Here is a 70,680-nt window from a genome sequence, read left to right as displayed (position 1 = left end):
CATTTCAGATACAAGTCCTCTATCAGATATGTGACTTGCAAATATTTCTTCCCCTTCTCTTGTCTTTTCATCTCTTACCAGGGACTTTCACAAAGCAAAGCCTTTCATTTTGATGAAGTCCAATTTTTTAAATTCTTTTTTCTTTAATGGATTTTGCTTTTGGTGTCATGTCTAAGATCTCTTTGCCTTAGCCTACATCACAAAGATTTTCTTCTAAAAGTTTTACAATTTTATATTTAGGTCCAGGATCCGTTCTGAATTAATTTTTATACAAGGCTTGAGATTTAGCTCAAGATTTATTTTTTTTTTTGGTCTAAGGATGTTGTACCAACACCATTTACAGAAAAGACTATCTTGCCATTTTGCACCTTTGTCAAAAATCAATTGGCCATACTTGTGTGAGTCTATTTCTGGAATCTATTATGTTCAATCAGTTTATGTGTCTGTCCCTCCTTTGATACCACAGTGTCTGAGGACTGTATTTGTATAATAAATTTGAACATGGACACAGTCCACTTTTAGTCCCAACTCCTTCCCTTACTGTGATGACACACGGAATAATGCCCTCCAAAATATGTCCACATCCTGATCCCCTCAAGCTGTGAGCATGCATGTTACTTTGTACAGGAAATGGGACTTGAAAATGTGATGAAGGTGAGGAACGTTAAGATTGGAGATTATCTCCGATTATCTGGGTGGGCCCAAATCTAGTCACATGACTCCTTAAAAGCAGAGAACCTTTCCCAGCTGTGGTCAGAGAAAGAAAAACATGAGAACCAGGAAAGGGGTCAGTCAGCCCGATGCCACATTTCTGGCTTTGAAGATGGAGGAAGGAGACCATGAACCGAAGTGGCCTCCAGATGCTGGGAGAGCAAGGAGGGAGAGTCTCTCCTGGAGCCTCCAGGAAGGAAGGCGGCCCTGCCAACACCTTTGCTTTAGACCTGTGTTGTACTTCTGATCTACAGAACTGTGAGGTCATAAATCATGTTGTCTTAAGCCACCGCATTTGTGGTAAATTTTTATAGCAGCAGTTAGGAAATGCATACATTTACCAAATGTGGGACCTCAGCCATGTGACAGAATGTCTCTTTCTGTTTCTTCACCAGCGAATGGCGGTAAGATGGCCCAAATTTGTTCTGATGTGAGAATTGGAAATGTCATGTCCAAAGTACCAGGCACACGGGAGGCACTTTATATATGACTGGTCTCTTCCTTCTCCTGTATCAGGAAGAAAGAAGGAATGAAAGAACGAAAGAAGGGAAGAAGGAAAGAAACCATACAAAAGAAGAGGTTGCTCTGAAAATAAGAGCTAAATTAAAATGGAAAAGTATGCTTGAGCTTAAATGTCCATTTACATTTTTTGAACATCAGTCTCTTCATGTCAAGTGAGGATAATAATACTATGAAAACTCCAGTCCCTGACCCATCTCGCCCAGCCCACCCAATTAACTCACACCCTCAGGCGCACAGTGGTACGCATTCCGAACATTCTCGGCCGCATTTAGGGTGCTGTCTGATCCCTCCAGCCAGTTCCCTACTTGACCTGACGTTGCGATTAACCTCCGACTACAGGTCTCAGTCATACTGGGTGAGAGGGCTCCTACTCGAGCGAGCGCCATCCCGGGACATTGTAAAACCCTATTCGATGGCATGAATAAGATGAACTGTTCTTAGTCACCTGAGGACCAGTGTCCCAGCTGTGAGAGCACTGACGGCTCCTCCACACACTGGAGACTCCAGGCAGGTGGGGGCCAGTGCTTGAGCCTTGCAGGCTCACCTGAGCACTGCAGTACAGCGTCCTAAGTGGGGCTTCTTTCCGTAGAAGACGGCGGACAGGTGCTTCTTCACTGAGGCACGAAGGCCCTCATCACTCTCCTTCTTCCGGCCCTTTTATCTTCGTCTTTCCCATTGGCTTTGACCCTGGCCTTGCCAAGGTCAAGCAGGAGAGTCAATATATTTAAGTGAGCACCTGCCAGTCGTGTTTTGATAGAAACGATGTCCATCCCTTGTACCAAAATATGCCGTTCAAGGTGCGCGTCGGCTCGCAGGCACACACACGCGCCAGAATGTGGCTGAGCGCTGTGCTGGTTAAAATTCTCAACCTTGCCCTTTTTGTTTCAAGCGTGTGTGTGTGTGTGTGTGTGTGTGTGTGTGTGTGTAATAACCGCCCAGATGAGGAGACACAGTTTGGACGTGGTTATAGTATTTATTTTTTCCTGGAGGGCAGAGCCACATAGCTTTTAATTCTCCTCTACGTGTCTCCATTCCAATTTTCTGCAAAAAGTATGTCTTACTTTATGAAGGGGAAAAAAGGAGATAAAAAATAGTTTTCTTTAAAAGTAGTTTGAGAAAATAAATAAATAAATAATAAATAAAATAAATAAAAATAGTTGAGGATTGGGGCGCTTGGGTGGCTCAGTTGGTGAAGCATCCAACTTTTGATTCCTGCTCAGGTCATGATCCCCAGTTGTGGGATCCAGCCCTGCATGGGGCTCCACACTGGGCCTGGAGCCTGCTTAAGATTCTCTCTCTTCCTCTCCCTCTGCCCCTCCCCACCTCCTTCTCTAAATAAATAAATAAATAAATAAATAAATAAATAAATAAATAGTTCAGGATTGAGGGAAATATTTTCCAGAGGCCCATTTGTACAGTGTAAAACATATTGGACATGTGAAGAGCCCCCAGGTTTGAGCTGTGTTTTGGGTAAGTTGGAAGCCTGATTTGCAGGCTCCACTGCGTGTAGGGCTGAAAGAGCACTTGCCCAGCCTTTTCCTGACCAACAGCAAACATGCCTGGAAGTTTCCCAAACTGCTTTCAGCCAGAACACCTGGCCTTTAAGGCCTCCCATTCCCCAAGAAGAGTCCAGGCTGTTTAAAAAAAAAAAAAAAAAGCACCGCATGATGGCCCCTGTATGGCTCAGTCAGTTAAGCATCTGCCTTCGGCTCAGGTCATGATCCCAGAGTCCTGGGATCCAGCCCCATGTCAGGGCTCCCTGCTCAGTGGGAGTGTGCTTCTCCCTCTCCCTCCCCCTGTTCATGCTCTCTCTCACTCTCTCTTTCTCTCTCAAATAAATGGATAAAATCTTTAAAAAACAAAAAAAAAGCTACATGAAAATCTCCCCTTGTCCAAACATCGCTGAATTTATCCTGCCTCCTTCTGCTTCAGTTCTGTGAACAAAAGTGCCCTTTGGCAGCCAGGGCGGAAAGCTAAGCTCTTGTGAACACCTGGATAGCTGCTAGTTCTGATAAAGGTGGGCCGTGTGTACAGAAAGTAAACCCAGCAATAAAACATGTGTTTGACAGAAGGAAATTATGGCAGAAATGGATTGGGTAATAATTACTCCCTAACACCAGAAACCATCCAGCGCTGTGAACAAGCATCCTCTCAAACATTTGTTCTAAATGTTTGCACTTGGTAGGTGTGGGTGGCGATAGAAGGAGTAGAACAGGAAGCAAGAGAACTCGCTTCCAGTCGTGGCAGAAGGGATGGGGTCCCCACTAGGAACAGGCTGGCCTTGGTCAGCTGGCAGGAGATGGGGATAAACGAAACTACTGGCCAGGTACTGGGAAAGGCAAAGTCTGTGCAACACTTTGTGTATTTCATCCATTGGAGAACATGGAAAGATAACCCCCCAAAGCCTGGGTGAGTCTTGACCTCATCCCTTGAGTGGGATTTCCAGCATCAGGATACACTGGTGCCCATCTCCAGGGAGGAATGTCAGGTAGCCTCATGGGGAGGAAAGAACCCCGAACTGGGAGTGTGTGATTTGGGGGGAAGTCCTTTAATTTTTCTCTCTCACCTGTAAAATAGAAACAATGAATCTAGAAAGTTCCTGTATGTTGAGCATCAACCATGCACCAGGCATCAGGTAAATATCTAATCCCCCAAACCCTAAAAGGTGGTGAGGAGGTTAAACGACTTTCTCTGGACCCCACTGCTAGCCCAGAGTCAAGCCGGGATTTGGTCTCAGGTCTACCCAACCCCAAATCCATGCTCCTAAGTACCAGGCACCACTGCCTCCTGCCTCATGGGGGTCAAGTTGAGTTAATGCAAGTGGACTGCTGTACCCACCATAACGTGATGGTCAGATATCAGGGCTGGCTGTTGTTATTGTTATTAGTAATGGCCAACAGAATTACAGAGGCTGAGGTCATTGCTTCTAGCAAATGACAGTCCAAAGCAGACCAGTATTGGATACCCCTGTTTGTAATATCAGCCAACATATTGACAGATGAGGGAAAACTTCAGAGAAATGGAAAGGGAAAGTGGAACCCAAAGAGACCACTGGCACACCCATTCATTTAGGTCCTGTCTGCCCATCTGCTGAGATCTCTGAGCTTTTGCTGATCCCTAAAAGATTAAGACTCATAAGTGATCATTGGCCAATTATATACACGGAAGCCTTCTAATAGGGACAAAACCTGGGCATATTTTCTCTGAACAATATTTTTCACCAAAATACTGGAGATTGGTTAAACTAAAAGCTATTATTCTTCAACAGAGACTCTCAACAGGACCCAAGGTGAGGACTTTGCTTGGCTCTCTATGGATTTAGGTCATAAGGTTGGCCTGGGCAGTGGATTTCAAGCATTGTGCTGGCGGCCAAGGGCTCACAGAGAAGCAGCCGAGAGTGAAGACAGGACTGGGACAAAGATCAGAAATGGAGCCAGAGAAATGGGCTGACCACAGTGAGGTTTCCGTTCTGGGAAAATTTATCCTCTCCGTGGTGACAGGGATCCTCCCAAAGGCATCTGGACTTTGGTGTCAGAACCTCTGCAGAGCTCAGACTCTTCCTAAGAGAGAGAAGAGGGGACCCAGACTGCTTTCTCCCAGAATTCTGCTCCCTGACTCCAGTGCGAGAAATGTACTGCCCAGCCCAGCTGGGGGGAGTTTGGAGAATTTCAGCAAAATGGAATTTTGAAGTTTTAGAATCTTGGAATCACAGTCTCTTAGAACTAATGAATTCCGAAAATTCCTCCAAGGCATGGATCATTTCTTATATCTGCTCCCTCAGCACCTAGCACGGACTCAGGCACAATAGAGGTAATGAAATTTTTTTGTAACCTTCATCTATTCAGGGGCCTCCCTGGCCAATCCGCAGGGTCACATCCAAATAAGCATGGTCCAGCTTCTAAATGAAAATTCTTAAATCTTATTTGCATTTCTCAGGAAACCTGAGAGGGGCACCAGTTAGTCAGCCCCAAGTACTCGTGCCTCTTCTCCCCAGTTTCTCATACCCAGCAATGTCTCCAGACATCTCCCCAACTCCCCCACACCCCAGTCCCACGGACATTTTTCCTCTTTCCCTCCTTCACCCTCATACCCAGCCCTTTATACCATGTTTCAACTCAGCATCGTCCCTAAATCCTTCTCCCCTTCCTCTCTGGCAATCTCTCCCTACCTTTTCTTGAGATTATCTAAGCTCTGAGAGCCGGGATGGCAACCACTGAACCCATCTTGGATGGGAAAGAGGAAGGTGTCAAAAGTAAAGAAGGCAAATCAAGGAGGCCAGAGGTAAATTCAGCAGGAAAGACAAGCAGAAAACACTCATCTCCAGCAGAGTTGGATGAAACGCCATCCTGCAGGTTGATAAACAAGTGGATCACTACAACGTCAGAGTCTGGAAGGACCCAGACCCCGCCTCATTCTTTCCCCATCCTCTACCAGCATCGGGAATTTTCTCTGTATTATCCAGAGTTTATCCAGCTTCCGTGGGAACACCTCTGGGAATCAGCCACACCCAGAGAGCAGTAGGACCTAGCACAGGTCCATTCCCTCGTGAGCCCAGCATGATGAAGCTCTCCCAAGGCTCAGTCTGGGGGGGAAGCCAAAGCCAAACCCACAAACTGCTCCAAATGGGCCTGACCTGCCACAGAGCCACTTCCTGTCTACAGAAGATTCCTGAAGAAATGGCTAAGGAAGACCAAGAAGCAAGTAAGGGAAAGGAAGGGATAAGAGGAGAAGGTGGGGCAGTGCTGCCTCTGCCTGGGCCCCGAGCCTTGGCCCGTGGAAGCGCAGGCTCGATTCCCCAGCCTGTTGGGCAACGGATCATCGGGGCTCCCGACAGAGTCCTGACTATGGCTTTTAGATCCTTCACCACCTTGCCACCACCATTAAAGGCAAAGGTACTTGCGAATGCTCATTCTCCTTATTTCCCTCCTTTCCCGAGACCTCGTCTCTGTGCCTGGAAGTGGGTTTCACTTGAGGTGCGGCGGAGTCCCCATGAGACTTCGCCACTGAAGGCCGTTTTTTTTTTTCCTTTTTCTTTAAGATTTTTTTTTTCAATTTATTTGAGAGAGAGAGAGCACAAGTAGGCAGAGCAGCAGGCAGAGGGTGAGGGAGAAGCAGGCTCCCCACCGAGCACGGAGCCCGACGCGGGACTCGATCTCAGGACCCTGAGATCATGACCCAAGCCCAAGGCAGCCGCTTAACCGACTGAGCCACCCAGGAGCCCCTGAAGGCCATTTTTTAAATAAGTGCGCCAACACCACTCTATTGTCCCCTGCTCCGCGAGGGGAGAATCTGGCACCATCTCCCAGTTCTGCAAGCGCGTTCTCACCGATCCCGGGCAAAGATTGGTTTTCTATGCGCACGAGTGCCTGTCAATAGGTCACAGATTTTTTTTTTTTTTTTTAAGCCTCTCCAACAGCCCTAGGGGCTGTAGCGCTCTGGCTCTCAGAGGCAGCCCTTGGCATATGCTGGGGAGGGGAGTGAGTGGTGCAGTTAAGCGTCTCGGGGACTGTATGTGCTCTTCCTTTATTACGCTGTTGGGCAGCCGGCCAGTAGCACCAGCTGCTGTGTGGGGGACGCTTCTGAAGTGGCTGCTCCAACAACCCGGAATGGGAGTGGTAAGAGGTAGTACGCACGCTGGATACCGCTGGATACCGGTCGGTCGGGATTATTCAAAAGGGAACAATGCGAACACTTGATCCGATGGCTTGGGAAGGGCAAAAGCTGGAAAAAAAAAAAAATTCTCTTCGGGGCAAAGGTTAGAGGAATGCATACAGTGTTTGATACAAGGAGAACTGAGGTCTTACGTTGCTAAGTGCAGTAAGATACCTATGCAAGATGACTTCTGCCGCTCCCCAGAAAGGAAGATGATTTGAGTACCTGCTGTGTGGTGGTCCCTGTGTTATGTGCCATGGACCGTGGACCACCCAGAGATGAATCAGGCATATATGAGAAGCTGTTTAGTGGAGTCTCCCGTCACACACAGCCACATTAAGCATGCTCCGCCATTCACTGGCTGTGTCTTTTTGTACATTACTGAACCTCTCTGTGCTTCAATTTTCTCATCTTAGAAATAATGCCTGTCTCATAGTTTGTGGGGATTCAGTAAGAAAGTACATTGTAGAGAGCATAGCACGTTGTCAGTGCTGAAAAATTAGATGTGACTAATTTTAGTAAGTTATTTTTTAATCAAGTCCGAGGCAGACTCTAGTTACTGCTACACTGTGAGAAACATGAAAGGAAGAGAGACAGGTGCATGTGAGAGAGGCAGGGAGGCCTCCCGGATGAGGACACGCCTCAGCTGCAAAATTTACAACACCTGTTCCACTAGAAGGTCCTGATAAGAAGGAATGCTCTCCAATTTTCACATTCGTTTTAGTCAAAAGCATTGGAAAAATGAGAGAAATAGCCACAGATTTTTTTTTTAATTACCAAAAAAAAAAAAATTACCAGAGGTGGTGATCATTTTAAGAGGCAAAAATAATAGTTAATAAAGATCAGTGACTAACTCTCATATACCATGGGATCTGAGACACACCAATATTTCATGTACCACCAGAAAGAGCAAAAGCCATGAACTGAACAATGACACAGTGTTCTCATAACAGTAATTATTAAGATGCATCTGATTTCAGATGTGTTTTAAAAGGTAAAAAGAAATGGGCATCTGAGAATCAGTGAAGTATCATATTTGCCATACTCTGTCCTAATGAGGATGCATTTTATAAAGCATTTCTTCATGGAATCCCCACAAAAACAGGTATAGTGAAATCCATTTGGCAGATGAGGACACTGAGGCACAGAGCAGTGAAGTACTTTGTCTAGGGTCCCATAACCAGTAAATACTAGAGCTGGCACTCAGATTCAGAGCTGCCTGACAGAAAGTCCAAGGGCTTATGCACCATCTTATGCACAAAAGACCGAAAACCCAGAGCAGCTAGGTGAGAGGGACAGAGAAGAGTACACGGACCAGGTCAGAACCTGGAGAGCCCTGAATGCTGGGCTTAGGACTGGCCATCCACTCCAGGGTCATGCACTGAGCTCGGCTGTGTGGCAGGCACTGTGTTGAGCACTGGGGGGAGGCAGCCCCAAGTAAGAAACAGACCAGGTCTCTGCCTTGCAGAGTTCACGGCAAAGGATCGGCACCTAACTGGACCATTCAGGGGGACAGGTGCCAAGGTCAAGGTGTGCACTGGGCACATATAGGAGGAAACTTTGACCCAGGGCTGGGGGATCAGGGAGGGCTTCCTAGAGAAAGTGACACGATGATCTGAATAATGGGTCAGAAAAGAAGGGTGTAGCACCAAGCATCCCATGCACTCCCCTACATTTCCCAGTCTCCCTTACAGTTAGTTTGGAGCCATCTGACCAATTCTGGCCAAAAGAGGGGAAGAGAAGGTGACTTGTGGCACTTACAGGCTGAGTCAGTTAAAGAACAAGTGCCTACTCCAACTTCTTTTCCTTTATGCCAGTGAGTTGGGGGCCACCTCTCCAGAGGGAAAAGGACCACCAAATCCATACTGCACCTCACAGGAGTGAGACATAAACTGTAATGTGTTAAGGGACTGAAATTTAGGAGTTAATCATTATCACTGCATAACCTAACTGATCCTGATTAATCCAATGGGAGAGAGGGTTCCATGCAGGGAAAACGATGTGCAAAGGCCAGAACGTGGGGACTTGGAGGAATTGAATACTTCCTCCGGCTGCAGTATGAGCGCCCGGGGCCAGTGGCATGAGATGAAGCTAGAGAGGTAGGACTGGCCCCCAGGGTCCTGCAGGCCACGTAGGAAGTCTGGGCGGCTGTGGTTCAGAATGGATTAAAAGTGGAGGGAGACCAGATGACAAAAGCTGGAGACTACAAGTTCTGAGGATGGCAATGAGCACGAGTCTAAAGAAATACACATGAGAGATACAACATGGATCCATGCAGGGGACAAGAGAGAGCTGCGTCAAAGTGACCTCCAAGCTTTCGGGCTTGAGACACCAGGACGATGGCGGGGTGTTCAACAGAAGCTCAAAGACAAGTTGGGCTGTGGAGGATGCTGATGGATCTGACCTGGAACGTGTTGAGGTTGAGGCTAAAGGATCATCATCAGAGGGAATTCAAGGAGCAGGGCTTGGCGGGGCAGAGTCAGATCCGGGAGCTGGCCTCTGCTTGCTTGCTTCCGGGCTGTGAGTCCTTCCTGCTTCTCTCCACTCACAACAGGTTCAGCTAGACCTACTCTCTACACGAGAGCTTCTTATGACAGCCTGGGTTTTCCTAAATGCTCTGTAAAGACCAATTAATTGCACTAATTTATCTATCAGCTTTTTCTGGAACGAGCATCTAAGACATAATTAGACAATTGTCGTTAAACCTATGGAACAGCTCCCTGAGAGCAGTCGGCAATGAGATGGTGTGTTTTCCTTCATGGCTGCCACCTCAGGTGGCTGTGGGAAAATATAAAGAAACAGGTACAGAGGTGTCAGAGAAGGGAAGGAGCTCTCGCAGGCCTCAAAGCTACCGCCTGGTGAATCGCTCCCTAGAGAAGAATGTGCTATGACCTGGGGGTGGTTTGGTGTGCTGGAGCGGGCTCCTACCAGCTCTAAAATTAAATATTCAGGATTCCCGCAAGCCGGCTGGTAGCTCAAGGTCAGCCATGGTGAGAGTACTTGCAGCACAGAGATCAGCAGATGCTGTAAGTCAGGGCTCTTCAGGGAAGGAGTGGGGAGTCTGTTAACCAGCATACCACTGGTTTATATGAAAGGAAGGTGGCAGGAATGTGAGGGTTGGAAAGTCATCTCAGTGTCTGGCTCCCCTCATTCCTGCGGGAATATCCAAGAGCCGTTAGTGAGAGCTGCCTTTCCCTCATCCTCCAGTTCCAATCCAGCAAATGGTCTCAATCCTGTCTCCCAAATGTATCTTCATTATCTGGACCTGCTCCCTCACCTAGCACTCCTCTCCTTCTCACTCACTGGGCTCAGAACATTTCTAGTCTGGAACTCTGCATATTCTGGTCTGCCCTCCTAGAATGTTCTCCCCACCCTCATTAGGAGTGACTGAGGTCATCTCATCTTCAGATCTCAACTATAAAGTCATTTCTCCTGAAGACCTCCCCAGACTACACCTTCTAAAACAGCACTCCCTATGTTATTTTTTTTTCACTTTGTTTCTTTCAAAGCCCTTGTCACACTTTATCTTGTATAATTCTTTCATTGACTTTCTACAGACTGGAAACTCCAGGAGGGCAAGCCTGTTTTCTACCCTATTACTCATGCTTCCCATGGAGCCTGGCACAGAATTGGGGACCAATAAGTATTTACTGCAGAAACACTGGATAAAGTGTCACAAGACCCAAATTTTGTAGTTATGAGTGATACCAACACCTCCTTTTTCAAGGTCTGGTCCTCCTTAAGTTTGGAGGGTATTGCTGTTAAAAATTCAAACCAATGGAACTCACCAGATGGATGATTTCACAGATATGTAAGCCCTCTCCAGCGGCCAGATGAAAGTAAGGTGGTGACGTTTCCTTCTCTCCACCACCCATATTGGAGGGCATTTCAATGGAGTTACTGAGCCCATCTCTTGCATTGCATTATTTCACAATTTTCTCTCTTCCCCATGACAACCCAAGGTAAAATCAAGGGGAAGAGTTTTCCTGCCACCATGACCTTCACTCCTAAGCCTGAGGTGTTTGTTTTGACAATCTCTTCTTTCCCTGAGGCCTCCTGACGTCATAGAACACTCAGGAACTCAGAACCTGCCTCAGAGGTACGGAAGGATTTAGGTTTACTGGATTCGGTACCAAGGAAACCACTTGGCTCCTCCCATGTGTCCCACATCAGCACAGATAAACACCAAAATTACAAACATCAACCACCCCAACAAGGGAAATGTTCTAAGGCAGGAGAATGCAAGGATTACTGGCTGACCCTTCTCAGGAGCTAAAGCCATACCTCATGGTGAGGTTGGGGACATGGATACGAAGCCGTGTGGCAGACAGAGCCTATGGTGATCTCCAATGACCTCCACCTCCTGGTATTCATGTCTTGTATAATCCCCTCCCCTGAGTATGGATGGAAGCTGACTTGCTCCTAGCCAATATGGCAGATATGAAGGAATTTTGCTGACTTAAGGTCCTAAATCAGTTTGAGTTCATAAAAATATAGATTATCCTCAGTGGGTGTGATTTAAGTGGGCAAATGGCCTTAAAACAGAGACTTTACCCTCCTTGAGGCAAGAGATTCTCCTTGCTGGCTTGATAAATTACTATGGTGAGGAAGGCCATGTAGCAAGGAACGGTGGGCATTTCCTAGGACCTGAGTCTACAGCCTCCAGTCCACAGCCAGCAAACCCTTGGGGCCTTTCATCACACAACCCCAAGGAAGTATGTGACAACCTCAGTCACACCACAACACAAATGAGCTTGAAAGTGGATTCTTCCCCAATGGAGCCTCCAGATGAGAATGTAACCCACATAACCCCTTGATTACAGTCTTGTAAGACACTGAGCAGAAGACCCAGTTAAAATATGCCCACACTCCTAACACACAGAAACTTTGAGATCTTAACTACTTGTTGTTTTAAGCCATTAAGTAGGTGGCAATTTGTTATGCAGCAATAGACAACTAACCCAGACAGTGACATGAGTTAATCCCAGGAGATTGTAACCAGAGATTTGTTAATACCCACCCTCTGTAATGCCCTGCTTGTTAGCCCTGCTGTGGGTCATTTCTGCTCCCAGACAAAGCATTTCAGGTGATCCCTAGGGTGTAAACTGGGACATTCATCTGAGCACCCATGATGTACCAGGCCCTGTGTTGGGGACTGAGAATTCAAAGTGACTATGATGTTGTCTTTCTTTTGAGGAACTTACAAACCAGGTGGACAGATAATGCAAGTCACTCCTCCATCCGCATGTGTTTACAGAGGGCTGACAGTGTGGCAGGCACTGTGCTAAGTACTGTGGTCAGAGAAGGATAAGGATCTGCTCAGCTTGAAGTGTCACGTAGATTACGGAGAGCTGGAGGCAGCTTATATTGGCTCCCAAGAGTCAGGTGTTAAATTTTCAGAAATCTGGTGACCCAATTGTTAAACACAGCCATTATGAGAAGTTAAATTATTTAAACTTACAAACTAAATAAATCGTATTTTTTAAAGATTTTATTTATTTATTTATTTATTTATTTATTTATTTATTTATGTGACAGAGAGACAGCCAGCGAGAGAGGGAATACAGCAGGGGAGTGGGAGAGGAAGAAGCAGGCTCCCAGCAGAGGAGCCCGATGCGGGACTCGATCCCGGAACGCCAGGATCACGCCCTGAGCCGAAGGCAGACGCTTAACGACTGTGCTACCCAGGCGCCCCTAAATAAATCATATTTTAAAAAGGTAATAAAGACTCAAAACTCATCAGTTCCTAATTATTTTTCTACATTTTACTTCTATCTATGACCTTGAAGTTGTAGGCCAATATCGTCTATGTAGAGTGGAAATGCTCTAGAGTCATGTGCTACCATGCATGGCCTCCCAATTCCGCACTTAGTGATTTTGCAATGGCAACTTCAAATTGGCCATAGTGTGTGTATTTATACCACGGAAATTGACAAACATTACAAATCCGAGCTTGATTGACTGCTTTGTTGAAAGTCTAGATCCTAGACCTTAAGGAAGTGATGGGGAAATGTTCACAATGCAGCAGACTTGAAGTGTGCCCTGTGCTGTAGACATTGCAGTTAAGTTGAACAAAAAAATCAAGGAAATATTCTTCCAGTATTCAAAAACTGTTCTGTAATTCAGCAAAGGAGTCACTCGTGTCATTGGCAATCAAGCGAAGTTTTGACATACATCTTCAAAGTCACTTTCATCTTACTTATTAACGTAAATGAAAATATCAACCAAAGTTCATGACAGAACTACACTTGCTCATCCAATGACATGAAAGACCTCTTTGCCGGGGCGCCTGGGTGGCACAGCGGTTAAGCGTCTGCCTTCGGCTCAGGGCGTGATCCCGGCGTTGTGGGATCGAGCCCCACATCAGGCTCTTCTGCTATGAGCCTGCTTCCTCCTCTCCCACTCCCCCTGCTGTGTTCCCTCTCTCGCTGGCTGTCTCTATCTCTGTCAAATAAATTAAAAATTAAAAAAAAAAAAAGAAAGAAAGACCTCTTTGCTGAATCAGGAAGTGATCAAGTATATATTCACAGTCTGATGGTATCTAATCATGGTTGAATTGCAACCAAAAATTGGCTAAAACAAGACTCGGCAAGAGTGAATGAAAGCATTCTGTGAGAGTCAATGACCATATGAAATTTATAAGAAAGAGTATTGTGTGTTGTTTTTATGTAATAAGGGTGTGTTTGATACACATCCTTCATACCAGTGCAATATAATAAACCTCGTTATGTATAGGTGTGCCTACGTGTTTTTCTGAAGAGCTGGTTATGAACTTCCATTCCGGACTTGGGCTGGTAGAGACAGACACAGATGACTGTCAGTGAGTTGAAAGCAATCGTCAAAGTATGAATGAAGATGTGAGGCAATAGCAGGGATTGATTTCTTTCTCTAACTGGAAAGGTATGAGGGGTAATTTTTTGACCCAGGTCACTACTCTCAACTACGTTGGGGAGGGTGCGGTTCAAAGACTCAGGTGAGACACCAACTCCCCACATCACCCTCTCCCCGGCCAGGGCACAGACTGGCCCAACGTTGTGACTCCTTCTGGCTCAATAAGGAAATAGACATTTAGAAAGCTGTCAACCAAGGGGTTCCCTCTGCTGCTCCCTATCTGAGTCCTGATTCCAGATCTCTTTGTGGCCTGGGAGATGGGGTCATAAAGCAAGTCCTCAGCAGCCATCCGGACCTCCTGCAAAAAAGAAGGACAATGGAGTCAAGGATTACAAAGAAAGACATCAGTTGACAGGGAGGAAGCATCCTGCTTTGAGCCAGGCTCCATGTGAGTTTTACCTGCAGCATCTCATTTAATCCTCGTGACAACCCAATAAGGACATCTGTCTTATCAACTTCATTTTACAGAGAAGGAGACTGGTGCTCAGAGAGAGGAAGTGACTTGTCCAAGCACACTTGCACTGCCAGTCAGTGCTGGAGCCAGGATTTGAACCCAGATAAATGGACCACGTGCACATTACAGCGATGGGAGAGGCTGGATCTTTCCCAGCCATCTTAGCGAAGACAATACGTGAGCAGGACAGGAAAGCACAGAGAACATAAGGCCTCATCCACGTCCATGATGACAACGATGATGAAACATCTGTAAGAACTGGGGTGGGGGGATTCTTCCATTTCATTTGGCTTTCAGATTTTTTTTGCTGTTAGATTGTTTCCTCCGACAAGACATAAATTTTTCATTGCTTTCACAAATTTTTATTGAGTTCCTACTACATTCTAGGGGTGAGAATTACAGCAAAGAACAAGAAAGACAGTAAGAAACAAATGACAGAGCCCCTCTTTTGGCATCCACCCCAGACTGCGTCAGAAAGCAGATCTATATTTGCTTTTCATTGTACTCAGGGGTTCCAGCCTGTTGTCTAACTCAGAGAAGGTACTCATTGAGTATTTATGGGTGAATGGCTGAATGCATGAATGCCACAACGGGTAATCATGTCACCTTCCCTTCCCCATTCCAAAGGTGCCTGGAGACAATCAGAATGAAGAAATTCCCAAATGTGCTCAGTGTCTTGCTTTCCCCCAGGCTGGCCCCACCAGCCCACACCCTGACTGGCCCACCCACTCAGAGCCCAGCCGCTGGGAGGGAAGCTCCAGCTCACCCACCCCACGCCATGGTTCCCTGGACTTCTGCTTCCTCCACAGTCACTGGAGAAGACAGACCCCATAGCAGAAGGGCAAGTTTGAGCCAGCATGGCTGCCTGGAAGCTGGGAACGGTGAGCCCTCCCATCTGGGATGAAAGGACAATAGCTGTGAGCCCCAATAAAAGAGTGATGAGGTGGCCATAAAGGCCAACTGCTTCCTCCCCAGACCATCGGGCTCCTTGCTCCACCTGAGCCCTCCCCACAGCATAAAAAAGCAGGGCAACCTCCAATTTGCATTGCAAGGGTTTATCTGCTTTATTTTTAAACCTGTGCCCCCACCTAAGGAGGACTCCACCTAAGGAGGACTCCACCCAAGGAAGACACCGCCCAAGGAGAACTTCACCCAAGGAGAACTCCACCCAAGGAGGAGCCACCCAATGAGGATTCCATGGTCTTGGGGAGTGGGGCACTCAGCTGAAATGAAAGGCCAATGGAGAGGAACACAGAGTATTGATCATGAACTTTATTGTGATGATTATAAAGTGATATCTACTAGGTGTAGAAAATGTAGGGGGCAAGAAAGAGTTGTGTCAAGAAGAAAATTAAAATTGCCATAATCTCACTTGTGAGAGACGTTGTTAGTACTTTGCTGCATTTCTTGCAGCCTTTCGTCTATATGTGTCCATGTCTTCACAGTGTTTAATTGAAATCCTTCATAGAATACAGTTTAGAAATCTGTGACCACGTGGAAAGAAAAGGAGAGGCCAGATGCTGTTTTCGCAACATCACGAAGCCCCTCCCCACCTCCATTTTTTGGCAACCGGAAAAGATGAAGGGAGCTCCAGAATTATGGCTGGTACTGAAGTTGAATTATGGTCAATACTGAAGTTCTCGCCACCCTGACAAGTGGTTTGGAGTGAGATTTAACTTGATTTAGAAAAATAAAGAAATATGACATTTCTTATACCGGTGGTGTAGAGTAAAATTCATACCAGCTGAATGGATGAGTGGATTGACAGATGGCTGCCTGGATAGCAGGTAAAAAAGAGGAGTAATAGAGAAATGGAAAGAAAAAGAGAGAACAAAGGAGACACACATATATATGCTTGTATGTGTGTAGAATATTCTAGAAGGATGCTTAGAAATTGTGAACAGTAGATCCATCTTGGAAAGTAGGTAAAAGTGGGCCTTTAAACGGTTATTTTATTACCTCTGCACTGCTTTGAATATTTTACCATGAGTCGGCATTACTTTTCTAATTCCTAAAACATTTGAAGTGATTTTCCCACCTCAGCTACTATGAACACGTTAGGTTATGTAGCAAAGAGGGATTGAGGCTGCAGATGGTATTAAGATTGCTCATCAGCTGACCTTAAAATAGGGAAATTATCCTGGATGATCCCGGTGGGCCCAGTGTAATCATAACGGTCCTCGAAAGTGCTACGGGGTGAGGGAGCAAAGGAGGGAGTCAGAGAAAGATAATGTAAAGATGGAGGAAGGGGCCACAAGCCAAGAAAGTAGCCTCTAGAAACTGGAGAAGCGAACAAAGCAAATTCCCCCGGAGCGTCCAGAAAAGGATGCAGCTGTGTGACATGGTGAGTTTAGCTCTCTGAGAGCCATGTCAGACTTCTAACCTGACCCCGCTGCCCTCCCCCTCCCCCACACAGAGTGACCCACGCAGGGCACAGTGTGGCCGGGCTGCCTGCGGACCAGGCCTCCGAGCCCAAGAGCTTCTGTGCCAGCCCCCTTGCACCAGTCCTGGCATGGACAGAAAGACTTCCATTCCCACGGTCCGTTGTTGCTGTTGTTCAAGGGAACAGCGGCAGCAAGGAAAGAAACGAACGGAGGGATGAATTATTAATGCTTGCAAACAGAATCTCTAACGCTATTAGCATTCTGTCCTTCGCTGCGCCTCTCATGCCAAGGCACTGATTTTATTTCATAGCAGATCAAGGCACACGTGGCCGCATTGGATTTGGTCAATTAACAAGGGCGAGGAAAACGTACATTATTTGTTGTTCCTGGTGGGACCCCTGGGCCTAGTAATGTTGGTGCCTTTCCCCCGGCTTCAACACACACCTGCTTCCTTTTGTTATCAAGGCCCGTGGGTGTCGCGAAAAAATGCTGGGGACATCTGCTGCCAAAGGGAGTGCACAGAAATCCCTGCCGAGGTCCTGGTCCGGCTTCTTCTCAAGGATTAGAACTCGAAAGATCCGTGCACTGAACATTGATTTCCTTCGTAAAGCACCTCTTTTGTCTTTGGACACCCAGCCGGTTGAATACAGCCTACACAAACACACACACACACCTGTGTACCCCTGTGCACGCACGCATGCTGATGGGTACCCAAGAAGCAGACACACTCACGCTTTCGGGCGCCCACACTTAGATACACACACGGTGAGTCAGGTCAGCCGCTTTATCTCAGACGTGCGGGGGGTGGGGGTGGGTTCTGCTCCTCTGGGCTTTTCTCCCTGAGCGAAGCATTCTAATTCAGAATGCTTCCCCAGCTCTGGGGAAATAATCTTCAGATTCGTTTCTTTGCCTGCCAGGAACAGAGGGCTATGCTCGATTTTTTAAGAAGTGCCTTATTTCAGGTACTGCTGGGGGACCCTGAGTGTTCTGGAGCCCCTGAGAAGGTCCCAGCTGGTGACCCTGCGGCTCTCAGAGATCCAGGTAAGTGGGTGGTGTGTGTCCCTTCCCAATTTCCCACTTGTGAGCTGTGTCATCAGCGGCAAATTATTTAAATCCTCTATGCCTCAGTTTCCTCAATTGTAAGTTGTAGGTAAAAATAGTACTTCCCTTGGAGTGCTGTGTTAGGATGAATTCTGATTATGCATGTACCTTATTTAATGGAGTTCCACACAGATAACAAATGGTCCGAAAATGCTGATTCTTTGGCTATTATCCCTAGAGCCAAACTCATCTAATCCCTCTATTTTTTTTAAGATTCTATGTATGTATGTATGTATGTATGTATGTATGTATTTGAGAGAGAGAGAGCACGTGAGCATGAGCAGGGGGAGGGGCAGGGGGAGAGGGAGAAGCAGACTCCCCACTAAGCAGGGAGTCTGACACAGGGCTTGATCCCAGGACCCTGAGACCATGACCTGAGCTAAAGGCAGACACCCAACTGACTGAGCCACCCAGGCGCCCCTAATCCCCCTACTTTTTAGGAACACACACACACACACCTTAGACTGCTTGAAGAGGCAGTGCTCAGAACCTGGCCTTCTATTTGAATAGCTCTTTTCCCCATGGTTTTGAAAGCCCTGCCTCTGTATATATGTCTGTAAAAATGTATTGCAGTGTACTTATAACCACACCCACACACACACCCTCACCCACACCCACACACACACACACACACAGGAATCATCAAACACCTGGCTGTTGAGGAGGGTAAATGGAGGTGGTGCTTTGTAACAGGCAATAGTGTGCGATCATTAAGAAATCGATCTCCGAGTTTCCAACGACGTGGGAAACGCCTCGGCTCTGACGCCGGGTGAAAGAGAAGGGTCCAGACCAGGAAGCGCAGGAAGAGTTCCATTCAACAATCAGGGGGAGGAAATAGGCCAAAATATTAACATCATTCCCACCACAGGTTATACTTGCCTGATATTTTTTCCTTTGTACTGTTCGGTGTTTTCCAAAATTTCCATGACAGGACTGTATTATTTTTATAACTAATTTAAAAAAATAAGCGATTGAGTTGCAGTTGCTCCCCTGAGGACATGCCGCTGGCTGGCAGCCGAGCCAGTGCCCTGCACCCGTCAGCAATGGGAGGGATGGTGACCATTCCCTCCTGGTCACTGGGTCAGCCTTCGGCACCAACACTCCCCAGGGAAACGAATCAACCGTCACACACCAGTAATGGCACTTTTAAGACCTATTGCCAAACCCTGAATCCAGACTTAACACTGCCCCCCATTCCTGCAGTGTCGTCATCTGAGAGAGAGAGAGGGCATCCCAGCCCCTTTCCCAGGAAAAGTCAAACTCACAGATGATACTACGCTAATAAGAAGTAATTATAGGGGGCGTCTGGGTGGCACAGCGGTTGAGCGTCTGCCTTCGGCTCAGGACGTGATCCCGGCGTTATGGGATCGAGCCCCACATCAGGCTCTTCTGCTATGAGCCTGCTTCTTCCTCTCCCACTCCCCCTGCTTGTGTTCCCTCTCTCGCTGGCTGTCTCTATCTCTGTCAAATAAATAAATAAAATCTTAAAAAAAAAAAGAAGTAATTATAATCACGGAGTTTGCTGAGCATCTACTATGGGCCAGACCCTTCGAACAAATTCTCATAACTACCCCGTGACACAGGGATTACCCCACTTTGTAGAAGAGGAAACCAAGGCTTGAAAATGGGAGGGCACTTGCCAAGGGCAGCCAGCAGGTCAATAGCAGAGTCAGGCCTGCACGCGCCAGGGCCCGTGCTCGGACCCTGCTCTGTGGACTGAGCAGCGGGGGAGCCCCTGGGGCACACGGGAGCCAGTCTCAGTGCTGAGACCCGGCTGGTTCCTCTCTGAGTGAACACTGGAGAGAATGTCTCCTGGGAGGCCTGCTCGGGCTGTTGCTTCAGTGAGGGCTTTGCCATTGGAAGGAAAATGAAGCAATGATTTCATGATCCTTATTAACTTCTCCAAGACCTGAAGCCCTTGGGGAGACTGTTCTGGGCCTTCTCTTCCTCCCAGGGCTATTGCAAGGATGCCTGCGACCCAGAGTGGGGGTGAAAAAGCCCAGGGTCACACAACTGCTCTGAGTAGAGTGGGGGGGGGGGTCACAGCTTCTGGGCCCTGGACCGGGGCTGTCCCTATTGATCCCCCCCCCCCAATGCAGAAATGAGCTGGCACTCATTCGTTCATTCAGCAAACCTCCACTGAGCATGTGCTGGGCACCAGGCATTGTTCTAGTGAGCAGGACAAACAAGGCCCCTGCCCTCATGGGATTCACTTTCCAGTAAAGCAAGACCAGTGACAAGTGAACAAATATTCAAGAAATATCCTTTCGGGCTGTCATAAGTGCTACAAAGAAACTGAAAGAGGATTGCCCCTGATGTTAGCAGAATAACAGCCTTTGAAGATGCCCACGTCCTCAAACCCAGAGCCCCGCCAACGCGTGCCATTAGTTACACAGAGAAGGGAACTAAAGTTGCAGATGGCATTAGGGTTGCTAACCAGGAGATCTTGAGACAGGGAGAGTATCCTGGAGAATCTGGGTGGGCCCAATGTCTTCACGGATCCTTAAGAGTGGAAGAGGGAAGCAGAAGGGAGAGAAGAAGATGGGAGGGACCCGATAAGGATCACCGATGCGACACTGCTGGCTTTGCAGATGGAGGAAGGGGGCACCTGGGCGGCTCAGTCGGTGAAGCGTCTGCCTTTGGCTCAGGTCCTGATCCCAGGGCCCTGGGATCAAGCCCTGTGTCGGGCTCCCTCCTCAGCGGGGAGCCTGCTTCTCCCTCTGCCTACTCTGCCTGCCGCTCCCCCTGCTTGTGCATGAGTGCTCGCTCCCTGTCAAATAAATAAATAAAACCTTAAAAAAAAAAAAAAAGATGGAGGAAGGGGTCATGAGCCAGGGGAAGCAGGCAGCCTCCAGAACTTGGAAATGCAAGGAAATGAATTCTCTCTGGAGCCTCCAGAAAGGAGCACAGTCCTACCTACACCTGGGTCTTAACCCAGTGAGACCCGCCAGCCTTGTGACCCTCAGAACTATAAGATGGTAAACGTATGCTGTATAAAGCCCCTTCACGTTCCTTCACAGAACTTACCGCAGTTTCAATTCCATGACTCACTTGTCCACTTTGGGAAGCAAGGCAGACGACCTTGATATGAAGGTCAGGCCCGAAGGATGAAAACACACCAGCCATGGGCGGAGCTGTCCAGGCCGGGAAGAGGGGTAGGAAGGAGGCAGGAGCAGACGGGAGGCCAGGCCTAAAACCAGTCAGGATGCAGGGACCTGCACACCCTCTTTGCTTTCTGGGAACCCACGGGGCACCAGAGCAGCAGGCCCGGGGCCGCCTCACCGACAGCAGCGGCTGCTCTTCCCTCGCGCCAGCTCCTGGGCACTCGTCTTGATCTCCCGACCGCTCTCTGACCTCGTGTTTTGGGATGGTCATTGCAAAGGGGCGGCAGCAGTTCAGCATGGAAATCACCAACTCCAGCAGCACCCTCTGCCAGCAAAGAGGAAGACACCCCCCCCCCCCCCAGGAGCCTATGTGGAACGCGGTGCCTCCCGGGAAAGGACTCACCCTAAGGGGGAGAGTTCTCGGGAATGAGAAGCATGAGTAGTAGCAAAGCTCGGGGGTGCTGGATGGAAAGTGGGGAACACTGAGTCCTAGGGAGAGAGAGACCCAATCAACACTACATTTGCCATTGTGCTAAAATCCTACCATCTCCTGGCTCTTCTCTGTTCCCCTCCCTCCCTCCCTCCTTCTCTCTCTGGCTTCAACTTCTAACTCGTGCCCCAAACTGTACCCAGAATCTTTGGCCCAGACCACTTCCTGTGCTGGGTCAAGGGCACCTCTCCTCCATCATGCAGGCTCGCTGTCTTCAGCTGCCTTTATCTCCCCCACCCACGGTGTGTGTTTCCTCCCCATGCTTACCTGCCTGCTTCCTCCAGCAGCAGCCACCCCGGCCTGGAACCTCCAAGCAGGTGACAGCACTTCACTCACTCACTCGATTGTCCCCCCTTCACCCCCAGGGCCAGGAAAGGGAGCCAGGAGGGGTTGGTTTGTGCGGGGGGTGGTGTCTTCTTGTGTTTCGTTTTCCTTTCTGAGGCAGCTGATTGTGATATTTCAATCCTGGTTAAACTGTTCAAATCCCTCCCGAACTTCCTCTGCCAGGGCTAGGGGAGCTCAGTGGGGAAGAGACACTCACAGCCCACGCCTAAGCCAGGGCCCCAAGGGGCTCTTCAGCCAGACAAGACTTTGAACTCATTTCCTCCTTTGGATGAATTTCCTCCTTCCTGGGAAGATTGTTTAACACGGTAGGGCGAGTTTATAGCAGGCTTCTCTGCAGGAGGGCAGAGCCAGGGCAGAACCAGGAGGAGCTGGCCCGTACGAGGTACCCACGAGCCACTTCGTCCCTGCCTCTGGGCCTGCTGCAGCTAGAGAACCCGCCTGGGAGGCCCCAGCCCCTCCGAGAACCAGCAGGCTGGCCTCTCTCAGCAGCTGGTCCAGGGGGGTGGCTGGCTAGGTCAGGGACCCAAAGCACCAGCGGGAACATCTGGCCTCCTCCACCGAAGCAGGGAAGTGGGAGCCTTGAGCCCTCAGGTATGTTTCCGCCAGCACAAGAAAGAGCTGTACTTCTGGGTCCACATTACTGAGAGAAAGGAAAATAGAATTGGGGTGGGTGGAAGACGAAAGAGCGAAGGAACGGGACAGTCAAGCCAGGGATCCGATCCCCCGCCTTGCAGGCTTTTTTCCTCCACCACAGGGGCCCCTTGGCATTCATTCACTCGTTCATCTCTTCATTCAGAAAACACAGTTGATCAACCAGGAGCCACAGCAATATTTAAAGAATGAATGGAAAAGGCCCCAAATCTCATTTTTCCCTGAATATAATGATCTGAAAAGTCACAACAAAGGTGCGTGGTCTCGAGAGATTTTCTAGCCGTATGATTTCAAGGGAGTCGCTGCCCTTCACTAAACCTCAGTTTTCTGATCTGTAAGATGGGAGTGAAAGTCTGGCTACCCCCTGCTGATGGCCGTGGTACTCTGTCTAGACATCTAGGATAGCCATCACAAAACACATGAAGTCGCATCTGTGACGTGCCAGGCTCTGGGCTAAATGCTGTCTACGTAGTAACACATTTAATCTTCATACCAGCTCTAGGAGGTAGGCACCATTATCATTCCCACTTTGCAGATGGGGCAGGAAGGCACAGAGAGATTAAATAACTCGCCTGAGCAACGTGGCTGCAAAATTTATGCTCCCCGACTCGAGGCAGCCCTGCCTCCCTAGTGCAGTCGATTCAGAGTCCGTGGCTGGAAGAGAGCGGGTCAAGCCTACCCTTCCAGATGATTCATTCAGTAAGCATCAACTGAACACTTCCTGCATGCCAATTAAACAAGGATACAATGATTAACTAGGCAGGATTAAAAAAAAAAAAAACAGATATGCGGGTGCCTGGGCGGCTCAGTTGGTTAAGTGTCTGACTTGGTTTCGGCTCAGGTCGTGATCTCAGGGTCCTGAGAACCTCAGCGAGGACTCTGCTTGTCCCTCTCCCTCTGCTCCTCCTCCCACCCCCCCCCCACTCCATCTCTCTCTCTCATAAATAAAATCTTAAAAAAAAAAAAAAAAAGGTATGGCTCTAGCCATCAGATAAAAAACAATTTGCACAGGTAGTCATTTCAGAACACTTGGGACATGCACCATAAAGGAGGTAGGAGTCAGGACAGACTTCTCGGAGATCAAACTGCGGAGGAATGCTGGTGGGAGGAGGGCAGGGGAGGTGAGCATTTGGCACACCGCAGACTCTAAGCGAAGGGGGAGAGGGAGGAAGGGGGGGCAGTCCTGCAGGGAGAGAGGGCAGGAGCTGGCAATGGGAGATGAGGACAGCAAGGTGCTCACACCCCCCAGGCGAGCAAGTTGTGGGAAGGAGTTTGGCTCTACCTGGTGTTTGCTGTGGTCTGTCTGTCCGCCCCCATGCATCTGCCAGCTCCCTGTTCAGGCTGGCCACAGCTTACCTGACGCCACGCCAGGCCCACCAATATTAGACAGGCGGGTCTCCTGTGAGGACGGGCGGCTGCCATTGGGGTTCTGTCTTACGGTCACCATTTACACCCCTCTCTGAGCTCACTCCACGTTCACAGCCCCGCCGCTGCATGCCCATAGGAATTTGGAAGTCTGCAAAGCCAAGGGTTATTTCCTGGGGTGCGGGCTGCTGGAAGCCAGGGTTTGCCAACGTGCGCTTGGGCTGGGCATTTCCTCCTCGTACGAGAGCAGCCTGTCTACCACTGCTGGGCGGGCCTGGCACAGCCCCAGCCCACGTTGGGGTGACAGCCCCGGGGCTCGCCTGGAGTCCCGCAGCATAGGCCCTGTGGAGGAGGCAGACACTTCTTATGGTTGCTACCAATCATTTGCTTTGGGAGGCCCCAGGAGACAGAGGTGGGAATACCAAGGTCTGCTCCCCAAGGACATCGCCTCAGGAGACAAAGACATACAAGTCATAGAAAGCCAACCACCCTTGGAATTTGAATCCCAGCTCTGGCTTTTTCTTGCTGTGTTACCTGGGGCAAGTTACCTCACCTGTCTGTGGATTAACTGTGACTGAAAATGGGAAAATTCTTGTGTATCAGGTGGTACTCTTCTGGCTGCAAGTGACAAAAAAAGGAAAAAAATTTCAAACCAGCCCTACAAATAAAGGACCTCTATCGGCTCACGTAATGGAAAAGGCCAGGGATCCACTGGCAGGCAAAGCTGGGTCTAGGGGCTCAACGACATCTCCAGGACTCTGACTCCATCTCTGGGATCCTTTCCTCCATGTTGCTTTATTCTCAGGCAAGGTCTCCCCACAGTGACAGACAGGCATCAACGTCTACAGTTCTAAGTCATCTCAAGTCAGCAACCCCAGCGGAAAGGCAGATCCTCTTCCCTGGCAAGTCCACCAAGAGCCCTGGGAGGGCTGTGATCTTCTCAGCATGCCCATCTCTGTGACCAAGAAATGGAGTTAGGCCTGGGCCACATGGCCACACTTGGAACCAGGAATGGGGCCGTCCCTAGCCAACTGCACGGCAGGGAGCAGAGGAAGGCAGTATGATGCCTGAAGCAAAACCAGGGTGAGCACCAGAGAAACGGGGACTGGGTGCTAGAAAGATGACCCAAGCAGTGGGTGTCCACCACAGTCTGGCGCCAAGCCTCCCTGCTTCATTTAATCACAGTTACCAAAGTAATGGATGGCAATATTGCATCCGCCACTCCACTTGTGTGACCTTGGGCAAATCACTTAATCTCTTTAAGCTGCTGCCAGTAACATGAAGTCAATAAAAGAATCTGCCTCACAGTACTGTTGGGAAGATTAAGTGGAAGGACACGGGGCTCAAAACTGGCCAGCTAACAGTACGAAGACTTATTAGAATCATCACTATGATTATTATTAAGATGATTTTTCCTTCAGAGATATCTGGATCCCACATGTCCCTGGGGAAGATTTATCTCCTAAAACCTTTCCAAAACCCCACTGATGTCACTGTGGAGGCCGCCATCTTGTTAATCAAAGAGACCAAGACCCAGCTCTCTCTGATGGAAAGGAATAGAATTGCCCCCTGGGTCTGAGGGGAATTTCGTCATGCTTGACCTGCTGAAGTGATTCAGATAGGCCAACCGCAGGCCATGGCTCAGGGGATGAACCCAGAAGCTCCAGGCAGTCCCATCCTGCTAGAGTAGTCCTTTCTGATGACACATAGCCAGACTCTCAGCAAACAGAAGTTCTAGTGGCACAAACCAGCCTCTCAGGCTAATGTACCCAAAGATACCTAGCAACCTGAGATTACCCCATCCCGGGGGGGAGGGGAAAGACCTGCATGTTTGGCCGGATACCTGCTCCTTTCTCCTGCTGCTCTGTCAGGGCCTGGAGGGACCCATTCCCGATCCAGAGCATACTTTTCTCTCATTCTGGAGGGATTTCTGCCTCCTCGGGAGGTAGGGGGGAGGGCACAGGGGCATCCCCAAGCAGAGCACAAGGGGGCCTACTTGCTTAACCGCTGTCGCTTACAGAGCATGTCCTCCATAGCAGGTATTATGCGTGGGGTGTACTCTCGAATTTAATTTTTACTAAATTAAGGGTTGTGCTGGCCACATACAGATAAGGAAACCAAAGCTGAGAGGACTGTGTCCACAGCCCCATGACAGAACCCAGATGGGGCTCCAAAGCCCCCCACTCAACCACCATATTATATAGACTCAAAATCCCAGGGTCCAGATGAGGCCTCTGCAAACCTGAAGGGGCGAATATGGCTACAGCTGCCAACGCCTGGGTGCCCCCTGAATGCCGGGCACTGAGCAAGGCCCCTTCGGATGATAATCCAGTCAGGGGAATTTGTGCAAGGACAGGCAACTGAGCCCTGCTAAGCGAGCAAGGGGCTGGTGGATCCGTCCCTGAGGAGCACACTGGCTGCTGGGTGGAAAGGAGGGACAGAATGACAGGAACTCTCTCATCCTCTACAGAAGGCTTCCTTCTCCACCTCCAACGGCTGAGCCAAACCCAGGCAGGCTGAAGGTCAGGAAGGGAGCACCAGGGCTCATGTCCGCCTTGGGCTGAGAGGGGCAACACCCAAATCGGGGTTGGACAAACTAAGGCCTAGGGCCAAATTCAGAGCCACCCGTTTTTATAAATAAAGTTTTATTAGAACATAGCCACATTCATTCATTTACATACCGCTACTCCTGCTTTCCCACGTGGATGGCACAGTTGACTAGCTGCGACTGAGAGGCCCAGAAAACCCAAAATATTTCCTCTGGTCCTTGGCAGAAAACTGCCTAGCCCTAGTCTAGAGGAGTCGGCCGCCGTGGTTAAGAATGTGGGCTCCTGGGCTCCTCTCTGGGATCCTTCTCTTCCTCTGCCTCTCACCAGCTGTGACCCAACACTCTGTGCCTCAGTTTCTCCAAATTCCTCATTAAGCTGCTGAGGATTAGAGTAGTTAACATAAGGGAGCCTCAGAGCAGCAGCTGGTACGTGTGGGGTTTTTGTCTTATTCTGGGAAACAGCCCAGGAGCTTGGGGAATAAGAAACCTCAATCCTGCTCCTGCCACACCTTCTTGCATCTCCTACTACGTGGCCTCGCACGCCCAGTAATTCTACCACCGGCCAGAGCTGGAGAAAACCATTAAAACCATAAATAAAATTCAAACAGGGCATAATGGAGATAATGGGTTTATTTTCTTCTGAAATAAATGTCACTGGCCCAAATTGTTCGAGCCACCGGCCTTATTGTTTACAGATTTATTTGCCGTTTCTATCTGTCTGTATTGGTGACATGATCAATAACGGCCTATAAATACCGGGGGTTTACAAGAAGGACCATTTAGAGAAGGAAAGGCGGCCTCTGGTTCCTCTGCTTGCGGCACACGGGCTTGGGCCTCGTGGTCAGGATTCAGGACGGACTTCAGGGACGACTGGAAACTCAGGGCCAGCGGCAACCAGGTCTGGGCAAGACCACACATGTCCCCTGGTCCCGGGCGGGACTCTGAGCAGCACCTGACTCCCGAGTGCGCGTGCACGTGTGCGTGCGTGCACACACGGGTGCCCACGTGCTAGTGCCTGTGTGTGTCTGTCAATGTATCTGTCACTCTCAGTCTTTGAGTGTCTCTGCTTTTTCATTCTGTCCTGTCCCTCTACCCCCATCTCCTTTACGTGCCAAGGGTCTCCCTCAGGCCCTGTGGCCCCTCTGCAGCTTCCACCTCCCACCCCAGTGCATGCAGGATTCACCCCTTGCGAGGAAATCTGCCTGCATGGGGGTGGGCGTTCAGAAAGAAGCCCACGGAAGAGCAGACAGCACGCCCCCTGCCTTTGGGGACAACATTTAGTCCACAGAATTTCCAGGGATGATGAGGAAAATGGCCTGAGCTTGCATTTAGCCGGAAGAGGCTACTTAGATTCTAAAGTCCGAGCCTGTCCTCTGGACAGAGTTCACTTTGGAGAACGCTGCAGGGCATGGGGTGAAGGAAGAAACCACTTAGATGGACAGAGCGTCCGTGGTGCGTTTGGGTCTTTTCTCCCTTAGTTTCTTTCCCAAACAGAAAGCCGCTCACTTCCCTCTAATGGCATTTGCTGCACACCTCCTATGTGCCTTGGTGCCAGCCTCAGGGACAGGCATGAAGAAGGCCCTCAGGAGCCACAGCCTTGAGAGGAAGCTGGCCCCCAAATTAGGCTGACCATGAAGCATGACAAGGTGCCTTAATGGAGGGATTCCTTAATGGAGGAGCCAGGGATCAGGGAAGGCTTCTCGGAGGAGGTGCTACTTCTCCACACTGAGCTGAAGTTTTATCACTGGCCCTGTTTAATTCTCCCTGTGGCCCCCTCATCTCCCTCAGAACAAAGCCCAAGGTCATTACATTAGCTCAGTCCTTAAGGGCTAATGTATAATTAGCCTAATGAAGTCTCCTTCCCCCTTCACTTTGGTCTCTACCATCAGAGTTTCAGGTTCTGCCTCTCCTCTGAGCCTCTGCACATGCTGTTCCCTCTGCCTGGAACACTTTCCAGGAGAACTCCATCTGCCAAGATGCCACTTCCTCCAGGAAGTCTTCTCTGACCACCCCCTGGCCAGGAAGTTCCCTGAAGGAACCCCTGCCTGAGCACCCATTCCACCGTACCATCCACATACCTGTCCCTCCCACCTTATGCTGTGTGTTTCCAGAAGGTGAGAACCTTATCGGTTCTCTGCTCTGTCCCAGGCCCCCAGCATTGTGATGGCACAGAGGAGAGTCTCAGCAAATGCAGGGTGAATGATTGAGTTGTATTTTTTTTAAAAAAAAGATGTCACAGAGATCCCCCAGTAACTCCTGACCAAGCGGACTTGGAGGCCTCAGACCCGTTCAGCTCGTGCCCTTGTGCTGTCTCAGACTGGTCTGTGAGAACAGAGAGCCTTCCTCACATCCAGCAGGTTTCCTCGGGTTCCAGAAGGCCAATGCTGTGAAGAGGACCCAGCTCCGAGTCCACCTGGCCCTCGTCCCACACTGAGAAGTCCCCACTCCAAGGATGACACACCCCATGTGCCAGGCCCAAGACTCCTGTGGGAAAAAGTCAGAGCCTCTTCGGCTCTTCGCCAGAAAAGGCGCTGTGCTGGCTGATTACATCTGCCGCGTGGTAGGTCACAGCCTAGCTGCACCAGTGCTCGTCTGTGCCACCCCTGCCCCAGAAGTTCCACTGCTCAAATGAAGGAAAACGTGAGCCCTCATGGCCTGGGGATAGGACTCTTCCTTAATGCAGAATTATCCTTTGAGGTCCAACGAAAGTACTACTTTTTCAAGAGTCAAGCCTTACTCCTGGGCACACGGAACTCCCTCGGGCCCAGTCCCCTTCCTTGTTGGGCTCCAATGAGCGTGGGGCAGCTGCAGGCCTGCCAGCCACCAGTGTGGTCAGCCGTCTGCTGTCCTCGGCTGAGGGTGTGACTCTCGGCTCTGCCACCACAGCTGTGAGACCGCTCACTCACCCCCTCCAGGCCTCAGCTTCGTCCCCGGAGAAGAGGAGACAGTAGGATCCAACTTACGGTGTTGCCACGGGGATTCGGCAAGATTTATACACAAACTTCCTAGCCTAACTCCAGCTGCACTGTAAGCACTCAATAAACGGTAGCTAGTTTAATTGTTTTCTTGCTAATGTATTATTTTTATTATTAGCTATAAAGTGAGTCTGGGGCCTTTTCTGCTCTGGAACTCGGACGGTCTTCCAAGGTACGGTTCTGGGCAGAGAGTAGGAAACCTGATTGCCAGCAGGTGCTGGGAAGCCTGAAGGGCCAGAGCTAATGGGAGTGCAGCCATCAAGCTACGCTCGTTGCTAATTGCAACCTGGTTTCTCCAAGCTCCATATCAGGCCTCCAGTTCACTCCTCCTTAGAAACAACCTGCTACGCAGAGAACAAAGCTGAACCTGTGGCCAACACACATGTCAGGGAAAATGCCGAGCGTGTTCGCGGAGCTCTTCCCATTTTACCCGTGGCTTAGGGCTGAGGCAGAAGCGACTGTTGGCTGAGCCTGGATCCTTACAATGAGCTAGGAAACAGCTTCCAAATTCTGTCTTTCCAAAGACAGAGAGCTGCTTGGGTGAGGACCTGAGACCAAGGAAGAGTTGCCCAAGTGGATGAGTCAGGGAAGGGCAGGCCACATAGAGAACAGCATGTGCGAAGCTGGTGAAGGAAAGAGCCTCATTCAGGGCAGCTCTGAACGTCTAGAGCAGAAAGTGAAGTGGGGACAGCAGATGATGAGGTCACTCTCATGCCAGGGTTTAAATCATGCAAGGCCTTATAAGCCAGTGAAATACTTTGGCCTTTATCCTGAGGACCTTAGGGACCAGAGACCAGACTTAAGCAGGAGAAATATCCGTTTATTTCTCCATTGAGGTGCTTTCCTCAACCCTCCTAGCCTGGACAGAGAGTCAGCCTTTCTCCATCTTGGCTCTGGGACAGGTCAGGGTTGAGTTCGAAGGCATCTGAGTATAGAGGACTCCAGGCAACCGGAAGAAGCCGATGTCCCAGCTCTCCTAGGACCATTAAGAAATGTCACAAACAAGCAGGCTGTGATGGCATTTTGGTTTCGTAGGAAGAGCAAACATCCGCATAGGACTCCTGCCAAGGAGGTGTGTCAGCAGGAAGCAGCAGGGTGAACGGGGCCTGCCGGCGGGGAGGAGGGCTCGGGGGGATGTCATCAGACCAGCAAAGCCCTTGTAGAAGGCGGCCTCCCTGCCTGACACCCCTTTCAGGACAGGTGGATGGCATCACCCTCATTTGACATAGGAGGAAGCCAGGGCCCAGAGAAGTGTGCCCCAAAACACACAAGTACAGAGTGACTAACACAGGTCTGTCTGATGGACCCAAAGTCCATCCTCTTTCCCGACGTCTCACACTTTTTCCTCCCTGACCCTTTCCAGACCAAGGCCACAGCGCTGCCCCATGCACAGCCCCAGCATTTGCCTCTCCTGGCGGGTTGGTAGAGTAGCTGAGAAAGGGGCTCCAGCAGCCCCAGACACCCAGGTGTCCAGCTTAAGGTCATCGGGGGAGAAATAGCTTCTCTCTCCCCCGATTCCAAGAGCTGTCCCAGGAGAACTCTGTTTGGCCTTTTTTGGGTCACATGTCCCCTCCTGAACCAACCACAGAGAAATCACAGGGCTCTGACTGCCCAGCTCCTCTTGACAGGATGGGGTGCCGTGATGGGTGTTTAACCTTGATTTGGGGGGTCAAGAAAGGCTTCCCAGAGGAAGTGACTTCTACACTGAGACCTGAAGTAGACGTAGGAGTGTCGCAGGCAGAGACAGACAGGGAGTAGCAGTGCAAAGGCTCAGAGATGGTCCAGAGCATGTCTTGCTCATAGCCATACCCCCAGCCTAACGCCCAGCCTGCCCTCCCGTGACTGCACAGAGACTGCTTCAGAAATGAAATCCACAAGTGGCTGTGTGGCCTTAGACAAGTCACTTGCCCTCTCTGAACTTCAGCTTCCTTCTCTATACAGTGGTTTCATTGTCCTAACCTTTCAGGACTATGCAAGAAACCAGTTCATTCAGTCCCCAAATATTCACTGAGCACTTCCTCTGTGCTCAGCATTGTATGGGGCCTGCAGGAGACCAGGCCTGCCGCAGAAAAGCAAAGCACGCTTGTGACTTACGTACCACCTGGCCAGACCTACAGCCAGAAATCCATAGGGGTCCAAGGGGAGGGGCAGGACAAAGGGAGAGGCTCAGGACAGTGAGGGCGGACAATGGGCTCTGCCTTCCTCCTCCCCACCCCTCCACCTCCATCCCCTCCTTTCCACCCTCCACCCTCCCACCCCACCAGCCCTGTGACCACATACTACCCTGGGGCCACCATATGTGCGCAAGGGCAGTCAGACCTTTCTCCCCGTGCCTTTGCCCCACAGCTCCGTAACCTGAATAACAGGTTGCGACAGACATTCTCGCAGGAACAAGTAAGAAAGAAACTTTGGGGTTTGGGTGGCTGCGGAGGGAATTCTTGCCCCACCCTTAGTACCAATCCCAAGTGCCTTTCTCCCTCCCTCCCCACCCCCAGCAGACCAGTCCCGGAGCCCAGGACGCCAGTCTTGGAGCTGGAGACTCCAGACCACCCACGGGCTGGCAGGGCGAGCCAGTTGGAGACTCAGGAGACTGAATAGCCCGGCAGGTGCTGAGGGGACAATCGGGGACTCAGCTAGGAGGGACATCAGGCTGGAAGAACCCTCCCCACCCCTGCCCCTCCCCACCCTGCTGCCCTGAAGCCAGAATCCCTGCTTGGCATGGGCAGGACTGTGAGAAGCTAGCCCCCCCACCCAGGTATGCGCCCCAGCCTCTATCTCTGTCCTACGTCTCTCCTCTCTCTCTCCGAATGGCACTCTTTCTCTTTCTGAATCTGGGTGAATGAATGTCCTGAGTATTTGCTCTTTACCTCTGCCCCTTTGTCTGCTTTCCTCCTCTGTCCCTGTCTTCTTCTTTCTCCTGTGTCCCTGTCTGTATCTCTGCTGTCCCCTCTGCCCCTTGTCCTTTGTCTCTCCAGGTTCTGTCTCTGGCATGCTCTCTGTCGGTATCAGCGTCTGTCCGGTCATCTATGCACCCTCATCTACCTGACCATGTTCCCATCCTTTCATCCTGTCCGGCCCCCAGCTCTGCTGGGCGCTCCACATGTGTGGATCCCACGGAACGACCTTCCAACGTCATCCAGGGTCCTGGGCTCCCAGACTGTAGGGCAGAGCCTATGAACATTCAAAAGCATAATATACAATTGTATCTGAAAAAAAAAAAAACAAAAACAAAACGGGGGTGGGGGAGAGGGTGATAATTTGAATTTCAGGAAGTAAAATTCTACAAAATCACTGTGGGTGGGGTCAGGTACCCGCTCACCTTTCTCACCTGGAAGGACCTAGACAGTAGGCCAGAGTGGGTGGGAACATTTTCATACTTATCAGAAGGAAATGTAGATTTGCCCTTGCTTTTGTTTAAATATCAAGGACTGACCCCTCCCTACTGCTTCCGTGGCAGGCACTAAAGCCTCCTGCCTCTTACCTGGGTGCTTGGTGGTTGGGCTTTGGAGGCGGTATCTGTTGAGATGGATTCTTAGGATAAAGAAGATTCTGGAGTGGGGAAGGGGTAGGAAAAGTAGTGGAAGCAAGTCCTTGCAGTCAGAGCCCTCCAGCTGTGGGGGTTCAGAGACTTGGAACAGTTACTACCAGCCCTGCACTCCCCTCCCCTAGGTTCCTAGAGACCTGCTGGGGGTCTTCACAGCTGCTGAATCCCTGGTAACCGCCCAGCACCTGGGGGGTGGCACAGGTGAAAGGTGCGGCCAAGGGTAACCCTACCCCTGCCTTGTGCTCAAGAAGGGAGGAAACTCCAATGTCAACTCTCCTCTGGGACAAAAGGCCCTGAGAGTGGGACCCTGTGGGGATTGGGCAGTGGAGACCTGCACCCAAATTCTGACTGTGACCCTTACAAGCTGAGTAAGTGTGGGCTTGCCCATGGTGAGTCTTGGCTTCCCGACCCCTAAAACGGAGGAGTGTGAGGATGAGAGGAGATAGTTGCATGTATAGCAGCCGGCACAAACTGACCGGTGATGTGAGCGTTCTCTCTTTACTCTTCATGTTGGCCCTTACGCAGAAATTGCTTGAGCTTCCTGACGGTTTTACTAGAGCAAGCTAGCTCAGTGTCTCTCAGCTAGCTGGAGGGACGGAAGGATGGACGGGTGGAAGCTTGGATGGATGGATGGATGGATGGATGGATGGATGGACGGACAAATAAATCCTCCAAGAGACAGCGGCTGGCAGACTACACCTTCCTCTACCTAACAATCTCTGCACTCAAAAAAGACATGTTGAATTGAATATAAAATTCTAGGGGCAAAAGTGAAGGACAGGTGGAGGCAGAGAGCAAACAGATGGCAGGTGGTGAGGAACCAAACTGAAAGGGCTGTGATCTCCTCCGTCGGAGGTACCCGTCCCTGATCGTCCATCTTACTCATTTTCAGACCCCAGGTGCCAGTTTCCAATTTGATTTCCTTCTCTCCACAGGCTAACGTTGACCGCAAGCCGCTCCTCACCTGGACAAGATGAGAGTGTCAGGTAGGGGCCACGTTCCGAGGATTCAAAGTCTCAAGGTTGAGGTCTGATACTGGTTTAGGAATCATTTTTTTATCAGGAATGCAGCCAGTCCCTGGACGCAGAGGTTTTTTGGCTGTCTATGCTCTCGAATGTTCAGACCAGACTAACTCCAGGAGGAAACCCATCCGGGGGAGCCTGGAAGATGGGGAAAAGGCAACTTGCTGCCCCGAGGCTGAAGGGCTGGAGAAGCTTTGGCATCATGGCCCCACCACCTGGGATCACAGGGACTGACCCTATTTGGGAAATACCTGACCCTGGAAGGAAGTGAGGGCTCAAGGAGGGCTATCCTAGAATCTTCACACCACAGGACTGGGCACGAGGAGCAGCCTTTGCCTTCTCGTCCATGCTCTCATGCTGTATGTACCCTGTTTGTACAGATAGGGAAACTGAGGCACCAAGTAAGAAATGGACACAACTCATTTATATTCCCAAATAGCTGTGAGGAAGTTAAGAGCACAAGTTTTAGAATCAGTGCACTTTTCTGGGTTCAAACGCAACCTCTGTCACTTACCAGCCAAGTGACCGCCTCCCTGAGCCTGTCTCCTCATCTGCAAAATGGGAATGATCAGTAGTATCCAACGGAGGTTTACCATGAGGATGAACTGAGATAATGTATATGAAAGCTGTTGGCGTGCTGCCACGAACAGGATATATGTAGAATGTGAACTGATACCCAGGGAGAATTCTGGGTGCCTCCAGCCACACTGTGCCCCAGAAGATGAGGGACTCCCACAGACCTGAGCCATGCCCGTACATGATCCAGGGGGCCTTCGTCCCCATCCCAAGTAGCCAGAGGCCAGCACAAGACCCCAGAGCTGAATTCAGGGCCACACAGAGGTCAGGGGCAGAGCTAGAGAACATGGCCCGAGGGCAGTGGGGCCACCAGAGTCCCTGTGCTGGGAGGTGTAGTGGAGCCCACTTCTGGCTCTCGTGGGAGAGTGAGGGAAGGGAGTGAGACCGGGAGCTCTGGGGGGCTGTCCTGTGTGTGGGGTTGCTCCCCACTGATGCAGAAGCAGCCAGGCTGTGAGCCCGGGGAAGCCACGTCAGCAAGGCAGAGTGTGTTCCTGTAGGTAGCGTCGTGCGGTTCTTTGTGGTGGCTTTCAGGGGGAATGATGGAAACTGTGAGGGACCAGCCACAGCCCCAAGCCACCCTGGAGGCTGCCTACTAGGGACAACCATCACATCCCTCCCAACAAGCTGTGGGCTCAGAAGCAAAGCTGTCGAGCCATGTCCACTCTGTGACTGGGGCATTCCTGCCCAGAGAGGCTGAGCTTCTGCCAGAGGTCACACAGCAGCAGTGGCTGCCCGGAGCTCTGGACCCAGCCTTCCCGACTCCTGTGGCGTTGGGCTCACCCCCTCGGGCTGTCTGCAGCAGAACCTGCCTTCTGCTTGGCTGCCACACCTCTCAGGCCTCACCTCAAGGTGCTGGATAAAAGTGCAGATTCCCAGGCCTCACCCCTCAAGAGTCTGTCTCTGGATGGCTGAGTGGAGCCCAGGAAGGACCATTTCTAACTCTTTCTCCCTGTGGACCCACCTTAGGAAATGTGGCCATGCAATCTTGCAGCACGATCTCACCATTTGATCATTGCCTGAATTCACACACGGTCTCACCACATGGTCCCCTGACCTGGTCCAAGGTGTGGGCGTTGGTCTGGGGCTACAACAGGGGGTCTCCTGGTGGGGTCTCATGACATGGTCTCACTGGGGGGATTTGGTAAGGACTCACAAGTAGCCTTGCTATGTGGCCTTGTGATGACGCTTCGTGGCCGTATCTGCTTGCTCTGCAGGTGTGCTTCGCCTCCTGGCCCTCGTCTTTGCCCTGGTCGCCACATGGATCTTTATTCGCAGCTACGTCAGCTTAACCATGAAAACTATCCGTCTGCCTCGCTGGCTGGGTGAGTGGGGCTCACTGCTGGGTACAGGGACTATGGACCAGGATGGGGCCAAAGATATTCCTCCCGCCATCTGTGGGTGACCCAGGAGGCAGCCAGACATGGCGGGGTGTGGGCTGCCTTTGGGACTCCAGCCTCTGTGGGGGTGGAAGCTGCCAGGAAGGCTGGAGCCCATGGGGAACAGAGAAGTGTTCCAAGGCCCTGGCCATAACATATGCCTGCATCAAGGGCCAATTTGGAAATGTGATTCCAAGAAAAAAAAGGACAGAGGGAGGAAGAAGGAAGAAAGGGGGGAGGGAGAGAAAGGAGCCAAGAGAGACAAAACTGAGCATTGAGTGGCATCCAACTGCAGGTGCTGTCACCTCTTCCTGAAACACTCTTCGCACAGATGTCCCTACAGCCAGCTCTTCTCCAACTTCATGTGTCTGCTCAAATGTGACCTACTCAGAGAGGCCTTCCCTAACAACCCCAGTTGCAGCATGCCCCCTCCTTCTTCTTTAGCCCCTCATGTCAGCCTATTTCCTTCAGAGCTTCACCATCATCCATCATTAGGGTGTTTATTTATTTGTCTAGTTGGTTGTTTTGGGTTACCATCCCCTAGAATGTAGGCTTCTTGAAGGCAAGGATTTTATCTTGTGTACATCCATTTCTCTAGCACTCAGTGCAGAACAGATGCTCAGTAAACATTTGGTGAATGAAAGAAAAATGAATGGATGATGGAAGCATGGATTGGTGGATGGTGGATGGAAGGATGGGTGAACAGATGGATGTATAGGTGGATGAATGGATAGGTGGCTGGATAGATGATGGGTGGATGGATGGATGGATGATGGATGGATAGATGGATGATGGATGGATGGATGATGGATGGATGGATGAATTGTTGATAGATGGGTGGATTGGTGGATGGTGGGTGGGTCGGTGGGTGGATGGAGAGATGATGAATGGGTGGATGGATGCGTAAATGCATGGATGGGTGGGTGGGTGGATGATAGATGAATGATGGATGGGTAGATAGACACATGAGTAGATGGGTGATGGATGGGTGGATGGATGGATAGATGGGTAGACGGATAGATGAGTGGATAATGGACGGGCAAATGAATAATATATGGGTGGATGATGGATGAGTAATAGATAGCAGTTGCTTACATGCATAATCTCATATAATCTGCACAAATGGCCCCATGAGGTGATCCATGGTTGTGGAGTGGACTCATACGTGACCTCATGGTGTGGTTTTATGTGTAGTCTAAGAAAAGAGAAGCTTGGAGAGCTTCAGGGAGAAAAAAAGTTGCCCAAATTTCCCTTATAGATGTCAGCAGGAATGGGAACGCAAGTCTCCCAGGTCCAAATCCTTTCAAAAGAAAGAAAGAAAGGGAAGGGGTTTATGCCTTTGCATTTGTCCTCCTTGTATTTAGAGAACCACCTCCACTGACATAGTCAAACTTAATAACCTCTAGTGGCCCAGGCTAGCTCATAGCTTCACAGCAGCTAGAAGCCAGTCACCCTAGAGAGGAGTCTCCGAGATCCCGCACCTCACCCACTTCTTGTCAAGCGCGGCTCACACCCATGTCAGGATGAATTAGATAGACCCATGGGGGCCACCATTTCCCCAGCCCCAGGGCACTGCTTTTACAGAGATGGACTTGGCTGTGCTGACAGCCTGGGAAGAGATGGGCCCAGGTCAGTGTAGGAGGCTCAGAGCAGAAGTGGAGCTCAGGGGCATCCTCTAGAGAAGAGAGCCCCAGCCTGAAGTGAGAGAGAGGACAGGTTTGAAAGTACACCCCAGAACTCAGCCACCTGAAGTCTGATGAATCAACACCTCCAACCAACAGTCATGGAGCAACTATTCTGTGTTAGGTCCCAGGGACCCCAAAATGAGAAACATGTGGGCCCCGCTCATGGTCTGAGTCGGGAAGACAAATGGACTTAATTACAGAATATACAAAAACAGAAGTGATGATCCAGTCTCGAGAAATGCTTACAGTGACAGGACATGCAACCAGTGGGAAAAGGGGCCGTCGAAAACCATGAACGTTCAGCCACTGGAAGGGGTAATATTCATTTTCTTCAGAGGTTCCTAGTCTGGCTGCACACACCCCCCACCTTATTATTTAATGCATTAATATAGAAGTATATATATTACTGTAGTACAAATTTATGTTTTAATATTTTATTATTATACTGATATATAGTTGGTTTCCATTCTAATCTATTTTATTTTATGCATTTAATAACATGCCCTGTTAGAGTAGGAAGTGCTGTGTGTGCGTGTGTATGTGTGTGCGAGTGAAGGGGTGGCAGCAGTAAGTGAGAGAGGGCTCCCTGACAGGGTGGGACTTTTAGAGCTCACTTCAACATCCCCCACAGGAGGAGAACCCTTGGCCAGGCCAGGCCAGTGCCAGCCTCCAGCCTCCAGCCTCCAGCCTCCAGCCTCCAGCCTCCAGCCTCCAGCCTCCAGCAGGGGGCACCCAAAGCATTTTCTCACTAACAAGATTGTGTCTTCTCTCCAGCAGGTTCGAACTCCAAGGAGATCAGTGAGTATCACCCCAGCCCCGCCTTTGCCTTAGGGTGAGATTTCCCAGCACTGCTCCTACTGGCCCTGCAGGCCTTAGAAAAATCCTGGTGTCCAGAATCTGCCCAGCTCTCTCCTCTCATGGCCCGATGGTGCCTTCTGAAGCCCCCGAGCCCTGTAGCAGTAGTGGCCTCCTCTCAGCCATTCAGACTGATGGAGATGACTCAACTCTCCCTTCCCCAGTCCCCCCGCCCTGCAGTCTGGATTGCCACCCTTGTCACAGCACCCGGCCCTGCACAGCCACCTCCCCACTCTGACCCCCACTGAGCCAGAGCCCTGAAGATGGGCGCTGTGCTTATCATCATCAAGCAGCGACCCCAGGGTTGGTTCACAGTTCCTGTTCCAAAGTATCAGGGGCCATGTGGGGCACTACAGGTGCCCCCAGAGTCATACAGAAAGGGGTGCTGATTGTCTGTTGGGGCAGAAGTGCCCAGTGTGCCGAGAGAGATAGGGCAAAGTGTTCTGGGCTCCGGGAGGGCTACCTCTTCCAATGGGATGAGGTCAGAGGAGGCATCAGGGAGGGAATGGCAAAGGCCTAGAGCCAGGAATGTGTGGGGCTGCGGGGGAGACCATGGCTCCCTGCAGAGCCCCAGAGTCAGGCACTGGGAAGTGGGAATGCCCAGGCCTCCAATGCTGGACACTGCAGCCGCCCGAGCAGGGCCTCAGCAAAGACCCCAGCTCCCAAAGTGTGCAGAAGGTAGAAGGGAGGGACAGTTATGATGATGATGATGATGATGATGATGATGATGATAAGATGATGGAGGACCTACTACGTGCCAGACACCATATTCAGAGCTTTGCAGGCATCTCAGGCAATCCTCACCGCAACCCTGGTAGGTGCTATAATTATCCCCATTTTATAGGTGGGCACACTGAAGCTCAGAGAAGTAGGAATATCTTGGCTAAGGCAACACAGTGGTACATAGTGGAGCTGGAGTTCACCCACAGGCTAGCCCAGAGCCCACCCTCTCAACACTCCTTGCAAGAGGCAACATCTCCAAGTCCCCCTTCTCCCACCGCAACATAGTAGTGACTGAAGAGGGTCATAGTTCCAGGAGCAGAATTGTGACCGAGAAGGGCATGGGAGCCCCCGTGCACTGTGGGATTACAGAGAGCAGAGACCAAATGGATCAACACAAACCATTCGCCCCACACCTGCGACTCCATTGACCTGAGCGTCCTGAGTCATATTCTGAAGTAGACAGAGTCATGGCATCTCGGTGCAAACAAGCACTCAGGCATCATCTGCTAGGGCCAGGGCAAATCCAGGCACACATGCTGCCTCCTGCCCCGCCCACCCTCCTGCTCGACATTGCCAGTCAATCCAGCACTTGCCCGCGGGCCCACAGGTAGTCTCTACAGCTTTATCATTAAGCCTCTAAGAGCAGATGCACTGACAGTTCAGAGAAAAGCTATTTGACAACCCTGATCTAAACCAGCTCCCTCATTTTACAGCTGGCAAAGGTAAAGGGAGAGACTTCTGGCAAGTCACGCCGCTGATTACGGAAGAGCAGCCCACATTTCCTGACCTCTCCCCCTCCCGTGCTCAGCTTCACGCCCTCAGCAACAGCACTAGGGGTTTCCAGAGGGCTTGGGTCTCAGGGTTTGAGACAGCTGGTGGGGGCAGCCCCCCACCCCGAACCCAGAGAGCAAATCCCCTGCCTCCCAGTGGCTGAACCCCCTGGACATCATCCCCTTCATCCAGTAGCTGGACCGTGAAGGCTTTATGGTCAGAAAATCAATTCTGGAAAGCCCGCTTAAGCCAGCCTGTTGACATCAGGTTTATCAGACTTAGCTGCAGTTGATTAGACTCTGGGCAAACTCTAGGGTGATATCCAGGGCCTGGAACAATCCCTCCAGCACAGGTGAGAACGTCTGGCCTCAAGAGAAAACTGGCCTCTCCGTGAGGGGACGGGGGACCTGAGGTTAGGGCCCAAGGCTCATAGGAGAGGAGGACCCCTCCCCAGCCTCATCCTCAGCCTCATCTCACCTTCAGGCAGGTGCTGGGCCTCCTGAGAAGGGTCCTCTCCAGAAGGTGGGGAAGGGGAGTCAGGTCCCCACATCTCCAGCCATAGGCCCAGACACCCACTCATCCCCTAACAGCCCCTTATGTCTCTGCTCCTGGCCCCCATCCTGGTGACAATGTCCTGGTTTGAGCTCTGGTTATACCCATCAGGTGGGTGGATTAAAACTTGGGGTGGGGGGAAGGGCAGGGCAGAGAGCCTAGGATAGGCATTCCACGCAGACCTGCAGGGCTGCCCACCTGTCGAGGGTACCCTGGCGTGAGTGGCATTCACTCCTAGGAAGGAGCAGCTTTACCTACTCAGAAGTGCCACGGGCTTGCCAAGGCTCGCACCAGTGCGTTGTGTCCCCCCAGAGGGGCACTTTTCCCTGATGCACGTAAAGGCTCCCTAGAGGCTGGCAAGATCCTCATCACCCTGACCACATGGATTCTCCCAGTCTCGAGCCTAGCCCTGCCCAACGCTCTGTGCGTTCATTCCGTGAAAATTTACTGAGTGCCTACTACGTGCCAGGCACAGGAGTAAGCGGCACGATTTAACAAGATCATAAATGTAAAATGCTTGCCGCAGTGCCTACCACCTCCCTCAGCGGCTGCAGCTTCTCTCAGGAAGCCTGTGCGTTTGCTCCAAGCGGGTGCTGCCGGAGCTCAGCCAGATGCGCGGCTCCGGGCTGGAGAGAGGCTGCTCGATCACGGCTTTCCCTTTGCAGGGGCACTTTCTCTAACTCCGTGTTTACGCAGTCCTCCCTAAGGGTACTTTCCAAACTGTCAGGTGGTATTTAAAAGGGGGGGGGCATTAATATAAATCAGAACCTGCGGGGCCGAAAGCACAGGTGACGGATATCCCAGCTCACAAAGAGGCCGCGGAGGACGGAGCAGCCCAGCAGCTGTGTTTGGAGGCCCTACGTACATCTCCCGCCTTCCGCGTGCCCTGTGAGGGCCGCACGCAGAGGACGCGGGTCCTAAGCAGAGCCAGGCTCCGTGCTGGAGCTAGAGCTGTCGTGCTAACCCTGAAAACGAACTCGAGGGTGGTCAGCCACACAGCCGGTGCCCTGCGTCTTTGACGGGGTGGCTGGAGGCGCTGTGCGCCCAGAAAGGGGCAAGCCCCCCAGACTGAGGCGGTGCGCGAAGGCGGCTTGGGGAGGCCCGTCTGCGCTGGGTCCCGAGCCTGCTCCCCCGCCCTCTCCCCTGCCTCCTCCGGAGCCCCGTCCCGAGCTGCCAGCACCGAGGTTGGTCTGTTCCCTCCACAGAGGCCGTGAAGACCAAGTGCGGCCTCAGCAAGCCCTGTCCAGACAACTTCTTTGCCTTTAAAATCAGCAGCGGAGCCGCCAACGTCGTGGGCCCCACCATGTGCTTCGAAAACTTTGTGTAAGTTTCTTGCGTTTCGTTTCTTTTCATTCGTTCAATGGCAAATTCGGAGGCTGCAAGGGCGGGCCCTGAGACCGGTCCACACCTTCCACTCGCTTCCTTTCCCTCTGGGTGGATGAGTCGCACTTAACGATGATTCTCACAGCTTTCCCTGTCAGCCAGCACCTTGCGAAATGCTTCCCGGCTTCCTCTCATTCAATCCCCCAACGCTCCCAGAGGTGGGGCTGTCATTATCCCCTTTGCAAAGATGAGAAAATGGAGGCTCAGACAGCATTACCCAGCTGACTCGTGGCAGAGTCAGGATTTGAACTCAGGTCTGCCTGACAGCCAAGCTGCCGGGCTTCCTATATAAGATCAAGATCCAGGCATCAAAGTTCAGATGTGGCAGGTGTCAGGGCTTCCACCCAGGTGCAAGAGGAAGACTACGCATTATCCAAACCAGCTGGTAAAGGCTCTGGGGCAGTAAGTCTATCCTGCCAAAGGAGCCAGAGATAGGTGATTTATTTATTTATTTATATTTATTTAAATTCAATTTAATTAATATGCACTGTATTAGTTTCAGAGGTAGAATTTAGTGATTCATCAGTAGCATGTAACACCCAGTGCTCATTACATCACGTGCCCTCCTTAATGCCCATCGCCCAGTTACCCCATCCCCCCCCCCACCTCCCCTCCAGCAACCCTCAATTTGTTTCCTATGATTAAGAGTCTCTTATGGTTTGCCTCCCTATTTTCATCTTATTTTATTTTTCCTTCCCTTCCCTATGTTTATCTGTTTTGTTTCTTAAATTCCACGTATAAGTGAAATCATATGATAATTGTCTTTCTCTGATTGACTTATTTTGCTTAGCATAATACCCTCTAGTTCCAGCCTCATCATTGCAAATGGCAAGATTGCATTCTTTTTGATGGCTGAGTAGTATTCCATTGTGTGTGTGTGTGTGTGTGTGTGTGTGTGTGTGTGTGTGTGTATACCACACCTTCTTTATCCATTCATCTGTCAACGGACATCTGGGCTCTTTCCATAGTTTGGCTATTGTGAACATTGCTGCTATAAATATTGGGGTGTGGGTGCTCTTCAAATCACTGTTTGTATCCTTTGGATAAATATCTAGTAATGAAATTTCTGGGTTGTAGAATAGCTCTATTTTTAACTTTTTGAGGAACCTCCATACTGTTTTCCAGAATGGCTACACCAGCTCGCATTCCCACCATCAGTGTAGGTGGTTTCCCCTTTCTCCACATCCTCACCAACACCTGTTGTTTCTGGAGTTGTTAATTTTAGCCGTTCTGACTGGTGTGAGGTAGTATCTCATTGTGGATTTGATTTGTATTTCCCTGATGCCGAGTGATGTTGAGCATTTTTTCATGTGTCTCTTGGCCATTTGGATGTCGTCTTTGGAGAAATGTCTGTTTGTGTCTTCTGCCCACTTCTTGACTGGATCTTTTGTTTTTTGGGTGTTGAGTTTGATAAGTTCTTTATAGATTTCAGATACTATCCCTTTATCTGATATGACATTTGCAAATACCTTCTCCCATTCTGTAGGTTGCCTTTAATTTTGTTGACTGTTCCCTTTGCTCTGGAAAAGCTTCTTATGTTGATGAAGTCCCAATAGTTCATTTTTGCTTTTGTTTCCGTTGCGTTTGGAGACATGTCTAGCAAGAAGTTGCTGTGGCTGAGGTCGAAGAGGTTGCTGCCTGTGTTCTCCTCTAGGATTTTGATGGATTCCTGTCTGACATTTCGGTCTTTCATCCATTTTTAGTTTATTTTTGTGTATGGTGTAAGAAAATGTCGCAGTTTCATTCTTCTGTATGTGGCTGTCCAATTTTCCCAACATCATTTGTTGAAGAAACTTTTTTCCATTGGATATTCTTTCCTGCTCTGTCAAAAAGTAGTTGACCATAGAGTTGAGGGTCCATTTCTGGGTTCTCTATTCTGTTCCATTGATTTCTGTGTCTGTTTTTGTGCCAGTACCATACTGTCTTGATGATTACAGCTTTGTAATATGGCTTGAATTCTGGGAACTGTGATGCCACTAACTTTGGTTTTCTTTTTCAACATTCCTTTGGCTATTCAGGTCTTTTCTGGTTCCATACAAATTTTAAGATTATTTTTTCCAGCTCTGAAAAAATATTGATGGTATTTTGATAGGGATTGCATTCAATGTGTAGATTGCTTTGGGTAGCATAGATATTTTAACAATATTTGTTCTTCCAACCTGTGAGTATGAAACGTTTTTCCATTTCTTTGTGTCTTCTTCAATTTCTTTCATGAGTGTTCTATAGTTTTCTGAGTACAGATCCTTTGCTTCTTTGATTAGGTTTATTCCTAGGTATCTTATGGGTTTTAGTGCAATTGTAAATGGGATCGATTCCTTAATTTCTTCTGTCTCATTGTTAGTATATAGAAATGCAACTGATTTCTGTGCATTGATTTCTATATCCTGCCACTTGGCTGAATTCCTGCATGAGTTCTAGCAATTTTGGGGTGGAAGTCTTTTGGGTTTTCCATATAGAGTATCATGTCATCTGCAAAGAGTGAGAGTTTGACGACTTCTTTGCTGATTCGGATGCCTCTTATTTCTTTTTGTTGTCTGATTGCTGAGGCTAGGACTTCTAGTACTATGTTGAACAACAGTGGTGAGAGTGGACATCCTTGCCGTGTTCCTGACTTGAGGGGAAAAGCTCTCAGTTTTTCCCCATTGAGAATGATATTCGCTGTGGGCTTTTCGTACATGGCTTTATGATATTGAGGTATGTTCCCTCTATCCTTACACTGTGAAGTTTTAATCAAGAAAGGATGCTGTGCTTTGTCAAATGCTTTTTCTGCATCTATTGAGAGGATCATATGGTCCTTGCCCTTTCTTTTATCCATGTGGTGTATCACATTGGTTTATGGATGTTGAACCACCCTTGCAGCTCAGGAACAAAGTCTACTTAGTCATGGTGAATAATCCTTCTAATGTACTGTTGGATCCTATTGGCTAGTATCTTGGTGAGAATTTTCACATCCATGTTCATCAGGGATATTGGTCTATAATTCTCTTTTGGTGGGGTCTTTTGGGATCAAGGTAATGCTGGCCTCATAGAACAAGTTTGGAAGTTTTCCTTCCATTTCTATTTTTTGAAACCACTTCAGAAGAATAGGTATTATTGCTGCTTTAAATGTTTGGTAGAATTCCCCTGGGAAGCCGTCCAGCCCTGGACTCTTGCTTGTTGGGAGATTTTTAATTACTGCTTCAATTTCCTCGCCGGTTATGGGTTTGTTCAGGTTTTTTATTTCTTCCTTTTTCAGTTTCGGTAGTTTATCAGTTTCCAGGAATGCATCCATTTCTTCCAGATTGCCTAATTTGTTGGTATATTGTTGCTCATAATACGTTCTTACAATTTTTTGTATTTCTTTAGTGATGGTTGTGATCTCTACTCCTTTATTCATGATTTTCTTTATTTGGGTCCCTTCTCTTTTCTTTTTGGTAAGCCTGGCTAGGGGCTTATGGATCTCATTAATTCTTTCAAAGAACAAGCTCCTAATTTTGTTGATCTGTTCCACTGTTCTTTTGGTTTCTATTTCATTGATTTCTGCTCTAGTCTTTATTAATTCTCTTCTGCTATTGGGTTTAGACTTTATTTGCTGTTCTTTCTCCAGCTCTATTAGGTATAAGGTTAAGTTGTGTATTTGAGACTTTTCTTACTCTTGAGAAAGGTTAGTATTGCTATATACTTCCCTCTTAGGACCGCCTTTACTGCATTCCAAAAGTTTTGAACAGTTATGTTTTCATTTTCATTTCTTTCCACGAAATTTTTTAACTCTTTAATTTCCTGGTTGACCCATTCATTCTTTAGTAAGGTTCTTTTTTAACCTCCATGTATTTGTGTTCCTTCCAAATTTCCTCTTGTGATTGAGTGAAAGTTTTAAAGCATGAAAATATGCAGGAAATAATCTCAATTTTTTGGTACTGATTGAGACCTAATTTGTGACCCAGTATATGATCTATTCTGGTGAATGTTCCACGTGCACCCGAGAAGAATGTATATTCTGTTGCTTTAGGATGGACTGCTCTGAATGTATCTGTGAAGATCATGGGGTCCAGTGTGTCATTCAAAGCCCTTGTTGCTTTGTTGATCTGCTTAGACAATCTGTCCATTGCAGTGAGTGGGGTGTTAAAATCCCCTATTAGCATATTATTATCAATGTGTTTCTTTAATTTTGTTATTAATTGGTTTATATAATTGACTGCTCCCATGTTAGGGGCATAAATATTTATAATTGTTAGATCTTCTTGTTGGATAGACCCTTCAATTATGATACAGTGTCCTTCCTCCTCTCTGTCTTTGGTTTTATTTTTTTTTAATTTTTTATTATGTTTGTCGCCATACAGTACATCATTAGTTTTTGATGTAGTGTTCCATGATTCATTGTTTGCGTATAACACCCAATGCTCCATGCAATACATGCCCTCCTTAATACCCATCACCGGGCTAGCCCATCCCCCCCACCCCACCCCCCCTCTGAAACCCTCAGTTTGTTTCCCAGGGTCCATAGTCTCTTGTGGTTCATTCCCCTTCTGTTTACCTCCCTCTTCATTCTTCCCTTTCTTCTCCTACCAATCTCCCCGCTATTCCTTATGTTCTACAAATGAGTGAAACCATATGATAATTGTCTCTGCTTGATTTATTTCACTTAGCATAATCTCTTCCAGTCCTGTCCATGTTGCTACAAATGTTGGGTAATCGTTCTTTCTGATGGCTGAGTACTATTCCATTGTATATATGGACCACATCTTTATCCATTCATCTGTTGAAGGGCATCTCGGCTCCTTCCACACTTAAGCTATTGTGGACAATGCTGCTATGAACATTGGGGTCTGTATGGTCCTTCTCTTCATTACGTCTGTATCTTTGGGGTAAATACCCAGTAGTGCAATTGCTGGGTTATAGGGTAGCTCTATTTTTAACTTTTTGAGGGACCTCCACACTGTTTTCCAAAGTGGCTGTACCAACTTGCATTCCCACCAACAGTGGAAGAGGGTTCCCCTTTCTCCACATCCTCTCCAACATTTGTTGTTTCTTGCCTCATCAATTTTTGCCATTCTAACTGGTGTAAGGTGGTATCTCAATGTGGTTTTGATTTGAATTTCCCTGATGGCTAATGATTTTGAACACTTTTTCATGTGTCTATTAACCATTTGTATGTCTTCATTGGAAAAGTGTCTGTTCATATCTTCCCATTTTTTGATTTGATTATTTGTTTCTCGTGTATTGAGTTTGAGAAGTTCTTTATAGATCTTGGATACCACCTTTTTATCTGTAGTTTCATTTGCAAATATCTTCTCCCATTCTGTGGGTTGCCTCTTTGATGACTGTCTCCTTTGCTGAGCAGAAACTTTTTATCTTGATGAAGTCCCAAAAGTTTGTTTTTTCTTTTGTTTCCTTTGCCTTTGGAGACGTGTCATGAAAGAAGTTGCTGTGGCCGATGTAGAAGAGGTTACAGCCTATGTTCTCCTCCATGATTTTGATGGATTCCTGTCTCACATCGAAGTCTTTCATCCTTTTGGAGTTTATCTTTGTCTATGGTGTGAGAGAGTGGTCAAGTTTCATTCTTCTGTATATAGCTGTCCAATTTTCCCAGCACCATTTATTGAAGAGACTGTCTTTTTTCCACTGGATGTTTTTTCCTGCTTTGTTGAAGATTAGTTGACCATAAAGTTGAGGGTCCATTTCTGGAGTCTCTATTCTGTTCCATTGGTCTATGTGTCTACATTTGTCTGATATGAGGATTGCCAACCCAGCTTTCTTTTAATGTCCATTAGCATGATAAATGGTTCTCTACCCTCTCACTTTCAACCTGGAGGTGTCTTTGGGTCTAAAATGAGTCTCTTGCAGACAGCATATTGATGGGTCTTGCTTTCTTTTCCAGTCTGATACCCTGTGTCTTTTGATTGGAGCATTTAGCCCATTTACATTCAGCAACTATTGAAAGATATGAATTTAGTGCCATTGTATTATTACCTGTAAAGTTGCTGTTTCTGTACATTGACTCTGTTCCTTTCTGGTCTATGTTACTTTTGGGCTCTCTCTTTGCTTAAAAGATCCCCTTTAATATTTCCTCCAGGGCTGGTTTAGGGATCTTTTAGTTTGTTTGTCCTGAAAGCTCTTTATCTCTCCTTCTATTCTGAATGACAGCCTTCTGGATAAAGTATTCTTAGTGCATATTTTTCTCATTTAGCACCCTGAATAGATCATACCAGTCCTTTCTGGCCTGCCAGGTCTCTGTGGACAGGTCTGCTGCCAGCCTTATGTGTCTAACCTTGTAGGATAAGGACCTCTTTCCTGAGCTGCTTTCAGGATTTTCTCTTGAAACAGGTATTTTAATGGGGATTCTGGGGGCATCTGGGTGGTTCAGTCAGTTAGATGTCTGCCTTCGGCTCAGGTCATGATCCCAGGGTCCTGGGATCAGGTCCCGCATCAGGCTCCCTGCTCAGCAGGGAGTCTGCTGCTCCCTCTGCGCCTCTTCCCACTCATTCTCTCAATCTCTCTCTCTCTCTGTGTCTCTCAAATAAATTAAATCTTTTTTAAAAAATAAGGATTTTAAGCCTAACTCCAACTTAAGCAAAAGAAGGAACTTAGTGATTCCCATATACAAAATGCAGAGATAGCAGGCTTCAGGACCAGCTGGATCCAGGGGTTTAAAATTGTCATCAGGGGTCCCTCTCATACCATCTTTAGCTCTGTTCTCTTCTGTTAAATTCAGTTTTCTCAACATGAAAATGAGTTGCTTCCTGTGAAGGAGGGAGGCCATTAGCTCGTTGACATATCAGCCCAGGCTGGCACCCCACTGGGAAGAGAACTTTCCCATCCAAATTATCCCTGTAAAAGTCCCAAGACTGAGTTTCCTTGGCTGGCCTGGGTCACATGACCATACCTGGCTCAATCACTGTGGGCAGGGACGCAGGATGCTCTACTTGTCCGGGCCTGGAAGACCGAGGTCAGTCCTGAGAACTACCTAGTCTGAGAGTAGAGAAGGACAGTTTTCCCAAGAAACACCAGAAGACTGGAGCGTGGATGTTGGGCAGGGAGCAACACAGCTGGATTCCACACGGCAATCCCAGCCACTGCAGGAGCGCAGCAACGCTCTGGGCTCTGCCTTCCTCCCAGCGACCAGGCCTCACTGCTTGGGGGAGGTGGGCTGGTCCCACCTCCAACACCTCAGAGCCCCAGGCAGGGACCTTCCCTCTTTTCCGAGCAGACTGTTCTCGTCCAAACATGCCATGAGCATTCCTCAGAGAATCCAGCCCACCACTTGTTTCCAGGAGAAAACAGATGGCCCAAATTATTCTGTGTGTTTCCTAATGCTTCTGCAGAGCGCCATGTGGGCCCCCTCAGAGTTCCAGAGTCACAAAAGCAGAGTGTTCGTTCCACACTTGGGACCAACTGTTCTATTTTGTTTTTCTTCTTCTTCTTCAGGATCATGAGTCCTGTGAAAAACAACGTGGGCAGAGGCCTGAACATTGCCCTGGTGAACGGTGAGCTGCCGACCCACCCCCCAGACAGCCCCGACCATGCTCTTAGTACTGGGGGTGGGGGGTACGGGGAGGTAGTTAACATTCATTCAACCAACACTGGCTCAGCTCCGACCATGTGCCTGGGGCCGTCCTGCAGTGCATGGGAGGGGAAGCTTGTGGGAACAGAAGGTCTAAAAGACCTGGTCCAACCCACCAGAGTCCTGACCAGACCTCTGCCGTGTGCAGCTGTCCCAGGAGGATATGCTTCTCCTGTGAAGCATGACCCCATCCTCAAGGCCATGCAGCCTAAACCAATACACATGAAACCATGGGGGACAACCACCAACAATGTGAGATGATGAGCTGATTGCATACCTTCATTCATTCATTCAGTAAATATTGACAGCAGCTACTATGGGCCAGGCCCTGTACAGAGCACTGGGGTAGGTCAGCCATGAACTACAAGGACCGGCCCTGGCCTCACACTCCCTGGGGTCTCCATGAAATTGATCACCAATCCAGTGGGGTGAGCATCTATGAAGGAGAAAGAAGCACAGCTCTGAGAACTGGGACACAGAGCTGGGGACGGGGGCATCAGGGGAGGCTTCCAGAGGGAGGTGCTGGTCAGCTGAGGCCTGAAGGATAGTAGGGGTTGGCCAGAAAAAAAAAGTAGAGGAGACTCCTTCGAGGCTGGGGCAACACTGTGCAGGGAACAAAGAAGGGAGGAGTCGGGGGGAAGGATTGGGAGCCATACAAGGTCTTTCTGGATGCACCAGAGAAGGAAGGATGACAGGTATAGCTTGGGGGGGGGGGCAGGCAGGATGACAAGGTGAGGGGCTAAGCATCCTGCTAAGAAGTATGGGCTTGAAGCTAAGGACAGTAGGGAGCCTCAGAAAGGCTTTGAGCAGGCCATGAGGGCTCAGCCCTGCATGCCAGAAACTTCCTTCCAGCTTGGAGTAGGGAAGCTGGAGTCCGGGAGACGTTGCGGGGGAGGCCCACAGCCTCATTACCCTGCATTTCTCGCAGGGCACAACTGCAGGCCAAACCTGAAACAGGGACACATTTCAGGAGCAGGTGGGTTTATAGGGACATAGTAAGGACCAGGTGCTCTGCCCTAGCAAGGACACTCTTCTCTGCCTTTGGAGAGGCATGGATGAGATGGAGAGCAAAGGCCAATTTCCTGAATCTAAGAGCTGCTTCCTGGGACAAAGGGCAGAGCAGGTGGACAAAGGGCACAGCAGATACTCAGGAAGGAAAAGGTCAAGCTTGTGTGTGGCATGACTACGGGAACACACTTAGGAAGTGACAGGGCTGGAGTGGTTACTCCTAGGGGAGCCATCTCCCTTCTGCCAAGAAATCCTGCTGCGTGGGGGGAAAGGTCAAAGCCTGGAGCAAAAATAGAGCCTTACCCAGAGCAGGAGGTCAGAAGGCAGCCCTGACCAACTTCTGGGAAGCCCGAGAAAGGTGGGGTCTGGGAGGGGCAGGAGGCTGAGCGGGGGCATGCCCCCTCCAAAGTCTTGAGAAGGAGAGCAAGGCCTGATTCACTCCACTGGCAGCTCCTTCCTACAGGAAGGGCATGGCGCTGTTCCACCTAATCTCCGCTCACCCCCCTCCCCCGGCCCCTCCCCACAGGGCAGGAGCTGACCCTGGCCACAGCCCATCTGGCTGAAACCTGCTCGTTCTCTCCGCCCTGAAATGGGCCACTGCAGAAGGAGAATAGTTTCCCATGAGACAGGCTCAGACTAGGGCCTCCTTCCCTTCCCCTCAGAGCAAAGACCAAAACAAGTATCCATAACACCAAGAGCTAATGTTTATTGAGCCTTCACTGTGTGCTGCCTATTTAATTCAACCTCATCCCCGTGCTAGGGTGGAGTCGTGCGCCCTATCCCCACGTACCAGGTAAGAAAATGGAGGCTCAGAGAGGTTAGGCCACTTGCCCAAGGTTACACAGCCGACAGAATCACCTAGATTTGAACCTGGATCTGGCTGACTCCAGGTTGTAATCGCTCAGCTGAACTAACTTCCCTAGACTAAAAACCTCTGGAAGCATCTACTGCTTGCCAGCTGTGGAGAAGTCCAATAAATCACTCTCAGGGCCTCAGGGTCTCACCTGTATAATAAGCCAGCAAGGACTGCTAAAGATTAGTGGTTCTCAGTCTTTTAGGGGGCAGAGATTCCTTTAGAAATTGTGCAAACTACACCTCTTGCCCCTAATTCCAGAAAAATGTGTAAATATAAATGATCAGTTTCATGTGTACAACCCCCCCCCCCCCCCGCCCCTTTCCACAGACCCTACACTGGAGGCTCGGAGAATCCAGGAAGGGCTGCAGTGTAAACCCTCCACCCACCCAGCAGTAGAGCCTCCACTATCCAGGCCCTGTCCCTACCCTCTCAGGGATGCACAAACTGGCTTGGGGGGAAGGGACCTGTGGTGAAACTATAGAGCTTGCCATCCCCTCTGCAACACCCCCATCTAGTGGCAGAGAGTGAGAACTGCGACTTCCTGTAGGACTTGGACCCTTCGCAAAACACACCAAGGCTATTCAGATGACTGGACTCGGACTCGGAGCTTTGAGTACATTCAACCCACTGCATATCCCTTTGCCTTCAAGAGTCGGAGGATTGAAATTATACATTTCCTATTTAGGAAGAAATAATGATAACAATTGCAGTTATTTTTATTACTGGTTTCCAGCTAAAATTTGTCTTGTATGTTTACTGCCTAGTTTAAATTCAGCTCCCTCAGTTCCCATAGCCCATTGTTCAGATGCAACAGTTGAGGTCAAAATACTAATTTGTGCATTAGGAAGTGGCGAGGCAGAACACAGACCCAGATTGGCTGGATACTGTTCAATTCCAGAGATCTTCACCGTTATGTTCTGGTACCTCTCAGATCAGCCCAGAAGTTAGTGGGCCCCTGCGCAGTCCTGCGTGCTTTCTATCGGACCTGACTTGACTCACATTATTATTCCATTTTTAGATCTTAGACTAAAGAGTAGCCATTTTCTGCAAAATGATAGGCAGGATGACCTGTTTCAGGAAGTCAGTTTTGCTCTCTCACCCGCAGGAACCACAGGAACGGTGCTGACACAGAAATGTTTTGACATGTACTCTGGAGGTAGGCATCTCTGTTGGCGCTGACGTCACAGGGTGGGCTGAGCTCCTTCCTATGGCAAGAGAGCCGTCAGGGTGCTGGGACACTCGGCTCTCGTCTCCACCGGAGACGACCAGAAGGAAGCACGGTAGGGTTGGAGGACCATCCTTCTGTCTTTGAAACTCCTTTCTGCTGTCTTAGTTGGCTCTCCTGGGTGCAGATCCTGAGATCAGAAGTCAGGTGCAACAGTTTACTGGGCAGGAGGTGATCTCAGGAAATGCCAGCCGGAAGTGAGACAGGGAGAGGGAGACAGCCAGAACTGTGTGCTACCAGGCTCAACGCTGCGGGCAGCTGGAACTCGGGAGCCAGTGTCAAATACATGCCTCAGATCTCAGAGGGGCATGGGAGCTGGGGCGCTCCCACCCCTAATTCCTTGGCACTTCCCACATTTCTGGTCTGCCCCAGGGCACAGAGGAGGATCTGGAGGTCAGAGAGGACCTTCAGGCAAAGAAATGCTGGAGCTGGCAGTTGGAGGCCAAGCAGGTGCACGCTCAAGTGCTAAGGACAAGGACACATGGCTCAGTTTGCTCTGCTAGGTAAAGGGTATTTTATTTTAAGGCCTCATGGGTCTCTCTTGGGCCCAAGGATGGGACAAGGCCTCCTAGGGCCCAGAAAGAATCACTCTGGGGCTCTAAGCTCTCTGCGTCTTTCTGCAGACATCTTTTCTTCTCTCTGCCCAGGCACAGTATTTGAACTCTGTGCATGTGACCACCCCACTGTCCTCCCACCCTTAGCACAGCCTGGGGACAGGCCCCTGACCTACCTGGGCTGGACTTTCCCACCAGCAGCTTCCTCACCCCCAGGCTGCCTGGCAAAGCTGTGTTGAGGGCGGGAGTCTCACCCAACAATCCTGACATCTTCCAAAACGTGGTGGAATCTGTCCCAAACCGTGTATGCCACCCACTGCCCAGCTGGCAACCCACCTCCTTCCCTCTGACCCAGTGAACCTCAACAAGGCGTAAAGAAGCAGCAGGGCAGCCCCTCGCAGGCAGCAGAAGTCTTGGTCCTGCAAGGACAGGTTTCCATCAGGACAGATAACTGAGCTCAGCCCCCTTCTCAGAGTTCAGCTCAGCTCCGTTTCCCTTCCCTGTACCTGCGATCTCAGGGCCAGCTCTGGGCTCAGGCATCACTACCTTCCTGTGCCCACCTAAACACATGAGCCCCAGAGGGGACAAAGCCAGGCAGCAAGAAAGGGGGAAGCCCTCTTGGCTTTGCAAACAAAGGAGGGGCTGAAAGGCGGGCAGTGGGAATCGGGTGCCCAGCAGTCACAGCTGGGAATGTAGGGAAGGTGTTCGGCAGCACCACACTTCGAGACAGCAGCTGGCGCCCTGTCCTGGGCCCAGGGCTTCGGAGGGTCCCCTGGGTCCCCTGAGGGCCATCCTCCAGTGAGTCCCACCCCACAGGTCGGGTCTGCAGGGCCTGAGGACGTGCTGGGCGGAAGCCTGCATCGGGGCCCATGCAGACTTCCAGGCATGCCCCGCTAGGACAGAAGCTGCAGACACACCACTAGGACCGAGGGATGGCCAGGGCACGGCAGTGGCTGGAGGCGAGGGGGTGGAGGAGACGGAGCTTGGACAGGCAGGCGGGGGGTGTGCATGTGCAGGCACGCGAGGCCCCCTCCTGCAGGACCGAGCTGGAGACGGGTGAGGAGACGGTGGGGCAGGCTAGGGGCCAAGGGCCAGAGACCGTCATGTGTTCTCTGTCCAGGACCCTGCACGTGTTTGGGGTGGCCAGGCCAGGTTTATGGAAAAGATCCAGTCTCTGGAGTCAAAGACTTCAGGCTGAGGCAGTTGACACCTTTTGCACTTGAGTTTTGTCATCTGTAGAATAGAGGTAAACCACAGTGTCCTCTTCAGGAGATGGATCTGGGGGTTTGGGTGGGAATTGGCACTAATCATTGCGAGGGGCCTGGCCTGCCTGGGGGAGGGCCCGGGGGTGCAGTCAGCCTTCCCCCTCCCCTTCCCTCCCCTCCCGCCCTCCATCCACATGACTCGGAAGCAAGGAGGTCATTGTCAGAATGAAAAGGGTAAAAAAAAAATTTTTATTTTTATTAATTTAAATTCAATTAATATGTAGTGTATTATTAGTTTCAGAGGTAGAGGTCAGTGATTCATCAGTCTTATATAGTACTACCCAGTGCTCATTACATCACCTGCCCTCCTTAATGTCTATCACCCAGTTACCCCATCTTCCTACCCACCTCCCCTCCATCTGTTTCTTTCCTATGATTAAGAGTCTCTTATGGTTTGTCTCCCTCTCTGGTTTCATTGTTTTATTTTTCCCTTCCTTCCCCTATGTTCTGTTTTGTTTCTTAAATTCCACATATGAGTGAGATCATATGATAGTTGTCTTTCTGTGACTGACTTATTTCACTTAGCATAATACCCTCTAGTTCCATCCATGTCATCTCAAATGGTAAGATTTCATTTTTGATGGCTGAGTAATATTCCATTGTGTATGTATACCACATCTTCTTTATCCATTCATCTGTCAATGGACATCTGGGCTCTGTCCATAGTTTGGCTATTGTGGGCATTGCTGCTATAAACATTGGGGTGCAGGTGCCCCTTCGGATCACTACATTTGTCTCTTTGGGGTAAATACCCAGTAGTGCAATTTTCACTGGCTCTATTTTCAACTTTCTGAGGAACCTCTGTACTGTTTTCCAGAGTGGCTGTAACAGCTTGCATTCCCACCAACAGTGTAAGATGGTTCCCCTTTTTCCTACTGTTTCCAACACCTGTTGTTTCCTGAGTTGTTAATTTTAGCCATTCTGACCCGTGTGAGGTGGTATCTCATTGTGGTTTTGATTTGTATTTCTCTGATGCCAAGTGATGTTGAGCAGTTTTTCATGGGTCTGTTGGCCATTTGGAGGTCTTCTTTGGAGAAATGTCTGTGTCTTCTGCCCATTTCTTGATTGGATTGTGTTCTTTGGGTATTGAGTTTGATAAGTTCTTTATAGATTTTGGTTATTAGCCCTTTATCTGATAAGACATTTGCAAACATCTTCTCCCATTCTGTAGGCTGTCAAAAAGAGTAAAAAAACCTAAATTTTATATTGCTCTTTTATGAACATGGATGTAACCATGACTGTTGGGGACCCAGAAACAGAAGCATTTGAGGACAAGTCGCCCCTTCCCACAAGAGATAAAAGGTGGCAGTGACTTCTTAAAGTGAGAGGATAATTAATAGAAAGCACACTTCATTCTTTTCCAACTTTACTGTCCATGCCAGACAAGAACAGATCTTGATATCTGTAGCTCATGGCTCCAACCAATTTTCAGAGTTCCCTCTTTTATCTCAAGAGTTCAAGGGCCATTTTACTAACAGAGCTGCTGTGGTCACTGGCTACAGGCCTCTGTCTTACTGAGCTGGTTGGTGGCTGGCCTTGCTTTCAGGGTTTGATTTTAGGTCCAAGGGATCCCTGGGGAATACTAAGAACTGGCTCATCTTCGTGGGTGTGGCCTGTGGGCAAGGCAGCCACACAGCCCTGGGCTTAGAGCAGACTCGGGTTTAGCCTGATGCTCTGCCCTCACCATCTTGAAATTCTTAATTTTTTAACAAAAGTCTCCACGTTTTCATTTCTCACTGGGCCCTGAAAATTATGTTGCCCATCCTGCTAATAATTGCAATTCCATTATAGTGCACTTTCTGTATGCCCTGAGTTGTTGTCACATTTGGTCTTTACAGAAATGCTGTGGGCAGGGCTATGCACCATCCTCGTGTGACAGATGTAGCCCCTACTTTTCCCACTAGGCCCATCTTGCCCATACCTCCTCAACTGTTCAAGAGCCCCCTGTGCAAGTTACCTCATATCCAGAGTACCACCTGAATTAGTATTTTCTTTTGAATCAGCTCACTTTTTTTCAACATAAATAATGTTAAAAACTTAGGGCAGGGATATAATTTCTTATCAGTTTTTATGCAGAAAAGGTGACCACAAAAATAAGCACAATGGAAACAAATCCATGTCCTTGAAGTGAGCTGGATGCTGATGTCTCCCCAAGGAGCCACACCCAGGCCTACTTTCTGGTAAACGCAGAGATTTTGCAAGTGCAGGGAGGTGTTAAAGATGCAGAGGGAGGCTTGGTCCTTGGCATAAGCTAGAGAATTGTAGCGCACTGATGTTCTCTCTGTGTGACCTGAGTTGCCTGTGGTGCAGTGGATATCCTCTCAAGTCAGCACAGACAGGCTCTTAACCACCTCCTTCTAAGCTGGTGTGCAAAGATCCCAGAGTTCCTGAGAGATGACTGTGCTCCATACCTTGGGTGCAGGTCCCTAAGCGCCCTTAGAACAATCTCTCTCGCTCCTGGCTGCATATCAGAATCGCCTGTGGAACTTTTGAATTCCAGTGTCCACCCCGCCCACCTGAATTAGGGTACCCTTGCTCCATGCACTTTGCTCTCCCCTGGACAAGGGCTGCAGGGAGCTCCATCCAAGGTGTCGCCTCCTGCTGGCCCCTGAGCTTCCGATGGAGCTCCGTGTCAGCCTGCCCCTGGCCACTCCTGGATCTTCAGGGCAGTAACAGAGAATGAGAATGACCAGCAGTTATTTCCCTTCAATAACCAGCACCCCACTTTCTTTCCTCCCCCAGATGTTAAGCTCCTGGTAAAATTCCTTAAAGAAATTCCAGAGGGCACGCTGGTGCTGGTGGCCTCCTATGATGACCCAGGAACCAAGTAAGTGGGAACCTTCACCTTCCCGGCCATGGGTTGAAGGGAACCAAATGCTTCCAAGCCCTAAGTGCCTTTTCCCCCGCTCTCCCACTTACTCTGTCTTCTGGCAGCTTCTCCTAGGGAAATAACCAGATACGTGCACAAAGACATGTTCATGGCAGTTCATCACAACCTTGGTTACAACACTGGAAAACTGGACATACTGTCCCTGTCCAATAAAGACCAATTAGTTACAGAAATTACGACACATGTTGATATGACGTAGTATTATATACATAGAAAAGGATCTACTCCATCAAAAATGATGATGTAGAAAATAGTTTAAGGGCCTGGAAGAATGCTCACCCTTTAGTATTAAGTGGAAAAAAAACAGATTATAAAACTATTAGTATGATTCCCCAGTGCATGGGGGGAAAAGACATTAAGGAAATACATTAAAATTTTACAATGATTATGTCAAGTGGGGTGAGACTATAATTTTTAGTTTCTCTGTGATGTTCCATATTTTCCAAGTACACATGTGTATTTGTAAACAGAAGCAAAACCGTACTACTGGCCACTTAGCCCCGTTCCTGGTGAACACGACTCTGCAAGCATGGCTGTTGCATCCAGCCAAGGGTGGAGCAGAGGGCAGGCCAAGTGCTTGAGAACCTCACGCTTCTCCCACCCCTCCACCTCACTGTCCTCTCTGGTTCTCTGCAGAATGAATGAGGAGACCAGGAAGCTCCTCTCCAGCTTGGGCAGTTCCTATGCAGAACAGCTGGGCTTCAGAGATAGCTGGGTCTTCTTAGGGGCCAAAAACCTCAAGGATAAAAGCCCTTTTGAGCAGGTGAGTTCCTGGCGGCCTCTCCATCCCAGTGAAGCAGGTGGGGGTAAGGTGCCAGGGATGGATGGACAAGGACTGGGGTAACTTGGGAGGGACAGTGTGGGGACCTCAGAGGTCAGGGTGGCCCGACTGGCTAATCCGCCAGCAGGAAGTAGCCTTGACCATTTTGCGAGGAGCTGGGTCACATAGAAATGGATAACTACCAGGAAGGAGAAGGAAAAGGAGAAAAGAAGGATGAGGGAAGGAGGAATGGGGAAAAAGAGAAAAGAATATAGAGATGAAGCCTGCGTGATGGGCGAACAGGGGGCAGGATGTGTCGCTTCTGGTCCCATTGGAAACCTAAGCCAAGCCCCTTTTCTCTCTCTCTCCACTCTCCTGCCCCGGGGCCTCAGGCTCCCCACCATAGGGGAGAGGTTTAGACCAGGGGCACTGTTCCCTTCTAAGCTCCCTGTGGAAAGGATAAATTTGCATCAAGAGGAGGACACAGGAGAGCCCACCTGAGTACATGGAAGGGGTCAGGAGTGGACCATGACAGGCGGCTCTACAGTCACTACTCAGGGGTGGCCCCAAGCCGAGTCTGGGAGGCAGCCCACAGTGGAGTCTCCGGGGTGCTCTAGAGGAGGAAAGGGGAGTCAATGAAGGGGTGGGAGCCTCCAGGGAAATGTTGCACCTTCTCTCCCTGTCCCCCATCTGTGCATCCCCAGCTCAGAGCAATTCCCAGAGGTGGGAAAACTAGCCAGATCTTCCGGGCATGAAGCGGTCCCTTGTCTGGTGGTGAGAACATTCTGCTCTGCCTAGACCCCAAGGCAGGCAGCTCAGAGTCGATTCGGACACATAGGACTACTGAGGCGAGTGAACTCTTACCCTGAAGGCAGAAGGGAGCCCTGGAAGGTTTAAGCGAAAAGCGACAAGAGCAGATGGATACGTAAGAAACACTAGCATTCAGCAAGCACTTGCTCTGCGCGGGCTCGGCTGAGCAGGTTACCTGCAGGTCCTTCTTTCATGCCCACAGTGAAGTAGGTACGATTCTCCTCCCACCCCCCAGTCAAGGATCCGGAGCCGTGGAGAGGTTTCAGGCAGCTTGTTTGGCTCTGATGAGGATGTAGCTCTCCTCCCGGTCTGCTGCCTCCACGGAGAGTCCTGATGCTTTTAGCACAGCCTCCGTGGCTGAGCACAGGAAGGCAGGGGGGAGACCCAGGCAGTAATCCAGCCAGTAGCACAGCAGCCTGCAGGGAAGGGGCTGTGGGAGGCAGGGAGCGACAGTGTCAAGACGCTGGGCTCCAGGTGCAGGGACCACAGTGGGCTGCGAGGGTTCTTGCCTTGTCTGGAAGATGCTGGCCTGGTCTGTATGTGTGAGTTTCTAAGAGAATGCATTCAGGTCGTTAGATGTTACTTTTAAAAAAATGATAGTACAGTGTAGCTTCTGCTGGAGGAGACGAGGGAGCCGTCAGTTTATAGCCTCCAGGTGAAGAACACAGGCAGTGGGTGGGGATCCAGAACATCCCTGTGCGGGGAGGGGGTGGGGGGTGGAGACAGACAGACCCATCACCCAGAATGAACTGGGGCCCACAATGTGATTGAAACCATTAGGTCTTTGTCCCCATACATGGGGCTCTGGGTTTTAGAGAAGCAGCATCCAGAATTACTTCCATCCCTAAGGGTTAGCTACAATTATTCCACTGGTAGAGTTTGCTATTTACATTTCTTTCTTCCATAAGCTAAGCCTAAATACAATCTTAACCGATTCTATTCTATGTTTATTAATCTTAATTAGTATTACACAGTAGTTCTGCCACTAGGGTCACTTTGGCCCTCTGTGCCTCAGGTTCCCCATCTGTAGAATGGGATGGTAATGGGATGCCCTTCTCAGGGTATTGTAAGGAATACATACATAAGGCACTTTGCACCTGGCATAGAGCAAGTGTCATGAAGTGCTAGGATGATGCTTGTCATTGCTGTGGTGGTTTGGGGGTGTCCTAGAGAGGCTGATGGAGAATGTGGCAGAGGAGCTAACACTCTGCAAGCCTGCCCCCCAATCCTTGGTACCCCACCCCCCAGGGCATGACAGGCAAGGACTGAGCTCTGATCTCCTCTGTAAAATCTTTCACATGTTGCCATCCCTCTGCACCTCAATTTCCCCACCTGTAAAGTGGGCTGGTCCTATCCCACACCACCACCTCCCCATGGGAGGGGCTGAAGCCAGGGTGGAGTGAGTGAAGTCAGGATGTCTTAAAGCGCAGTGAAAATTCAGGTGCAAATTCTGAACAGCCTCCCCCATTGTCCGTGTTACTCTTTCTCTCTCTAGTTCTTAAAGAACCACCCGGACACGAACAAATACGATGGCTGGCCGGAGCTGCTGGAACTGGAGGGCTGTGTTCCCCAGAAGGTATTTTAGGGTGGCTGCAGGACTGACAAGCCCCTGGCTGTCCTGGGGACAGCGTCAGCTGCAGCAGCCAGAAGGGCACCAGGCGGCCTGTGGAAAGTTCCCCGGGCGGGGGCTCTGTGCACCTCCCCTCTTGGGAAGCAGCGGCCTCCCAGAGGCTGCGGCAGCCTACCTGAGGTGGCCAGCCATCAGGGGTTCTTCTGGAGCCTATCTGCAGGAAGAACAGTCCGCTTTCCTTCAAGATGGCCAGCACTCGCTCCCAAGGACGGACGGACCACCCGCACCTGCGGCGCACCATTAAATTTTATTTTTGCTGATTTTGAATGAACTTTCTGACCTTCTGATGTGCAGCGTTTCTGCCTGGGATCCAACTGACCCAGGCCAGGTTGGCTCGGGCCGCAAGCGGGGACAGGTCGGTGACAGCTTCGGGCACCAGGTTAGGCTGCTGGAAGACCCACAGGAGCAGAGAGAGCCCAAGGACAGAACGCGGAGCCTGTAGTCTTCCTCTGCTGCTTGAATGAGAGCTGGAGGGCTCCAGAGCCAGCGAGGGGGAGGCGGGTGTCGTGGGAGGAAGGCTGGGAGGAAGAGGCAGGCTGTCTGTCGGGCAGGCTTCAGGGAGGACGTCCTGGCCATCTTCGTCTTTGAGTGGTTCTCCGGGAGCAGCCCCTGAGATGTATTCGGGAGGTGATTCTGGAAAACACCAGTGGGGGTGGGGAAGTAAGACCGGGAAGGAAAGGCAGCCAGTAAAGGCTGGGGGTGAGTGGAGCTTCGTTCCTCGAGGACCCCCAGGAAGCCATGTGGGATACACACATCCGAGAGCTCGGAGCCAGGGTGAGGGAGCTGAGCTGTTTATGCCCCATCCTGTCATTGCTGGGGGGCTGCTGGTGTTGGGGCTGCAGGGAATTCCTGAGCACTTCTTGTCGGCCCTACAGAGGAAAGCGTGGCCAGCCGTGGCTTCACAGGGAGTCCTTAGCCGAGAGACGTTGGTACCAGCCACTGAAGCCCACGGAGGGGGTAAGGCCCAAAGGATATGGTGCAAACACCCTGCCTGAGGTCTCTGAGAAGGGCCACGCATGGGGTGCCTAGAGCCAGTCCTGGGAGGGGGACACGGGAGAAGACCGTACTGGTACCTGGGCCCCTGGAGTGTAGACCAGGGAGCCTGCAAAACTCCCGTGCAAGTACAAGTGCCCTGAGCCGCGGACCAGCAGACGCTCAACTCCGGCTCACAGCAGTGGTGTGGGGCCCTGGGGATGGGCAGGGCTTCCAGTGCTCCAGTCTGGGGTAGAGAGGAGGACAAGAGTGTGGGACCCTTCGGCCAGAGGCCCCCGTGGGCTGGGACTTGGGCTACTGTTGTGATGGGGTTGAGATCAGGGTTCAAAGCCCGACGGGACAATTTTGAGCAGGCTGAGGCAGTCCGAGGAGGGCACCTGGCCAGCCAGCACCCACCACCCCCAATTCCATTACCCCATTTTTCCCGGTGCAGATCCCTCTCGGGGACTAAAGGGGGAGTTTGCCTGCAACACCCACTAACTCCTCCTATCTAGACACTCACATTTGTGTGGTGTGGAATGCCTGGTGGCTGCGTAAGCAAATGGAATTTGCTTCGTTCCTGCCATTTTCTTCCAAGAGGCAGGGTCCTCTGTTCATCCCTGACCGTGAGTGCTAAACAGGGCTGCCGCTGAACCCGGTCACCCTCCCTTCCCAGTCCCCAGGACTGAATGGGGGGTTTCTGCAGGCCCTGGCCCCTGACGATGCCACTCCTTTTCTCTTGGCTGACTTGCTTCTCGTTGTACTCTATTGCAGGCAGTGTGGCAGAGGGAACGCCTGGCCTGGGTCTGAGCACTGGCTCTCCACTTGCTAGCTGGGTGAGCAGATGTCACCTCTCTGAGCCAGAGCTCCTCTGTGAAAAATGGGGGATTCTAGCTGTCTCTCAGGGGCTCATGGGCATGAAATATGATAAAATTTCCACATCACCAAAAATTGTCCAAAAAAATTAGATAGATAGATAGATAGATAGATAGATAGATAGATAGATGGATGGATATATGTTTGGGAGCAAGAATACCTTATAAAATTAAAAGAACCGATAAGGACTTCTAAAGTGAGTTCAGGGCCAGAAGTAGGGCTAGGCAGAGCTCTTGGCGTGGCCACTATTTTAAAAGGACATGGGGTGGCCAGCTGGGTGTAAGAGAAGACTCATGGTACTTTTCCAGAAGCTGTCTTGCATAGCACTTTAAAGAAGTCTGAGAGAATGTCAACGGGATAAATCAGAGAATTGGGGAAAGGGTCTCAGGGAGGGTGGGGGCTTGGAAAGACAGCACAGTGGAACGCCTGGTACCCACCCAGGCCCCCTCGCCCAGTTTCTGCCTCTAGGAGTCTGTCTACGAGCCTCTTTGGAAAGCTGCCCTCAGGCTACTCGTTCTTAGCTCCCAGAGGCAGAAAAGAGAGGCCAGGAGGTGCCAGAGTTTACATCCTGGCAGGCCGGTCCCCAGCTCCTGAGCGCCTGGCTGGGAGTGTGCAAGCCCAGCTCCCTGTCCTGGGGCAGGGCAACCATGAGCTGCCGTCTACACTCCATGGTTCCCCCCCCGGAATCAAGCTGGGGGTTGGCCTGAAAGTGTCCCTTTGCTTGGTTGTGTCCCCTTCCCTATCCTGCTCCCCCACCACTCTCCTACCCACGTCCTTAATAAATCACCTGCATGAGAACACTCACCCCCAAGTCGGCTTCTAGGGGATCCGTCCTCGGAGAGGCAGTGACCAGGGCCAGCCGGATGGGACTGAGCCCGGGCGAGGAGACAAGACCCCCTGGCATACAGGAATTGTCATAAAGAAGGTCAGTTCCCCAGGAGGAGAGGCTCAGTGAGAGAGCCGCACCTGTGGCTGCCCCGCGGGGCCCGTGGGAGAGGCCACCTGCCGTTGCGTGCTGGGGAACAGGAGGCCGAGACCACAGGTCATGCCCCCGCCCGCCTCCCCTCCTCAACCAGGGGCCAGCCTCAGTTGGCACATCCTCCACATGATAGAAGGGAGCCCAAACGACCACCAAACCCACCAAGGGGATGGCATTCTAGAGCCAGCCCCTTCTAGGTCCCCCCCACCCTGGGATGGGCATCGCAAAACGGCAAATACCCATCAGATTCTCAACACCATTGTCAGGGCACTGTGGCTACTACGGGGACCCCCGGGTCAGCTCACGATTGGGCAAGACAGTCCAAGAAAATGGCTGTAGAGAGTTGGGTCGGTAGCCCCCTTATGAGACTGTTTCCTACTCAGTCATTACTCACCTGCTACCCATTGAGAACAGGGTAGGCACTGGGGACACTACGGTGAAGAAACTCGATCCAGTCCCAGCTGGTCCGTCTCTGTTCCTCAGCCTTGGCCCGGGCTTTCCAGCAGCTGTCATTCTGGTCCTCACCAGTAGGTGGCAGCCCAAGCTAGAAAGGGAAAGGTGCAAGGTTACCCCTGGCCACCCACTTTGGGGAAAGGTGCTGTGCTTAACGGACAGGATGCCTGGGACTTACCAATGGGCGGTGGGTTTACTATCACATTATTAACAGCATCAGAACAGCAGCACCTAACTTCTAGGGGAATTGCTGTTATACGCTCTGTACGAATTTCATTCTCACAGCCCCATGTGGTGGGGCCCATTGTTAACTCCTTTTACACGTGAGGAGAATGAGGCTCAGAGGCCAAGGGACTTGTCCAAAGTCACACAGCTAAGAAGCCTCAGATTGAGGGTTGGAATCCCAGCCTATCTACATCACTACAGGAAACAAACCCTTCAGAAATACTTCCCCTGAAACTACTCAGGGGTGAGCAATGTTTTCTTCTCCCCCCCCCCCACTCCTCATCCTCCTTTTCCACTTCCTCTCCCACACACACCCCTCCTCCTCCTGAATGCCTCTGAGGACGTTTGAAAATTGCTCAGAACCTCTGAGTCAATGTTCTCAAAAGCTCCCCGCATTTTGTAAGCCTTGCTTCCCTCTACAGGATTGTAACTCAAGAAGGAGCAGGTGTTTCTGTGTCCATTTCGCAGATGGAGAAAGAGAGGCTACAAGCTGTGCCCAGGCTACACAGTGAGACCAGGCAGAGCTGGATCCTGACCCCGCACCACCAGCTCTCTTTTCCTAAGTCATCCGTGTCTGCATCCCAAGCACCTCCTTGGTGTCAGGCCCTATGCCGGGCTCCGGGGCCACCACCCCCATTCCTGCCCATCACATGGGGTCCGATCATCGCATTTCAGACCCACAACCTGCCAGGAGCCGGGCTTCGGACCTTCAGCCAATCGAGGCCTCCAGTCAACCAAGCTTTCAGTGCAGCTCATAAGTCATATTTCAGCAGGACTCTAAGCAGATGGGGAAAATTAATAAACGGGTAAAATTCCTTTTCTCTCCTCCCATCCCACCAAGAGGCAAGCTGGTGGGTAATTATGGGATGGCTGCCAAAGGAGTTTGATCTTCAGGGCTGACTTATGGCATTTTTACTGCTCTGGCTGACAGCCAATTTAGTCACGGCCCTTTACAATTTTGTGGATGCTCTCCTTACTGCAGAAAATCAGAAGCTGCATCCCAGCCATGATTGAAACAGGGAGAAGGGGAATGGGGGGGCCACTGAGGCAGGGGCTGGACCCAGAAGAAGGAGCAAAGGAAGAAGCCACATTTTTGCTAGCCCAGAGGGGACAGGACTAATACTTTCCATGCAGGGCGCTCTTGCAATGAGCTAGGATTGAGTTAGGCACTCTGCCTGCTTACACTATTTCATTCATCCCCCATCATGTACTCACCCATTCCACTAATATTTGTTGAGTGACTGCAATGTGCCAAGCTCTATTTTAGACCCAGGGGGTAAACTGATGAACAGGACAGACCATGTCCCAGCCTTTGTGGAGCTGCCATCCAGGTGCAGGAGCTGAACAATAAACACAGAAATAATATCATTCCAGTTGCTGATAAATGCTATGAAAAAAATAATAAACAGCCCAGGAGGCTAGTTTGCATAGAGAGTCAGGGCAGGCTTCTCTAAGGAGGTGATTATGGATCCTGATGGATAAAAAGGAAAGAATCATGCAAGATTAAAAAATGGAGTCGACAGAGAGAGATGGAAAACAGTCCAGGCAGAGAGAACAGCAAGTGCAAAGGCCCTGGGGTGAGGAGAAAGGTGATATGATCCAGGAATTATCGGGGAGAGAAGGGAATAGGAAATGAGGTCTGAGAGGCAAGCAAGACTTGATGGAGCAGAGCTTTGGACCATGGGGAATTTCATTCTATGGGCAAAGCTGGATCTAGAACACCTAGTCCTGACCCTGCACTACCAACTGCCATTTCCTAAATCATCTGTGTCATATATCATCACCACCTCTTAGCCAGGCACTGTGCTAGAGGAAAGGGGGGGTTGCAAGGTTCCCCCTGCCCAGCACCTCTTAAGAAAGGATGTTCTGCTTAATCAAGCTGGTTACCTGGGACTTGCCAATGGGCAGTGGTTTTATCCCGAGCAGCATTAATAGCATTATAACAGCCGCACCTGACTTCTCTGGAGAATTGCTGTTGTCCAAATCCTCTACTCAGAGCTTTACACAAGTCACCTCACTTCATCCTCAGGGCCCCAGGGGGTCAGGGGCCATTGTTTTCCCCCTTTTGGTCAAGTGGGAGAGTATAAAACAGGGAATGACATCATCTGATTTATGCTGTAACAGAACAATGGCTTTGGCTGTACACACCTACCTTTCGGCCATCCGAGCAAACCTGTGCCATGTGCGTGGAGGAACACACACACACAGATGAAGAAACTGAGGTCCCCAGAGGTCAAATCATGCCCCCGGGGTCACACACTGTGAGGAAAGAGCTGGGATTCAAGCCCAAGGTGGCTTTCGCCTCCACCTCGTCCCATGTTGATGATAAAAAGAAGGAAGGGGGTAGCAAGAGAGGAGGAGGGTAACTGCTAGGGGAACTTTGAGAACTTGGCTCTGAGCCTGGAATCCGGCCTCCAGATATTTTCCTGGCCTGAGCCCAGACCAGCCCTCCCCGCCTGGACTACTGTCCTGGTGAATGAAGTACTCTGCTCTCAGAGTCTCTGCTCTGGGAGAGCCCTTGCCCCCAAGTGTCTTCAAAGATCCATTATTAACAGGGCTGTCCAGCCCGAGGTTTACATCCCCACACTAGCCCGCCCCGAGCCCCACACCCCGGCTGTCCCGCACAGCCTCCCCTTTCTGGGACCCGTCTGCCGATCAGTGCCCAGCCTGGCAAGAAGGCCAAGTCCTGCCTGCTAGGCCAGCCAGAGGTCACCCTCTGTACCCAAGCTGCCGGCCGCGTGGTGAGAGGACTGCTTTGCTTCTCCTCTACCCTGGATGCCTCAGTTTCCCCTCCTGAGAGAGGCAGGGGTCCAGGAAGTGAGGAGCTACAGGGACACAAGACGTGTGAGCCATCTGGGGACACCGTGCCCCTCTGACAGGATCAATCACGCTAAGCCTGTCTGAGGAGCTCTGGGCTTACAAGCAGCTGTGAAAGCCTTCCTTTGTGCCTGAGGAGAATGAGCCGCGAGAGGACGGGGGGCCCTGGCCCAGGGAACCCCCCGGGCCCCGGCTCCTGAGATCAACATCAGCAGAGAGGACCCCCAGCCTGGCCCCCAAGGCCCACCCAGGCCTGGTGCCCACTTTGTGCCATGGGAGCGGTCCACGGGAAGAAGGTAAGAGCGCCCGAGGGTCCTGCTGGGTCCCTGAACATGGGGAGGGAGACTGTGCCTGGCAGGTGGGAGCCCTCCCCTACCTACCTGCCAGCTCCATGGGGCCTCAGCCAGGCACTGCCCACCGGCCGCCCTCCTTGGGCTCCCAGCCAAGATTTGCATTGAGAAACCTGGCCGGGGCTTAGGACAAAGGCTTCTGACCTCTCCATCTCTAGAATAGACCTGGGGGCTATCTAGTCTCACAGGCTCTCTGGTCTTACACGCACACACCTCTCTACTTCGCCGCATACAGGCTCCGTGGCCGCCCCTTCGCCATGTGCCACAGGAGTGTCTGTGGGCAAGTTACTGAATCTTTCTGTGACTCATTTCCCTATTTGTAAAATGGGGGCAAGAGTCACCACCTCAGAGGCTTAGGGTGAGAATTAAGTGCATTAAAAGATATGTAAAGTGTTTCAAACAGTGCCCGGCACATAGTGGGCTGTATATAAGCTTCGCTCTGTTATTAGAATTCTCTTCCTGTTACTACACATCACCTTCTCCGTCTGGGCTCTCGTTGGGGATTTGTATACACAGCCGATGCAGTGCTTCTGAAAACGTGGTCTGTAGAACCCCTGTGTCTGCCTTAGAGAGGGGGGCATGGGTGGGAGCTGTTCAACAGTCTCCTTCTTGGGGCTCACCCAGACCTCTTGGATCAGGGCCAAGGGGAGGCAGGACTCCCCGGAGATTCTTATACGAGCTCTCAGCGCACATCGCCCAGGACGGTGACCCCAGCGATGTGGTCAGGCTGCCCGGGGCCCAGCTCCTCCACCTCCCTACTGTGCCAAGAAACTGAACCCCTCTGGACCTCAGCTCCTCTCCCGTAAAGCAGGGCTGGTCCCCACCTCCTGGGAGGTGCCATGAGATGATGCTGAGAAGTACATGGCACGCGGACCCCCAGCGGGCTCCGGTAAATGGGGGCTCTAATCCTCAAGCCTCATGGTTCTGCTTGACTCTGCATTTTCTGCCAACACTGCCCATCCCACAGTTTTCAAATTTTAAGTGAGACACGTCATGGACCCCATGGAGAAAGCTTTCTGGACCTCGGTTTCCCCATTTGGAAAAATGAGTGTTGGGTGAGATAACCCCCGGGGTCTCCTTGTGCCAGCCTCTGCTTCCCACCTCCTTCATTTTAGATGCAGTCAGGCCTGGAAGCCCCTGCCTCCCCCTCACACCCCAAGCAGCATTATCCTAAAAGGTCGGTGTCCTGGGGCTGCCCTTCTCCCTCCCGCAATGGCCAGCTGCGCTCACCTGCAGTCAGGGCAGGCAGATGGTCTGACACAGCGCAGAGCCAAGCCTGGTGCCCTGGCCCACCCAGTCCCCTCTCAGGAACACTCTTCCAGCTCCTCCGCTCTCCCAAGGGTCCTACCTGAAACATAAACATGCAAAGAGTCACCTTGGAGGACAGCTTCCCGGGCCTAGAAAAGAGCCTGACAAGGTCTAGCCTAGGAACGGCAAATACAGCTCACGGACTGCCTCGCTCTTCTCTCACCCATGACAAACACCACAAATCAATCCCTGCACCCTTTCCCTCTAACTCCAGATGGCCTCAGAATCCTCCTCAGCACAGCATCCCAGGAGGCCCCCACCATTCAGAACTAGCCCCCAGACTGGCAGCCAGGCCTATCCTGTGCCCAGCCCTCCTCCCGCCCTTCAGGGGAAAGGCCCCTGGGGGGAAGTCTGCAGAGCAAGGTGAACGGGAATGCGGGCCCTGGGGCCAGACAGACCTGAGTGAGTTCTTCCACACCTGCTCTGTGACCTTGGACAAGACAAGGCACCTCTCTGAGCCTCGGGTTCTGCCTCAGTAAACTACATTGATAATCCTTCTCACACTGTTGTAAAAGCTGAGGTGATGCCTGGGACCAGACAGATGTCGGTCAACGTCTCTCTCTGGGTTTGATCCTCTCATAGCTGCATCCTCTTCTGTGCTCCACACCCTCCTTCGGAGCCTCTGAGGGCATTACCATCACACCCCAGGGCACATGAAAAAGCTGAGTCAGGTGCAAACACGATCTCCCCCAGCTGCTCAGGGCTGGAGCATAGGCTAAGCATGTCCAGGCCAGGCCCTTTGTGGGGCTCACTCTGTGGACCACTCCCACCCAACCCCCCACACGCCTACTGCTCTCTCTGCTCCTGGAGCCAAGAGCCCAGCTGGTCTCTGTGGGATGTCCATGACACCCACTGGCCTGCCCTACAACGGTCACAGTGCTGTCCTTGGGGGCTTCTCAGACCCTCTCCCACACTTAGGGCTTAATCATAGTTCTAAAATAACAGCTCTGGAAACCCCCTGGTAATGTGGCCCAATCCCCTCCCCATTGTACAGGCGGGAAGACTGAGCCCCAGAGAGCGGAAGGACTTGCCAGGGCCGTGCAGCCAGGGTCAGACCATGTCCACAAGGCCTGGCAACTCCAGGCCAAACTCTGGAAGCACACAGGAAGGCAGTGGGTCTCCTTCCCCAGCACCATGAAGGGCGGGACTGAGCCGCCCCTTGGAGAGGACTTCTGCCCACTAAGCGTACAAACGTCCGCCCCTCATTTGTTCAAGTGCACATTTGCCTGCAAATCTTCATTTGCTCCCACCCCAGCCTCCCATTAACAAACATTAACTGGGTGCCTGTGCTGGGAGCTGGGCCAAGGAGGATTGAAAGGTGTCCCTGCCCTCACAGCAACTCTCATGGACCTCAGACACCAGCTGATGCTCCGCGAAGATCGGGGGTCGGGGCACTCCGTCCTCCGTCCCCGGTCAGCAGCCAGTGTCCCTCCCCCAGGAAGGGGACAGGCCCACAAGCTGTTACAGGCAACTCCTCCCCAAGTCCAGCACCCCAGATGTGATCCCAGTCCTACCCCTAAGGCCGCCAATCCTAAAATCAGATGCTAAATGATATCCTGATGCTCGACAGAAAGTGTTACTCGTAACAGCTCACAACGCACTGCACCTTCGGCAAAGACTCCCTCATTCAGGGCTCCCGCAGCTCTTCGAGGTGGATGCTTTCCTTACAAACAACCAGGGGCACAGAGAGATGGAACGAGATTTCACAGGAGCTCAAGGCCACCTGGCTAGTAAGCGGCGGAGCCGAGATCTGAGCCAGGCAGTCTCAAGAGCCTGGACCCGTCGGCCAATGACCCGCACTGCTGGCGTGTGTGACAGCGGGCTCCGGAGCAGGAAGCACAGGGTTCAGTCCCGCCTGGGACCCCGTCGGGGCCACCTGCTGACCCCTCCGAGCCTCAGTCTCCTCACCTGCTACATGGGATGGTGATTTCCCCTCGCACACGAGGAGGAGCTGAGGCGCCCTCCTCTGGAAGCTGAAGGCGGAGCTCCAGCCTAGAGGGGGCCCCCGGGTCCCCACTGGAACCCCGTGAAGGTTGGACACTCGGTATGCTCTAAGACATTTCTCCAAACTCAGCACCACCTCGGTGTTCCCTCCCCTGCACGAATCCTGAATTCTGACTCTGTTGGCGTTTGCCAAGCCGCTCATCGCTCTGCATTCATCTTCATTAGAAGAAAGTCTCCTTGACGGAAACAAACGGAAAAAAAAAAGATGAGCGATCCAGCTAAATTTGATAAATGGCCTGAAAGGGAGTGTTCGCTCTTCCCGAGTCCAAAAGGCGCCCATCTGGCTGGGCCCCACTAGCTCCCTGAACAATTATCCGGCCGGTGATGGATGGCTCCTGCTTAGCGCACCAGCTCGGCGGGGCGCGGGGACCTCGTTAGGAGGCTCTCGCTGCCCCTGCCAGGCCGTGGCCCCCCCCGCCCAACGCCTCTGACGGCTTCTGTGAGGGCAGCTGGGGCCCAGCACCCCCACGGTTCCCCT

At 50.6% G+C, this 70,680-nt stretch overlaps 1 protein-coding gene and 1 long non-coding RNA gene across 5 annotated transcripts; one reads left to right on the top strand and one right to left on the bottom strand.

Moving 5' to 3' along the window:
- Positions 1 to 22,027: 22,027 nt before the first annotated feature.
- On the top strand, positions 22,028 to 60,566 carry FAM3D (FAM3 metabolism regulating signaling molecule D). 4 transcript variants are annotated; one of them, XM_057311842.1, is made up of 10 exons: positions 22,028 to 22,245; positions 33,673 to 33,723; positions 35,550 to 35,657; positions 38,171 to 38,194; positions 41,503 to 41,620; positions 49,085 to 49,143; positions 52,190 to 52,240; positions 56,871 to 56,955; positions 57,655 to 57,781; positions 60,084 to 60,564. In XM_057311842.1, exons 2-10 carry the CDS (start codon positions 33,711 to 33,713, stop codon positions 60,171 to 60,173), a joined length of 675 nt encoding a protein of 224 aa, XP_057167825.1. In that variant the 5' UTR covers positions 22,028 to 22,245; positions 33,673 to 33,710; the 3' UTR covers positions 60,174 to 60,564. The 4 variants fall into 4 exon arrangements, with proteins under 4 accessions (XP_057167825.1, XP_026356920.1, XP_057167826.1 ...); XM_026501135.3 differs by lacking the exon at positions 22,028 to 22,245 and adding an exon at positions 31,694 to 31,948; XM_057311843.1 differs by lacking the exon at positions 22,028 to 22,245 and adding an exon at positions 31,700 to 31,948 and having other exon boundaries at positions 38,174 to 38,194.
- On the bottom strand, positions 60,413 to 68,214 carry LOC123001173 (uncharacterized). The gene is made up of 5 exons (XR_006409799.3): positions 68,121 to 68,214; positions 64,939 to 65,063; positions 63,440 to 63,589; positions 62,872 to 62,963; positions 60,413 to 60,851 (listed from the first exon to the last, which is right to left on the bottom strand). It is a non-coding gene; the product is annotated as an uncharacterized LOC123001173 (long non-coding RNA).
- Between the last annotated feature and the right edge of the window lie 2,466 nt (positions 68,215 to 70,680).

Source organism: Ursus arctos, unplaced genomic scaffold (genome assembly GCF_023065955.2).
Source record: "Ursus arctos isolate Adak ecotype North America unplaced genomic scaffold, UrsArc2.0 scaffold_14, whole genome shotgun sequence".
Lineage (NCBI taxonomy): Eukaryota > Metazoa > Chordata > Mammalia > Carnivora > Ursidae > Ursus > Ursus arctos.
This window is presented reverse-complemented; position numbering and strand designations above follow the sequence as displayed.

Coding starts and splice junctions, on each gene's coding strand:
- FAM3D (XM_057311842.1), top strand. Junction 35,658..38,170: donor CCGTCTGCCTCGCTGGCTGG/GTGAGTGGGGCT, acceptor TCTTCTCTCCAG/CAGGTTCGAACTCCAAGGAG. Junction 38,195..41,502: donor TTCGAACTCCAAGGAGATCA/GTGAGTATCACC, acceptor TTCCCTCCACAG/AGGCCGTGAAGACCAAGTGC.